Source organism: Leguminivora glycinivorella, chromosome 8 (assembly GCF_023078275.1).
Source record: "Leguminivora glycinivorella isolate SPB_JAAS2020 chromosome 8, LegGlyc_1.1, whole genome shotgun sequence".
Classification (NCBI taxonomy): Eukaryota; Metazoa; Arthropoda; class Insecta; order Lepidoptera; family Tortricidae; genus Leguminivora; species Leguminivora glycinivorella.
Genome location: NC_062978.1, coordinates 20,798,710 through 20,854,499, shown reverse-complemented (window position 1 = coordinate 20,854,499; position 55,790 = coordinate 20,798,710). Strand labels below are relative to the sequence as shown.

The window sequence follows — 55,790 nt, the reverse complement described above, 5'->3', positions numbered from 1 at the left end:
TGCGCCGCAATTTAACCTGAGTCCCATAGACGACTTCTACAACACCCACAGGAAGAAAGGGGGTGGTGAAATTTTTAACTCGTCATCAAATCGACTTTATCTTTATTTGCAACTCTTCGGTTACGATGCTGCAGAGTTACTGCCTGCCATACTTCGGTGCATTAGTGACATTGGACAGACTGAAAACGCGGAGATGCTATTGGTCCATAAAATATCTCATGAAAGGCGATCTGCCACTGCCCCTTAAGCGGAGACTCATGGACATGTGCGGTACTTCCAATTCTCACCTACGGTGCACAAACTTGATGGTCTTTGACGGCGAGTTCGAGGTCCAAACTCGGGGTTCAGCGAGCTATGGAGCGCAGCATATTAGGTGTTAAGTTAACGGATCTTATTCGGAACACCACACCGCGCTCACAAATAAAAATAGTCGATGTAGTTCGGAAAGCGGCCAAGCTGGAGTGGGACTGGACTGGTCATGTCTGCCGAATGCCGAACGAGCCTTGGGCCAAGATTACTACAGAGTGGCAGCCCAGGCCAAAACGGGGACCCAGCTGAGCACGTACCTATAGTTACAATGGCGGAACGAGTTAGACTCCTATTTGAAAGAATGGCCGAGGACTGCTCAAAACCGGGAGGAATGGAAAATGTGGGCCTCCCTCGCTCCTCTTCTTTCTGGGTAAAGAACCTCTTCTTTGCCCAGAAGTAGGACATTATATAATAGGCTCTCAACAATAATAATAATTGGTGACATTCTGACTTCAAAGTTGGATTAAAAGTATAATGCAGAGCTCTTGCATTTAAGAATAACCCACACCTCAAAGTATTTTTAATAAGAATACCCCGAGAATATCAGTCAGTCAATCACTCAGGACTTTACCGTTTATTTATATAGAAGATATATGTATGACCCTCCGAGAATATCCGATAGCGGAGGGCAAAATTTGTAATCCTGCCAGAACTTACGTCAGTATTGTGGACATCGTTCAAGGCCTACACGTACTCAATTACTCACGCCTGTTTTCCCAAACGAGGTAGGCAGAGCACGTGAAACTTCATTGCAAACTTCTTGCAAATAAAGAGGATAAAAGAAAAATAAATTGTGATACAGTGACAGGTTGCCAGCCCAATTGCCCATAATATGGGCAATTCGACTGTGGTTCCATTATGATATTATCATAATGGAACCACAGTCGATACTCAGAGGAGGAAAAGAGGTGGTGAAATTAGAAAATGGGTTCCGTTGGGGTGTGGGCGATGGGCTGGCAACCTGTCACTGTATCACAATTTCGTTTTCTTTTAACCTCTTAATTGATAAGAAGAGTGTTTCTGACCATTGAGACCATTTTCATGAGCTCTGCCTACCCCGTTTGAGAATACAGGCGTGATGTATGAATGTATGTATGTTGTGATATAGGTACAAAAGTATGCATAAATTAAATAAAAATAACAAAAGTACTTTTCTGCGCGTGCGAAGCCGCGGGCAAAAGCTAGTCTCTTGTACAACAGTAGATATCAATGATTTTATCTCATTCATCTTATAGATAAAAATATTGGCGAAATTTTATGACGAGTAGAGATTTCTTCAGTAGTAACAATGTGTGCACTATCTGATAAACGAAGATCAGATAAATTTTGAAGCACCTATCGTCGGAAAAAATACCCACTTAAGAATATTTAGGGTTACTTCGGTGCAAGAAAATATAATAGAACAATCAACAAACATTAATAGTATTTATTTGATAAAAAAATATCGATTATTAGTGCAAAGTGAACCGCGCCTCCATTACACACCAAAACATATTATATACAAAAAATAAATCTACTATTAATAATGATTACATAAAATTAAAAACGTATTAATTCAGTCAAATCAACATTATACATATTTATTTTATCTAATACATTCCAGAATGCAATTATTATTTTTGCTATTAAAAATAACTTATCCCTGGATGAAACCATTATGCACTGCCCATCTTAAGAAACTCTCGCTAGGTGGCTGGATCAAGGGTCAGATGCAGAAGGCGGTGATCTTGGACACAGCGTGGATAGTCCGACGATTCCTCTCTCTGCAGCCCTAACCACCGGCAGCTTGAGCCCTGCCCCGCTGCTGGCGGCACCCTAGGTTAGGGTTTTTATAATGTGTTTATATGTTTTTCCCCTCACTAGCTCGGAAACACGTGTTTTGTCCTTTAATACCAGCGGGTAAAAACGCATTTTATCCACTAGTGGGTAAAGTAAATTGACCTTGAATATAGTCAAATTAACTGCTTTAAAATTGACAGAAGTAGGTGAATCTTAGAACAAATTAAATTATTCTCATTTGAAAATATTTTAATTTGTATTTTTTAAGTAGTAACACTACTATATATTATACTATAAACATTAAATAAATGTCATATACAAAGAAAAAGTGGCCAAGGCCTCCAGTGGTTTTACAGGCATCCGTCCGGTTAACGGAGTACGCTGGTTCTATTCCAGCTCGGAACACTTGGAGGCCTTGGTCCCTTTTTTTTGTATATGACATTTATTTAATGTTAAAAGTAGGTGAATTTAGTAACGAAGATGATTTACCACCTGTGGAACTACTGGAAGCAGTGATAAACGCATTTTTTGCGTTGTAGTTTCCTCGCTGTAGTGAGGGGAAAAGTTTTGTGTTACACACGGGTGCAAATATATTTTTACTTCTCGTGTGTTAAAAAACTCGCAAGTTCAGGATTCTAGTATGCAAGTTCAGGAATCCTTTCACTTGCTCGTTTTTCAATTCCACACTCGGTGTTAAAATACAACTTTGCCCCCTTGTATAACAAATAACTATTTCCCCTCACTAGCTCGGAAACACGTGTTTTGTCCTTTATAACTATTATATTGTTTTGTAAATGTTTTTTTATTTTACTTTTATATTCATATTATAAACAGCCTAACTTAAGAGGAAAATAAATACTGAGAATAATTCGCAAATATGATGAAAAAATAGTGCTTGGAGTGGAGTCCCTCCGCGGGAAAGAAGTGAAACTTCGTAATGTGGAAATGAAAATAGAAAGGGCTATTTCAAAAAAGGAGTTGACAACACTGAGGGTTAAACGTCTAACGCTGTCAGTTGGAAGTCATAGACATAGACATTTTATTATAGTTATTTGTTTTACAAGGGGGCAAAGTAGTTGTTTAACCGCACGTGCCTATATTGATACCCGAGCAAGCGAAAGATTCCAATATTGAACCGCGAGGGTAGCGAGTGGTTCAAAAAATGGAATCTTGAGCGTTGCGAGGGTTTCAAGGCACGAAGGTTAAACAAACTTTGGCACTGAGTGAAACACAAAATTTTTCACCACACCAACATGAACAAAATACTGACTATAAAACATCAAAATAAATGAAATCCATCAATTTATTCAATATTTATGATTCAAAATCATCATTTATATGTAAAATCTAGCAGCCAGATTAAGACATTGAGTTAAAATTTGTTTGAGATTATTTTGCCCCCTTGTGGATAAAATGCAATTTTGCTATCTGTTTTCGAATAGCAAAGAAAGCCTGTACCAGTTGGTGTGGTGAAAATAATATTACATATTCATCAATTATTTAACAGCAATTAAATTAAGATTAATACAATTTCAGTCTAATCACAATCTCGAATATTAAATTGAAAGATGCATGAATTGATTACATAATGTCATTCAGATTTGTTAATTTGATTTTACACATAATTATTAGAAGTTTAACTTCAGAAACATGTTATACATCACGGGCGGCAAAAGGATTACTAAATCAAGTAATTAAAGGTCTCCACCTACAGTAAAAGCTTTTCCTTAGCAACCCTTCACTTACCAGTCCTAAATTCACAATGTACTAAGTTAATGTACTTACATACAGAACCATTACAAATATTTAACCGCAAATGTGAATTACTATATACTATATACATCTTAATAGCTCCTATTCGCATCAATTGTATCTGTAGATAGATCTTCTCATTGATTTTTTCATACGTCGATTGTAGGCGTGTGCAGTGGCTGGGCTGAGTGGAAAATTAAGGTAAGTCTAAGCTTAGACATAAATTAGAAGTGGAAAAATGTACTCTACTGTAGTACAGTCAGCATCTATAGTAGCGGACGTAACTGCCAAGGAGTGGAATTCCTTGCCGGCGGCTATATTTCCGAGCTCATATAACCCGCCAACCTTCAAATTAAGGGTGAACAGGTATCTTCTGGGTGAGCTAACTCCATTGTAGGCCACGTCTTTCCCTTTGGCTAGTCTGTGGTCAAGAGTAAGATTTTGTACTAATCGCGGTCAGAAGCAATCTAATTTTTATACCATTTATACTAAACAGAGACACGCATCTCTTTTTTTTAGCAGTTACTGAATGGTAGACATTTCTGACGGGTTGTTTTGATTTGCTTTGCTACTTTTGATGCTGGGGGCCGATTTTTGAGTCTCACTGTCACTAAAATACCGGTTGAAAACGGTGAATTGCCTATTATTTTCAGTGACAATTTTCTGAATTCGAACGCGTGAAACTCAAAAATCGGTCCGCAGATTGCTAATTAAATTCACTGATTTTTATATACACAAGCCGATAATTTACAGGAATCTGCGCATGATCGGGATAAGTGGAGTGCTCTCGTTTTGGAGGTCAAGATCCTCTTTGCATCATAGAAACATTGTTACAGTCAACCGGGGTGGCTTTAAAACGCAGAGCGACTTTGAAAATCTAGTTTTAAAGTCATACTGTAAGTAAATTCGCGATTTTCTATGCTAGATTCACAAGAATATTTATTGATCTAACTAGTTACACGAACAGTTTCAGTAAATAATGAATAATGTTAATTTTAAAGCCGCTCAAATACCATCAAAGTAACCCTAAATTTTTCTAAAGTCACCCCGGTTGACGGTACTAGTTATTAAGTTATTTTTTAGGGTTCCGTACCTCAAAAAGGAAAAACGGAACCCTTATAGGATCACTCGTGCGTCTGTCTGTCCGTCGTCACAGCCAATTTTCTCCGAAACTACTGAACCGATTAACTTGAAATTTGGCACGCATATGTAAACTTATGATCCAAAGACGGAAATGGGTGAATCAACTTTTTCTTGCTTTTTGCAAGAATTGCCCATACTTATTATTAGCTCTACTTTTGTGAGACCTGGCCATCGTGAATAAAGATCCTTATTTTTATTTTACATTAAGGGAATAATTAAAAAAAAAAAAAACATTTTCAATTAAATCTATATGTGACCCAGTGGAAGAGACACTTTTTTCATACAAAAGTGAGGGACAGCTATGTCCACTGGGTCACTGCTCGAAATAAAGTAATAAAATAGGAAATCCTATAAAAACATGATGTATTGCATAGCTTGTATAATTATCTGTTTTTAATATAATAAGTATAAACTAATTACACTAAATACAAATTAAATTTTCTGACCACATGTAGTCGAAGTATGCGTAATTTTGCTGGCAAAGAAAAGTTGATTCACCCAAATGTAATTTAAATTCAGAAAATTTAATTATAGGGGTCACTTTTGGGGGGTAAAAGTGAAAATTAAAAATCTAAGTTTCTAGAACTATATTGTGTTACATATCAAATGAAAGAGGTTTTTATAAGTATATCAAAAATATTTTTTTAATAAGTTTTAGTAAGGTAATTTTCAAGTTATTTAAGAAAATAGGCAAAAAGTGACCATTCCCCCCTTATCTCCGAAACTACTATGCGTAAAATTAAAAAAAAAATACGCTAGATATTTTTCAATCTATAGATTACAGGGAAACCTATTAGAAATCTACAGTAAAGCGTAAATTGGACTTAAAAGAAAAAAACTCAAATTACGAATTTCACTCACTGCCGCTGCAAGGAGTTACCAAATCTCTTGAAATTGTTTGAGCGCGTTTGTATATTACATATTATATTATAAACTCATTTTTGTTTCGTTTGGTTCAAAATATCGATTATTCGCAAAAATGACTTAAGTTCCTACTAAAAACGAGGCGCTTAAGCCCTTCTTGTAGTGTACGGAACCCTTACAACGCGAGTAGAACTCGCACTTGGCCGGTTTTTCTCTATTTTTCCACTTTTGATTTATCTTTTTGTTTAATAGCATCGTTTGGTACAAAATTAGGTACCTCGGTCAATAAAATTTGAATTGTGTAGGTAATAAGCGGAGAAAATTATTAATCCTAATATCAAAACGTGAATATGAAGGGAAAGCAAAGTTACCCAACAAGGTACCTAAATACTACAAGATCAGCGAATAATATTCGCTAAAATTATGATTTATTCGTTGAGAAAGTTACTTTTTAAACTTCGGCAAGATCGAGTTTTGCTTATGGATTCCATTAGTAACTGAGGGAACTCCTAAAATACTTTTTATTCGTACCAAGCATTATTATCATCATCAAGATCGTTGGTCCCTTTCCACTTTCCATCACAAAAATACGCCAGAAAGGGACAAACGATTATTTGCGGCTTTAACTTTAGATAACGAAGTCTTTTGTTTCACCGAGACATAAAATAATTAAATATTAATGTTCAAATTAAGTAAGTGTCGCCAAAGAGGATCAAGTATTATGTACTATAGAGAGTTACTGTCAAAGAAGGGCCCAGTATATACAGTGGGTTATGCAGATGATTTAGTGATACTCATAAACGGGAAATTCCCGGGAACGGTGTCAGAAATCATGAATACAGCACTGAGGCAAGTGGAGAGGTGGTGTAACCACCAACAACTCTCCATCAATCCAGGCAAAACAGTGGTAGTACCGTTTACCAGGAAAAGGGCCCTTACTGGCATGGAGCAACTAAGGCTCTATGGAAGGGTACTTGAACTTTCCAATGAAGTGAAATATCTAGGGGTAACACTAGACAAAGAACTGAACTGGAAAAGACACGTCGAACTGACCACAGCCAAGGCACTTAGAGTGTTTGGAATGTGTAGGTCAGCTTACGGCAAAACATGGGGTTTAAACCCAAAGGTACTAAGGTGGATCTACACCATGATGGTGAGACCTATAATCCTGTACGGAAGCCTGGCCTGGTGGCCAAGGACATTACTGAGCACATGCAAGGATGTCCTCATGAAGGTACAAAGGACAGCATGCATGGCTATAACGGGTGCGTTCAGAACGACGCCAACAGCAGCATTGGAGGTACTATTGGATCTCCCGCCGCTACATCTAGTGATACAGTCTGAGGCACTGAAATCGCTACACCGGCTGGCTTTAACAGGCCTCTGGAGCGATAGCATGCCGAAGACTAAACACACAAGCATGGAATACAACAATTCTATGGGAAGGCTGATGAGTATGGGCTGCGACAAAATGCAACCGAAATTCATCTTCCACAAAAACTTCAAAACCAAAGTCCATACTAGAGCCGAATGGAAGGAGGGGCTGGAGACACCCACCCCTGATGACAACACCATCATCTGGTATACAGACGGGTCCAAGATGGCATCTGGTACGGGCGCAGGCATTTATGCAAATGACTACAGTGGTAGTATCAGCATGGGCAATTATGCCACGGTCTTCCAAGCCGAGACATATGCAATAATTGCCTGTGTACATGAGAATATAGTTAGACAAATCCAAGGTAAGACTATCTATATACTCAGCGACAGTCAAGCGGCACTCAAAGCCTTCACATCGCCCAGAGTTACCTCTAGACTGGTATTAAACGGCATCCAAGCTCTTAACAAGCTTGGAAGGCAAAACAAGGTGCAACTGGTATGGATACCGGGGCACGAAGGCTTCATTGGCAATGAAAACGCTGATGAACTTGCCAAGGCCGGATCTGAAGACAACTTCATAGGTCCGGAACCTTATGTGGGCCTTTCACAAGGAACCATCAGAATGGCTATGAAAGACCAAACAAAGGCTAGTCACCAAAGAGAGTGGGATGCCCTGGTTGGTCTGAAGCATTCAAAGCTCTTTATGCAGAGGGTAGACTCTGGATGGAGCAAAAAGCTAGGGAAGCTAGGCAAAAGACAACTCCAAATTATAACGGGGGTGTTCACAGGCCATTACGGGGTCAAAGGAATTTTGGCCAAGATGGGACACGCCGACAACACTGATTGTCGCATGTGTGGCGAAGAGGAAGAGACCGTCAGACATTTAATGTGTGAATGTCACGCCCTCGCCAGACAAAGAATGAAGAACTTTGGAGCAGGCTACCTGGCACCGAAGGACTTCAGAGAGCTACCCATGAGCCTCATCATCCGATACGTGGAGATGGTCGAGAAGCTCCTGAATAGCTGAAGGATCTTAGGATCGTAGGGGGTAATTGCACAAAAGATCCCGATGGGTCGAAGTGTATCCGTAAGGGCCCCCGCAGATTTAAGATAAGATAAGATAAGATACTGTCAAAGAAAATATGTAAGGTCAGTGCGGGCAAGACCGGCATAGTTTATTTGAAATAAAGTTTGAGTGGATAAAACTCTATTAATTAATGCAGTCTGGCGTAATGCGCGTGGTCCTATGGGATAGCAAATATTATATTTTACAAAGCTTTTACAGTATTTTGGTGAAATAAGGTACTTTTAAGTGATAAAAATCACATTTTTTAAGGCTCGGCGGGTTGACCGTTCTCCCGCGATGAGCACGGAAAGACCGTCTAGTGCTTGTTGTCGCGTAATTTCATATGAGACTAGGTTCCAAAATCATGATCATTGTTATTATACGTAATAACGGGGCAGAATGTGCTAGATAATTATTAAAATAACGTTGAAATTTTGAACATATAAGCATTTTTCTATTTATAAGGCAAGACCGGCATATGTCCCGTAGATGGGGTTCATAACCTTTTCTTTTCAGGTCCAGATATTGCATAATACTGTTTTTTCAACGAACACCTGCGAATTCAATTTAGTCACGGTATTACAGGCTCATATAAATCCAACTACTTATCTGTTTTTGAAACTATGTTATTAAGAAAACGTAATAGGATATTAAGATACGTGAATTTGTTTGGTAACATTTCTTAGCAATGCTTGGTTTTGCTATAGTCACTACAGTATGAATGAATGCGTTATTTTTTTTTTCATCATACTCGCACACTAAATGTGATTTTGCACGCAGGCGGAGCGTGAGTTATAGAAAAATCGTTCTCCCAGGGGAGTTATGAAATTTCTAGTACCGTATTTTTTTTTTTATCTTTTTACATATTTTTATATTGCAAGTGTGATGAAAAACATTGTGTGTAACTCGGGGAATATGAATATTACAAACTCGAGTCTTTAAATCGCTCTGGCATGCCGTCGCGATTTAACTTACTCTCGTTAGTAATATTCAAGTTCCTTCCCTTGATGCACAATGTACTATTAAATGCTAAATAAAAAAATACTACCCACTATTTATCCATTACAGCCTTTGTTAAAATACGTCAAATTGGCATTGTTAATACCAAGTTATTTTTTTAGAAGGGCGTTTTAAACGTCGTTATTTAATCGCAAGTAGGCTTAGTTCTGTTCACCACTTATAATTCTTCACAACTATGTCATTTTTATTTAATACTTTCGAATGATCGATATTAGTAACACCATACGAATCATTACCAAAACTGTATTTCGAAGTTAAAATCAAAAACGGTACAATTATCGTAAGCCAAAAACGTACTTATATATTGATATTGTTTACACTCGACTTAAGTATTTCCAATAAAGCCTAAAAAAGGTTGGCAACTCCTTGTTTATCGTATGCCGGTGTAACGGACCACACAGTCCTCGGTTCAAATCATAAGATATATCTATAATAATTATGCTTAGAAACAAATGCATACAGAGATAAAAACTTAAAAATTGCAAATAAATAAAACGAAAACAACTTACATACAAAATGGAATTCCAACAAATTAAAAATAGAAATTCTCGGAATTAAATCCGGCACAATAGGCGTTTTAGGCACAATAGGCAAAACCGGCACAATAGGCGTTTTAGGCACAACTGGCACATCCGGCACATTAGGCACTATTTGCCATTTAACAACACAGCGCATGCGTTAAAATCGGGACAATAAAACTCAGAGCGCAGCGTCAGAGGGGATCAGTCGGCTAGGGAACGTTGAGGTGCTCACTTCAGAAGAATTGGTGAAGTCATTCGACTAGGGAGCATTGAAGGGAACACATCAGTAGTTTAAGAAGGAAGCGGACTTGAGGCACGAGCATTGAGAGGTTGGAGACTGGCGAGAAGGTATCTTGGTAAATTAGACTTGAAGACTACAAGTAAGTGTCCAGATTGTTTATTTTGAATGTGTTTATATTTGTAATTTTAGATTAATGCTATTATCTGAAGGTGATAAATTTTAATATTGGTACTTATTCATTTCATATGAACAAGATATTCATGAATGTTATATTTATGTGGTAATTATTTAAAGACGTACAAATTTCAATTTATTTATTACATACAATTAACTCTAACGGTTAATTTGGAATATTATTGATTGAGATCTGAATATCTCTAATATGACTACTACATGAAACAAAATAGATACATAAAATATTACACATATTTACTTTATGTATATACACTTCTATTAGCTAGAATCTCTTTGGGTGATTAGAAGGATCTCCATACTATAGTCTCACTCCTAAGTAAAATAATTTTGCTATTCCAATGAAAGTAGGATTAATAACTTTATTTATTGTTCATAACATGTAAACTTTATTAGAGTCAAAGGATAACTTGTGGGAATTAATACTAATACTAAATACAAGGGAGGCATAGGACATCTATGGATGTTAGGATCCTGTCGCTATCAAGGAAAATCATTGATATAAAAATAAGATTGTTCACAAAAGTTGAATCATTGATACTGGCCTCGAGATTGGCAGACTTTGGAATCATCATTCCATTTTCATAATATGGTTAACGATAACGTTGTCTGGGAGACCAAACAATTCTAGCTTTGACTAGTGAAACACGATGTCAAGCAATGGACCGCTATACTCGGAACGTGGGAAATTGCACGCATATAGAATTTATATTTTGTGATCTTGGACAACTTTCGATGGCTAAGGCCGAACCAAAATATATATATATGGGATGGCGTGTGAGTCTGGGGATTTGTCGTTCGAAAGGCTAGATCAATGAAGTATTTGTCTTAGTATCAAAAGAAGGTCAATGAATAGGCCCAATAATGGGTATCAAAATAGATATTCTGTTTCCTTGATAGATCAGGGGTAGGCAGAGCAGTTTCTATCCTGACGGTAGAGAACTTGGTTGCAGAATCATCCCAAAACATATAAAATTATACCGGGATTAAAGGGTCCTTGACTAAATATTTGATATCTACTACTATGGTAGTACATTTTTAAGTAGTGCAAAGACACTTTACATCAGTTTACCTTTGTTCTAAGGATCCCATTTGTTCAATGTTTGATAAAACATAAATTGAACTAGCAACCTGGTTTGTCCATATGCTCGAGCGAGGTCCTTATAATAGGCTATATTATATTATACACCTATTATTCCTACGTATAAGGGACTCGTGGGTCGGAAACAATTAACCCCATTTTAAATAATGTCTTGTATATATTTTTAATATATTTCCTGTATTTATATTCCTTACACAATTTTACCTATCTCGCACACTCTTATCTCAACGCACTAAATTCTTTTACAAATGTCGTTCACTCTGCTTATTATACCTCAAGTGAATATATTACTGCCTTAGTTTTATCAACTTAAATAGCAAGTTCCTAAAGGTAAAAAGAATCTGGATTGCTACGCACAACTACGGGGTCCTTCCACTTACTAGACGATCACAGTATTTGTTTCAATGGCCAATTTTTAATAGTGTATTGTTTTAATTAGGGCTAACAATTTGGACTTAAGTTAGGTAGTGTTAGGTTAATAAAGGGTGAATTAATTAAAGGGGTAGCGGGGTGTTATACCGGTCTTGCCTTTCTCTTTTATGCCGGACTTTCTGAGTAGGCACAATTTCTAAGTTACATATTTCAGAACATAAACCAAGAAATTGAACGCGTTTTGAGTAGATTAATAGTACTAGACAGAAAGAACGGTTATTAAATGACTGCGTTACATATATGATATACAAATATTCCGACTGCTTCTATTTTATTTTAATTTTTTGCGGAACCATGTTGAACTCGATGCTCGAGTTCGAAACACGAATCAAGTTTATTGTTAACTAGTGTTCGTCCTAGGGATATGTATTGAAGACCAATGGCTTAAGGATGAAAAACTGATATACCTTCGGAGGTGTGAGAGGCGATATATAAACACAAAAGTTATAGTCAATAGACGGTCTTTCCGGGTAGACGGTCTTCCCCACACTGACCTTAATCACAGTGCATAGACTGCTATCTCTCGAAACAAGCTTAAAACTTTTAAACCTCAGTCTTGATCATTTGGCCCATATTGATATGTGTTAAAATGTCAAATATTAATACTAGCGCCATCTAGTCGAGCGTCCTCCAAAGGTGTAACGCCATCTAGGCCACCGTACCTTGTTCTATAATATATGGTTCTGAAGTACGTTTTATAATTATGTCTTTGGTGTCGCCAACTGAGTATCAATTTGCCTTGATTTTTCCGGTACCTACCTATGTTTTTTTCCTTGAATTGATTTATCTTACACGCACTTCTGATCATTACTTGGATACTTGTTAGCAAGCAAAATCTGTTACTGTCACGTTCATTATTATGTACACATTTTCACCTCCTGATGAGGTGAACAAATGTGTACATATTTACGCGGCTGTACACGTGCCGTGGAATATCCGATAATAGTAACAGGAAAAATAGATACCTCTGAATATGCTGACGCTCTCATTAATAATCCTTCTTGGTATTCCTCTTTTCTCATTAAATTAACGCTATCCAAATATGTATACACGATGAAATAAAAAAACCGGCCAAGAGCGTGTCCGGCCACGCTGTGTAGGGTTCCGTAGTTTTCCGTATTTTTCTCAAAAACTACTAAACCTATCAAGTTCAAAACAATTTTCCTAGAAAGTTCTTATAAAGTTCTACTTTTGTGATTTTTCTCATATTTTTTAAACATATGGTTCAAAAGTTAGAGGGGGAGGGACACACTTTTTTTTTCTTTAGGAGCGATTATTAATATTAAAATAATATTATCAAAAAACGATTTTAGTAAACCCTTATTCATTTTTAAATACCTACCCAACAATATATCACACGTTGGGGTTGGAATGAAAAAAAAACCGGCCAAGAGCGTGTCGGGCCACGCTCAGTGTAGGGTTCCGTAGTTTTCCGTATTTTTCTCAAAAACTACTGAACCTATCAAGTTCAAAACAATTTTCCTAGAAAGTCTTTATAAAGTTCTACTTTTGTGATTTTTTTCATATTTTTCAAACATATGGTTCAAAAGTTAGAGGGGGGGGGACGCACTTTTTTTTCCTTTAGGAGCGATTATTTACGAAAATATTAATATTATCAAAAAACGGTCTTAGTAAACCCTTATTCATTTTTAATACCTATCCAACAATATATCACACGTTGGGGTTGGAATGAAAAAAAATATCAGCCCCCACTTTACATGTAGGGGGGGTACCCTAATAAAACATTTCTTTCCATTTTTTATTTTTGCACTTTGTTGGCGTGATTAATATACATATTGGTACCAAATTTCAGCTTTCTTGTGCTAACGGTTACTGAGATTATCCGCGGACGGACGGACGGACGGACGGACGGACGGACGGACGGACGGACGGACGGACGGACGGACGGACGGACGGACGGACAGACAGACAGACATGGCGAAACTATAAGGGTTCCTAGTTGACTACGGAACCCTAAAAAAATCAGTCCCAACTTTACATGTAGGGGGGACCTACCCTAACAAAACATTTTTTTCCACTTTTAATTTTACCACTTTGTCGGCGTGCTTGATATACATATTAGTACCAAATTTCAGCTTTCTAGTGCTAACGGTCACTGAGATTATCCGCGGACGGACGGACGGACAGACAGACATGGCAAAACTATAAGGGTTCCTAGTTGACTACGGAACCCTAAAAATGACCCTTCAAACTTTGCATAGTGACTTTTGAGGTCATAATGAACAACTTTTATCATGGGAGCAATGCCGAAATCGCAAAAAAAATATGGCTATTTCATAGTCATTTCGATTGTCATGTCGTGATGCAGCTCATTTCTATGAAACAGCCAAATTTTTTGTGACTTCAGCATTTGGTGCCATAATAAAAATTGTTCATTATGGCCTCAAAAGTCACTACCCAAGTAACATTTTAGTGCTATAATTTTGGTTTTCGACGCCAAAAGCTACTATAGATGTCGTACTATAAAGGTTTTCGGCGTGACCGCCTGTCGTATAAAAGCCTCCAGTAACACCTTTTAGCTCTATAAGCTTATATACCGCTAAAAGGTGTTATTAGGAAGTGATGTAAACGTTTATATCACCATTTTATAGAGCCGCTATAGGCCTGGTCTATAACAGGATCAAATATGACTACTATAGATCTATATTATTGTATAATAGTGTTAGGAATCACTGCTATGCAATCAATTTACGCTATTAAGGTTCCCGACAAGCCGCTATAGTTGTTGCGTTATACAGCTAAAAGGTGTTATTAGGAAGTGATGTAAACGTTTATATCACCATTTTATAGAGCCGCTATAGGCCTGGTCTATAACAGGATCAAATATGACTACTATAGAACAATATTATTATATAATGGTATTAGAAATCACTGTTATGCAATCAATTTGCGCTATTAAGGTTCCCGACAACCCGCTATAGTTGTTGCGTTATACAGCTAAAAGGTGTTATTAGGAAGTGATGTAAACGTTTATATCACCACCTTAAAGAGCCGCTATAGGCCTGGTCTATAACAGGATCAAATATGACTACTATAGAACAATATTATTATATAATGGTGTTAGAAATCACTGTTATGCAATCAATTTGGGCTATTAAGGTTCCCGACAAGCCGCTATAGTTGTTGTGTTATACAGCTAAAAGGTGTTATTAGGAAGTTATGTAAACGTTTATATCACCACCTTTAAGAGCCGCTATAGGCCTGGTCTATAACAGGATCAAATAACCTACTAAAGAACAATATTATTGTATAATAGTGTTAGGAATCACTGTTATGCTATCAATTTGCGCTATTAAGGTTCCCAACAAGCCGCTTATAGTATTTTTAGTAGTCGTATTTTAACAGAAATTAAAACCTAACTATACCACTATTTTGGGATATAGTGGCTTTGGAAAACACTGCTACAGTATTTAACACTGTAGTAGTGATATGAATACCATTATAGAGCTATTTTGCTGTATAATGAAGTTTTCAGAATACGTTTATATAGCTTTGAAAAGCGTTAATAGTCGTTTTCTAATGCCTTTTATACAGTACTGGACAAAATTCTTCATACACCGACATATAAAATAAACTTTCTATCATAATTTCTTTACCCTTAAACTTAACATCACAGTTGTATTGGAAAACTTTTAACTAATTTCATGGCGTACAACATACAGACAATAACATATCAATGATCGTACAATTATTTTTTTACATGAGTATAAATATAAATATCAGTACTTTTGGCTCTGGACGAATTTGATCATACAGTAATTAAAATACGAATGAAATGCAATGTAGTAGTGTGTATGGCTGTCATCTGCTTTAGATATCGCTGATTGTCTCGGAGGAACATTTTATGTTAGAGACTGAAAGTATTTATCTAACCCAAGCTTTTTCCTGTGTGTCTACTGAAGTAGGCAAAGTGGGTATAATTCAGAATGACATTTGATATTTTCTTTATTTTTCCAAAAACTTCCTTAAATTTTGGCTTGGATTGATTACATGAGACTATGTTAGCCATTCAAGCTATTCATTCCTATTAATCATAACAAACGCATGAGATATACATATTGGTATTATCTTTCAGCCATCGCCCGTCTGAATATATATGAAAAGATGACTGAAAGAAAATACTAGTATGTCTATTTCATGCGTTCGTTGTCATTCATAGGATTAAGTAGCTTCAATGGCTGACATAGTCTCATGTTATCAATCCTAGCCAAAATTTAAGGAAGTTTTTGGAAAAATAAAGAAAATATCAAATGTTAGTCTGAATTATACCCACTTTGCCTACTTTAGTAGGCACACAGGAAAAAGCTTGGGTTAGATAAATACCTTCAGTTTGTACCTGAAAATGTTCCTCCGAGACAAGCAGCCATATCTAAAGCAGATGAAAGCCATACACACTAATACATTGCATTTCATTCGTATTTTAATTACTGTATGATCAAATTTGTCCAGAGCCAAAAGTACTAATATTTATATTTATACCCATTGTAGTGATACTACATACATTTTATATGAAAATTATCCTCAATATGACCATCGGTTTTTATTGGTATATGACAAAAATCCAAGTCCTACTTCCTGTCATTCAATCATTGTATAAATACATTCATTCGTTCTCACTCAATCTGTCATTCGTTCATTATCATAATTACTGCTTCACTTGAATACAGAACGTTGAACAGTCAACACGTGTTTTTACTCTGCCGACCCTACCTACACCTATAGTTTTCGATGCCGTTTTTTTTCCACAGAAAACATACACCGAAGCTTAATGCCCATATAAAATCGTGGCTTACCTTCTGAACTCCTAATTTTGCATTCCTTTAGGCCATCTAGAAGCCCTGCACTTTAGATATGCCGCGATATAAACACTAGGCTAAGTCAAACTTCTAGGACTTAGTACACAGTAATTACAAAACAGAACTAGACTTTGCGCACACCAAAATGTTCCTTTTTTAACGTAGAATTTAGTAAATCCGATCACATCCCACATCTTTTGGTATTTCCAAAAAAAGTAATTAGATATTGGTTACATGAAATAGGTTGGGAAATGTACGGTAGGAATACGTCAGAATTTGACAAATAGAAAAAGTTGGTGCGTTTCGTTTCACGTAGTTCGGAGGGGAGACACAAATAGAAAAAGGTCAAAGACTTGTTAAGAATTGCTATTAAATCCCGTGTGGTGATAACTATTATTAAATAGTATAAATAATGTCGATACGGTTTGAAGTTTAATTTATTCAAGGTTTTTTAATAGGATTGAGTCTGATTTGGAGAGCGGACCGAACAAACGGAACGCAGGTTTTCGTGGGTCGGTTCAGTTGACGGTTTTGACAGATGAGCACAGGATCGAACACAGGAACGTGCGCGCTCCGTTTTTTAATTGATTAACCCGGTTCCCGCGCCGCCGCACGCGGCCGATGGCGCCTTGACATGCTGCCAGGCGTAATCCTTGTGTTAGTAAACTAAGAAAACGTATATCGCGTGTGAAGTGCGCGTGCGTGCAGTGTGTTGAAAGCCCGCGAGGCTTCCGAGTCTCCACCGTAGAGTACAGCTGGCGGGGGCGTGGGCTGTATGCCGGGCGCTGCTGTAACAGTAGCGCCGGCGACCTCGAGGTGTTTTACACGTCCCCCCCCATCATTCGCCGGCGTCGTCTGACCGGCGCCCTTGGCGCGGGCGCGTCAACGATGCGCTGATAGCGCTGGCGTCTCTCTCCGCAAGCTACAGCTCCCGGACCCGGGCTGTGAGTCGCGCGGCGTCTGTTCCGCCGCCGACCAAGCTGAGGACTTCACGGGTCACACTCGCGACCTGAATTACAGCGAGCTCGTCGCCCTCGGTTCTGCTCAGCTGAGTAAAACTTGATGGGCAGAGCTATGCCACCGACGTTCCGCCCGTACCCTGACGGTACCGGCGCTGCAAACAACGAGACCACGAGCTCGTGAGTGCACAAACATTTTCCCCCCGTTTTCTTTGGCCAAAGACATACGCGTATTTGTCTATCGTACGACACCGCGCGTGTAGACCATAAGCGGCTAGACTTTAAGTTTAACCGGCCTTGAGCCCATGTAATCGGCCCCTAGGTTTTTAGTTCCGATGAATTATATTTGCATGAATTGATATTTTGGCATTATCATTCACATCCACTCTATGAAACCCACAGCGTTAGATTAGTATAGCAAGAGGACCTTGTACTACAAAAGTCCGAAGCCTTACCAGAGTTCATTCCGGCACACTTTTCATATAACACCCATTTTATTCACTACAATACATTCTGCAAAATAATAACCAAATAGCAATTCTATTCACTACACCATGTAAAACAATAATTGTACGATCATTGATATATTGTTGTCTGTATGTTGTACGCCATGAAATTAGCCAAAAGTTTTCAACGCAACTGTGATGTTAAGTTTAAGGGTAGAGAAATTATGATAGAAAGTTTATTTTTTTATGTCGGTGTATGAAGAATTTAGTCCAGTACTGTATCTCATCGCCGTATACGTCATAATGACTCTTTTATATCACAGAACTGTGGAATAATGGTTTCGGTATCTCTTTTAAAACACAATAGCGTTATAGCTGAGTTTCATCATCATCATCAACCTAGCCTTTTTCCCATATCCTAGGGTTTGGGGTCGGCTCTCCGTATCAATTTGCGCCACTCTTCTCTGTTTACCGTCATGTCAGGGCTTGCGCCTATCGTTCTCAAGTCATTCGACACTGTGCTCATCCATGTCGTGGGTGGGCGGCCTCTGCCCCTTCTTATTTCGGGTATGTCGTTTAGGGCTCTCTTAGTCATGTGGTGGTCATCTCTTCTCATTACGTGGCCGAACCAGCGCAGTCGGCTCTCGCACATTTTTTCGGCTATAGGTGCAACTCCAAATGTCCCACGAATATGTCTATTCCGGACCCTATCCATCAGCGTCACTCCCCCTGCCCATCGAAGCATGCGCATTTCTGTGCAGTGCCGTGCATTACGTGCTCTTCCTCCTTCCGCGTCGGCCAACATTCTGCACCATACAGAAGCGCCGGCTGTACAGCCCTTTTGTAAACATTACCTTTTAGCTGTATTGGCATTCGAGCATCACACAGTACCCCCGTTAACTCTCTCCATTTTTGCCAGCCTGCCTGGATCCTAGCTTCTATGTCTGCTTTGATGCTCGCATCATTTGTTATTGTGGATCCAAGGTATTTGAATTTGGCAACTTTATTGATGGGGGTATTATCTAATAGGAGTGATGATCCATTGACAGTCGAGCCAGAGAGATTGCAGCACATGTACTCCGTTTTTTTGCGACTTATTCTGATTCCGTTACCTTCGAGTCGGTTACACCAACGAGATAACTGATTCTGTAGGTCATTAAAGGACTCTGATATAAGCACTATGTCATCGGCATATAATAGTGTCCAAGGAGCTGGTCGCTGCAGATCTGCGCTGACAAAGTTGATGACCGAATTGAACAAAAGCGGACTCATGGTTGAACCTTGATGCACTCCTACCTTAACCTGAAATGCTTCGCTCAGGCCAGCGGGACTACGCACTCTTGTAGTAATGTCGTGGTACATATCTTTTATTAAATCGATGTAATGTTCAGGTACAAAATGTGCTCTCAGTGCCGCCCATATCAGATCTCTTGGTACACGGTCAAAAGCCTTTTCCATATCAATGAAGCAAAGATGTAGATCCCTTTTGAGAGATTTATGTTTCTGTAAAAGCATCCTGATAGAGTGGATCGCATCAATAGTACCCACGCCCCTGGTAAAGCCACATTGGTTTGGTGTCAATACAATCAAGTGATGTAATTTATTAACAATAAGGGTCTCCCAAATTTTTAAGGTATGTGATGTTAGCTTTATGGCTCTATAGTTTCCGCAATCAGCAACATCTCCTTTGTTTTTATAAAAGGGAATTATCTCACTGTTTCTCCACATATCTGGTATTCTGCCGCTATCTATGATAGTTGTGAAGAAGTTTGCTAGCCAGATTACACCTGTATCACCAAGTTTTTTCCAGAGTTCTGTTGGAATTTCATCTGGCCCCATTGATTTATTGTTTTTCGCTCTTCTAATAGCATTCTTTACCTCCTGTGGTGTTATCGCTCCAATTGGGCCAGCAATGTAATTTCTTAGGTCTGACATCCTTTCTCGTGGAAACTCTTCATTCAGTAAGTTAGAGTAGTATTCTTGCCAACGTTTGTTTATTTCTTTATCTTTGGTTTTAAGTGTCCCATTCTTATCTTTAATGTATTTATTTGATTTTATATCTTTAGTTGTATTATGTCTATGTTTGGATAATTTGAAAATATCTTTATCACTTGTTGCATTCCCCAAACGTTTATAAAAATCCTCCCGCGATGAAGCTTTAGAACATGCCACCAGTTTTTTGTCCTGGATCTTACTTTCCACATACTTCTTGTGATCTTCTTCTGTATGCGTTCTTTGCCAAGTCTTGAAATTCATCTTCTTTTCTTTCAGTTTTGACTTTACCTCATCGTTCCACCAGTTAGTTTCTTTGTTCGTCGGAAGTTTACCCCTGGTAATACCAAGATGTTGTTTGGCATGTTTCAAAATCAGCTCGTGTAGTTTATTCCAGGTGTCATTAGGGTCCTTTCCTATACTATCTGGCGATTTTAAGCGATAGCTGAGTTTACTATATGTTTTATAAAAAAAAAACTGGTTAGAAGATCTTTCTATAGTAAAACATTGAAAACAAGTATTGTTTTCTATATAAAGAACTTATAAGTTAAACTGGATCATAGTTAAAGTCTCATGCAACCCTAATTGAATCCACAATGGCGGGCTTATGGCAGTGAATGCGTATGATAAGTGACATAGTCGAACTATAAAAGCGTATGTTTTACTTCTTGGATCCATAGTAGAAACTATGGTGCCAGTAATTTTATTGTATTTAATTATAATTATTTATTTTATTCAAAACAGGTATAAATCGAGGGCGCACTTAAAATACTCCATTAAACTAATATTCTTTTAACGGTAAAATTTCCATCGCATACCTTTTTGCAGTAATGATGGAATTATACGAAATCCAAATTATTTTGATTGACACTAAACTTCACAAGTTCACACGCCACTTTTCATAAAGTTCCTCGTTTAGAACAGTTTTTGTTAAATATTACACACATTACATTATTTTAGAAATTTCATTCATTCGCATTAAAAGGGACGGCAACTGCTATTACAGAACAAAAAACCTGTATAACGGAATCTCAAATGCTACTATAGCATAAATTGATACTATAATAGCGTTACTGTGTCCTCTATCTATGTCAACAAATTAGCACAATAGTCATCATCACATCACCATTATAGACCTTAAACGTCACGGATGATACTGCTATAGCCCTATTATATCACTAAATGGCTGCATAATTGCGCCAAATCGGCTCTACAGTACCAATATAGACTATTTATAGGACCATTTAATGTGATTTAATTTGGTGCTCTCGACCACTATAGGACCAGAAATTGTTACTTGGGTAGGTATATGCAAAGTTTTAACGGTACTTTTTATTTCACCGTGCAGTAGATAGGTATCATTGCCGTATTTGTACAAATTAAGTAAAGAAAGCTTCTTGGGACTAATTATTAATTTAATTGTGTAATTCCTCTGATGAAACGGAAATGGGCGCTTTTATTTGGTTACGCGTTTTGTCCTTATTTGGTGCTTTGTATAGTATAATTACATTAATTACGTTTAATACGCAGCTAGCTAAATATGTCTCGAACAATGTCTATTTGTGCATCAGAGTTAATGAGGCATATCAATGACTGTTTACCTTGCCTTGGCAAAAGATGAAAATTAAGGAAATAAAATAGGTACATGGACTTTTATAACAATATAGACCCTCAGAGTTATTAATGATTCACAGTTATGTTCATTAGCCTTATTGACAGGGATATACCGTGATTAGTGATTACCTTTTTTATATTTTTGTTTTTCGTGATCATGATGCATGCAACTGCGTCGAAATATCGGGAGCTCGACAAAAATCAAAAAGGTAATCACGGTCTATATCCCTGTTAATATAAGTCTAATATAGACCCTGTTATTAATCTCGTTATATTCGACATGTAGTTAAGCTCTCTAACAACATGTCGAATTTAGCGAGATTAGCTCACTAACAGCCCTCCCCCCCCCCCCTTTTCTATAATATGTCTCAACTCCTTTTCCCAACTTTTCCACCAGTCCTAATCAAAGACGGCAAAGTCAACTCGCTAACTCTGTCGAGTTTTGCCACGTAGTTATAAGAAAATAAACTTAATACTTCTTCTTTCGTAAGGCAAAGCACACGTAACATGCTTGGTAAAGGTTTGTGCGATATTTTTTTATTGTTAAGAAATAAATTTATTTATTTATTTTTTTTTTTTAATGACCGATGATATAATTATACCTATATTTCTCTGTTATATAATATTTTCTTGCTTCGTGATAATTTCATGATATTGTAACTTAATTTATTAATTTTATTTAGCTTGGCATGTGTATTTTCTTTCTTTGTAAATGACGATCCTCATTTGGGAGACACAATTATTTTTATTTGGAATTTATTATGTAATTTTTGACGATCATGATGAGAAGATAAACATAATTTTGACATGTAGCAAATTTATAGTGTAATTTTTATCATGAAATAAAGAAATCTAATCTAATCTAATCTATAAATATTGTTACAGGTATAAGTATTCGATATGGATAAATACGTCAATAATTTTAAATCGACGTAAGTATTCTATTCCTAGTCTATTCAAGTATTATCCCACTGCCAGTATAGATTAAATATAAAAAGATCATACCATCCCATACATTAAAATGCGACCGCCTAAGAACGCGCATACACTACACCACACATAGACCACAAAAAAATTTCTTGTTGCTTTCGATTATACTAGTAGATGGCGTTAAGTGTCACTTTTGACATAGATTTATGGCTCGAAAGTGACACTTTACGCCAATCTATTAATAATCGATGGCAACAAGGCATTTTTTTTGTGGCGCCATCTATGTGTGGTGTAGTGTATGCGCGTTCTTAGGCGGTCGCATTTTAATGTATGAGATGGTATGATCTTCTTATATTTAATCTATGATGCCAGGCAAAGGCCTCTCCCCTTGATTTCCACGACTCCCGATTTGGTGTTCCCTTCAGTCGCTTGTTCAGAACGTTGTTCAGATCATCCCGCCATCGTCGTTTAGGCTTTCCCCGTCTACGTACCTGGGGGCCGATTTTTGAGTCTCACTGTCACTAAAATACCGGTTGAAAACGGTGAATTGCCTATTATTTTCAATGACAATTTTCTGAATTCGAACGCCGTGAGACTCAAAAATCGGCCCCCTGTATCGGCATTTACTTGGTGGCTAGGTTAGCCTTAGATGGATTCGAATGCATGCTGTAGACCCTAAAACCCGCATTTCTGATGTAGGTAGGTGAAAAAAGTCCTAGGCTCAAATGGGACTGTATCGGTCATGTTTTCCACATGCATATACATATATTGTATAGATCACCTTGTTATCCTTGTGATCCGCCTTGTTAGGCTAGTTTAGCAGCCAAGTGAGAACTGGTAGAGAGACGTGAAAGTATTATGTATAAGATATACAACTGGGGAACAAATTAAATTATTTTATTGAATATTTTTTGATTTGTTATTTTTCAAGTAGTCACATCGAACCCGGATCTTCAGCTTACGCGGCTAACGTCATTACCACTAGACCACCCGTCCGCCGTGGTACCCGACAAAATTTCTCTAGTGTATGTAGACATAGACATAGATATAGAAAGGCTTTATTTAATATCACACTACAATGTTTAAATTAAAATAAGTGTAACAAACAGGTTGATATTAAAAAGGCAACGCAGGATTCCACCAGTGGGCCTTGTCGTTTTTTCTTTCGTGTATGATATCTATTTTAATTTAAAAGTCTCTTCTTCCTCGGTTCCTCATGGCTGAGGGTCGCGACCACATGAGGTCGTTATTTTTCGCACCAAAGCTCTCCACTCCGCACGGTCTTCTGCAGTCCTCGTAATAGGCGCCTGTGTTAATCCCTGGCAGGCCTTCTTAACGCTGTCCACCCAATTCAATCAAAAGTCAATTTAAAAGTATAAGCTGTTATAAAATAAACATAAGTATTTTTCATCTACCATGATCCAAAAGTGGGTTGTTGACCTAAAGCGTGAGTGGATAATAAATATAATAACACGCTGCTCGACTGCAGTGTTACTTTTCAAGTACCTGCCTACGTTTATTCAGTTTTAACGCTAATCCATTAAAATTTGGTTAGAAATGACTTTATTATACAATTTCCGATCTAGTATTTAAATCTTCCTTCCATAAAATAACGACACTTATTTATACGTACAATTCCTGCCTCGTGTTCGAAATAAAGATATATGTGTATTTACGACACTCTCGAGTGAACTATTTTATCTAGTGATGTGCCGACGAGAATGTTCTAGTTCCTGAGAATTCCTTTCCGAAAAATTTCCAGTATTTTTTCAACTCCATATAAAGCGAGCTGTATTTTCATTCACAGAGCTGACTTAACAAGTAACCCAGGCTTTCAATCAACTTTGAGTATATCTTCGATTAACGAGAAAAATGAAAAGCCTTACAACCCATTCGATCATCGAAATCTTCAACATCCTAATTCGTAAGTAACCAATAAAAAATTACTTTTCCCCACACCAATACATACTTGTATAAGGTACAGCGGGGCAAATCTCGACTGGGGGGCAATTGTAACTAATCCATTTTTAATCCAGTTCTACATATTGTATCCACTGAATACGCCTACCATATACAGGGTGTTTGGTCCATCGTTGGCCAAATTAAAATGGCGGATAGGTGGGGTTGTTCCCTATCTCACCACGCTTTTCAAAATTTTTTTTGACCGACGTGCATTTTTTTTTTCATTTTTTTGTTGTTTTGAAAAGAAAATCAGGACCAACTCGTTTAAAATTAAATTTTAATAAAAAAAAAGTGCTAGAGACATGCAATTGTTATTGCATCGTGATGTGCAACGTTGCACTGCTTTATTAAAGTGAAAATTTCGGACATCTAACGCTTAGTTTATTTTTTATTGGCCCTTGAAGGTTTTACAGCATGTAAAAATTTTGCCATAGCTCAACTTTGATTTGCAATGAAAAAAAAATAAAAAAGATTACGTTCTTAAAATTATTTTACTAAATTGTGTGTTTTATCCTCTTTCTAATGATGTAAAATAATTCCGGAAAACCTTTCATAAACTTGATTTATCCGCGGTTATTGTAACGGACGCGACAGGCAAATCATCATTGCCCAAACATTGACGCCTCTTTTTTGAAATCCCGTAAGTAACAAGCGGGTTTGTTGTCTCGATGACCGTTGAGGTTTGCAGGTTATTAAGATTTAAAACTTATCTAACTTATCTTACGTTAATCTGGCCTTGGAGTTGAAGGTCAACTTTCACATTTCAGCGTGAATCGTATCTTATGATAAGGAAGTGTTTTTAAAAACAACACGTGCAAAGCCGGTAAAGACTGCTATCTCCCTCTTACACAGCACAATACGTGCAGTTGTCTCTCTCTTTCATGGGTTAGACGTCAAACTGATCTACCAAAGGCCAGCAGTAGGGCTAGATAAGACTAGACTCTACTTAGGTAGTGGGATCAGATCAGATCTCCTGATCTAGCTCCGTTGAACTTTTACATCTGGGGACGGGCGAAGGAACTTGTTTACAAAACGGAGGTGGAATCGCGGGAAGATTTGTCTCAACGAATATTGGCGGCCTTCGAGGTGATCAAAGCAGAAGTTCGATTGCGAATAACAACAGTGGAAATAAGAAAAAGGCAGGCAGGCATGCATTCGCAACGGAGGTCGCCAGTTTGAACAAAATTTGTAAAAATAACACGTGTAATAAAAATTTAAAAAGAAAATGGTATTTTTTTAACCTGCATGTCGATACTTTTCTGATGCTTCCATACAAGAACCGGGGAAAAAATTATTTCAGGAAAGGTTCAGGATTAATGTACCATAAGATGGTTAAATCAGGTCTCAAGTCTAATCTGATGTCACTACCTAAGTAAAGTGTAGTCTTCTTATCTTCCCTACTGCTGGCCTTTGGTAGAGCAGTTTGACGTCTAACTCATGAAAGAGAGAGACAACTGCACTTATTGTGCTGTGTAAGAGGGAGATAGCGTCTTTACCGGCTTTGCACGTGTTGTTTTCAAAAACACTTCCTTATCTTATCACCCTGAAATGTGAAAGTTGACCTTCAACTCCAAGGCCAAATTAACGTAAGATAAGCTTTAAATCTTAATAACCTGCAAACCTCATCGGTCATCGAGAAAATAAACCCGCTTGTTACTTACGGGATTTCAAAAAAGAGGCGTCAATGTTTGGGCAATGATGATTTGCCTGTCGCGTCCGTTACAATAACCGCGGATAAATCAAGTTTATGAAAGGTTTTCCGGGATTATTTTACATCATTAAAAAGAGGATAAAACACACAATTTAGTAAAAGAATTTTAAGAACGTAATCTTTTTTATTTTTTTTTTCATTGCAAATCAAAGTTGACCTTTGGCAAAATTTTTACGTGCTGTAAAACCAAATGCAATAACAAGTGCATGTCTCTAGCACTTATTTTTTATTAAAATTTAATTTTCGTTTCGTTTTCTTTTAACCCCTTATTTGCCAAGAGTGGCCCTGAAGCTTTAGCTGCTTTAGTAGTTTCATGTGCTCTGCCTACCCCTTTATGGGATACAGGCGTGATTGTATGTATGATTGTATGTATGTAATTTTAAACGAGTTGGCACTGATTTTCTTTTCAAAACAACAAATAAATTAAAAAAAAAATGCACGTCGGTCAAAAATTTTTTTTAAAAACGTGGTAAGATAGGGAACGACCCCACCTATCTGCCATTTTAATTTGGCCAACGATGGACACTCTATTTAATAATGCAAACATTGTAAAACGGAGAAAATGGACCAGGGGCTCAATTCGGCATGGCGAATTTGACGTTTCACGTTGACTCTCAAATGATAGTGGATTGGATCACGGGTTGTCGAATACGTGCAGCTGTCATCTGGATTGGTACTAGGTTAGGACTAGAGCTCGGGCAATGTACCGGATAAAATTTTTGTAACATTTATTTTTGATGAAGTATTTTTTAAGTTTTGAGTATTTTAAAAGAACGGACTTCTATCTTTGAAATAAATAACATATGACATTTTTATCACCTCGTATCTCCATTTTCACTGTTACTTGAAGTAAAATGTTTTTTTGCTAATAGACGGTCGTCGTCGTGCCAGCTACACCAAAAAATATTTAAAAAAAATATTGCTTAAAAATATGTTAGTTGATTAATCTCTTTGACTCAAAACTTCGCGATACGTCCGAGCCTTTCTAACAAAAAGATAAAATATTCACAAATAACACCTATTTGTAGAAATCCTAAGCACGGCAAACGATTAAATTCCCTTTTTTGGGTCAAACTTGTAATACTGGCAATACTTTTGGTACACACTTTTGGTCTGCATTTTGCTAACGTGTCACGACTCTAGTATTGATTCTACTTTGATTTTACTCTTGTGTCAAAGTGACAGAATGAGATTGCAATTCGAATCATCATATCATTACAAAGATATGAATTGCGTAATTTTACACGAATTTAATCTCTCATGGCCTGACAATACGAACCAAGGCATGCGTTCTCCTGAATGGCACAGTATATAGACTTTTTTGTCGATGGGTATGGCCGCCATGTTTGGTTTATGACACTTAGACGGGGATTTTGTCGTACCAAAGAGTAAATTGCAAGTTTTTTCGGCACAACTTGGTTCCTCTACTCGTCGCAAGATGGCGTTGGCATTATTAAAATAAACAAGAATGACGTGCATTTGCGTCGGTGTAGACCCATCATGAAAACGTAGATATGATAATTTTATATTTAAAAAAAAGCTAACGTGACATAAATTTGACAAATGTCTAAAAGAAATATAGTATCTTCTGTGTAATATCTTCTTCCGTGCACGTGTGATTTATTGTTTAGTCAATTTAAATATCACTCTAAGTAAGAACTGTTAGACAAAACACTCGTAGCATAATTGTATATTTCAATATATCACAGCCATACATTTTTATATTCTTTCAGGTGATTCAGCTTACCCACAGAGGCAAACACTACTGATGGATGCACTGACTTTTGGATGCACCTGTAGGATCTCCAGAAGCTCGTTATACCGCTTTACAAGTTCGAGCCCGCAACTGTATAGAGCGGTGTTTTGGGCGACTAAAAATCAGTTGGTAGTGTTTGTCGTCAATGGAGAAACTGCACTACAAGCCAGCAGCGGCAGCTAAGATCGTTAAAACGTGTTGTGTGCTTGACAATATAGCTAACAAAGCGAATTGTGAACTGCCTCCGCTGAACCGACACGAAGAACAGGAGCAGCAGCAGGAGCAGAGATTAGCGGCGGAGTTTGACGCCCGTCAGCAGAATGCTGATATTTATTTGGCAATGGCTCCTGACAGGTGTTGGCTAAACAAAGAGCTGCAGCTGGGTCGCGCTGCTCGTCAAGCGCTTGTCCGGCAGTTAGCAAATTATGTAAGTAGTTATGGTAGGTCTATTTCAGTTTATAGTTAAGGTGAGCCAAAAAAGCTATATTTTAAGTTCACATCTTAACCATTAGTATAATTATCATTAATTTCATTACAGAACCCATTTTTTCCTAACTTTTGTGTCGTCATGGGAGTGTCGTAAATTAGGTTTCGGGGCTGCTGATTTCAAAATTAATGTTCAATTTGGAATCTGACATTTGACACAAATTCGTCATGGGTATTGCTATATTATATTAGTATAATCAAGAACCATTTAATACTGGAGTCTGGACTGACATAGCCCATACAAAAAAGCGTACCCCTGAAAAAAGCTCAATTTTTGGTTCAAAACTAGATGGCATTGGTTTGCAACCCGGGAGTTGAAAAAAACATAATTTCACCTATATTTTTACTTGTTTTTAGGGTTCCGTAGTCAACTAGGAACCCTTATAGTTTCGCCATGTCTTTCTGTCCGTCCGTCCGTCCGTCCGCGGATAATCTTAGTAACCGTTAGCACTAGAAAGCTGAAATTTGGTACCAATATCAATCACGCCAGCAAAGTGCAAAAATAAAAATTGGAAAAAAATATTTTATTAGTTTGCCCCCCCTACATGTAAAGTGGGGGTTGATATTTTTTTTCATTCCAACCCTAACGTGTGATATATTGTTGGGCAGGTATTTAAAAATGAATAAGGGTTTACTAAGATCATTTTTTGATAATGTTAATATTTTCGGAAATAATCGCTCCTAAAGGAAAAAATGTGCGTCCCCTCTAACTTTTGAACCATAAGTTTAAAAAATATGAAAAAAATCACAAAAGTAGAACTTTATAAGGACTTTCTAGGAAAATTATTTTGAACTTGATAGGTTCAGTAGTTTTTGAGAAAAATACGGAAAACTACGGAACCCTACACTGAGCGTGGCCCGACACGCTCTTGGCCGGTTTTTCCATTTAAATCCTTCCGACATCCGATATCGGATCGGATAAAAACGGACTAAGACAATAGATACTGTATCCCATCAAAAACAAAACTTGTAAAAACACCAAGTCTTCGCAACTCAGTTTGTTCGCGCCCTTTTCATTCATTATCATTCATATCGTCCATCCCGTTCGCTCTTCCTTATGATAGGTTCAACCTCATTTTTATTTGTCGTGTCACCCGCCTTTTTGCCGACCTTCTTAAAAAATATAAGAAAATACGTCAATCTGCTAAACTAAAAGACATTCGATGTCAATGTGAAAAAATATCCGCAACGACGAATAAAGTTATAATTATTAATTAAATAAATAACGATTCGCGAGTGTACACAAGAAAGAGTGAACCAAGTAAATATTCGAAAGGGTGGCCGCCCGCTGAACTGTCGAGAAAACAACAGCAGTAAGTTCGGCACGCATCAATTACCATAATTTTATTTTTCCGTTTTATTTTATTTTATATTACAATAGTTTGTCAGGAACTACGTAATCGCTGGTCCTTCAACACAGTTCTTCTGGCGTAAAAAAGAGTTGAGATCCCTGTAATACCAAGTCGGTTAATTTATTCAGTCCCTAATACTTAAAGGACCTTCTGCCATAAATTATTACGTAGTTTACTAATAGCTATACTTTCGTATTTTGCATTTCTCATGATGCGTCGAATAGCATTCAAATGTATAAGATGAAAACTCGACTCGACGCCGCTCGATTCCGCATATGTGGAAGCCAGGCTTTATGGAAAAAGTAGGTTTTTGTGACAACTACCAATAAGATTTTGCCAGGGAGACTAGAGATAAGGAGGAAAGTCTGTCGAAGTAGAACAGTCGCAAAAATGACCGGCTGAGCCTTTATAATTGCAGTTACAAATATCTCCGCTTGGAGCGCATGTCTCGCTCAATAATCAGCGATGTGAGATGACATTAGACGTTCTTTTCTCTAGGCTAATTTCGTCAGACTGAGCAAGTCAAGACGTAGTCCCGTGGTAGTGCGCTGGCTTCGTACGCAGATGTTCTCGGGTTCGATTCTGACAGCGATCTTTCTGTTTTTTTTTTTATACATTTATTTTCTTTTTGTGTATTTTATTTGTGTTTATTTATTGTTTTATTCATACAAATGTTAACTTAAGCCCTTTTACATTGTTTGCCCCATCTTAGGATTCTTCAGTAATGTTGTAAGTCTTGCAAATTAAATTTAAAAAAGTTGAAACAAAACAAAAAAATATTTTTGGACATTAAAAAAATAAAATAATTCAAGAAAAATATTAGTAGAAAAAAATAATAAAGGTCTCACCAGGATTTGAACCCGGGACCCCTTGCTCCGTAGGCGGGGTCACTCACTACCGAGAAGGCAAAGAGATTGTCAAACCCTTATGCACCTGCGATTGCAGCGCCACCTATCTTTTCTTTTATATGTGCACTTCTGATACTTAAAGAGGTTGCTCCTTTATTTCTATTCTTCATGGATTCTGCACATTCAAAAATCTTTAAATAATACTCAACTCGTTTCGGTCGCACTCGTACAAATATAGGATTGGTGCGAGCGAGACGGAGATTGATTGTCAACATGATATCTATCATAATCATAAACACTATTCGAAATGGCCTCATTTAAAATATAAATTTGAAATATATTGAAAGTAATATTACTAATCATTGACGTCACGCTCAAAATGAAAGCGATAGAAAATTTGACAGTATGGTACTCTTTTGGATGACTGTCATAATTCAAAATAAGAACGATGCCGATGGCTTGCGTTGTAAACAGGGACTGAAACATGACACGGGCCCCTAGCGTCATCTATATACTTTTTACTGTATCATTTGTAATGCCGTTGAACTACCGCGTGCGTATTTTTAGGGTTCCGTAGTCAACTAGAAACCCTTATAGTTTCGCCATGTCTGTCTGTCCGTCCGTCCGTCCATCCGTCCGTCCGCGGATAATCTCAGTAACCGTTAGCACTAGAAAGCTGAAATTTGGTACCAATATGTATATCAATCACGCCAACAAAGTGCAAAAATAAAAAATGGAAAAAAATGTTTTATTAGGGTACCCCCCCTACATGTAAAGTGGGGGCTGATATTTTTTTTCATTCCAACCCCAACGTGTGATATATTGTTGGATAGGTATTAAAAAATGAATAAGGGTTTACTAAGATCGCTTTTTGATAATATTAATATTTTCGTAAATAATCGCTCCTAAAGGAAAAAAATGTGCGTCCCCCCCCCTCTAACTTTTGAACCATATGTTTACAAAATATGAAAAAAATGACAAAAGTAGAACTTTATAAATACTTTCTAGGAAAATTGTTTTGAACTTGATAGGTTCAGTAGTTTTTGAGAAAAATACAGAAAACTACGGAACCCTACACTGAGCGTGGCCCGACACGCTCTTGGCCGGTTTTTTTAACACGTTCACTGCGAAACAGGTCATTCTGACCCTGTTCTGGACTTCCCCCTGGTGCGGCGACAGAAATGCGCAACTTTACCCTGGTGCGAAGCCCATATCATTGTTATATTTTATTATTTTTATATAGTCAAGTATACGTTTATATTTATCATTTTACACTCTATTTGACAGCATATAAATTAATAAACAGGTCACATATGTCCTGTTCGTACCAGTCTTAGACTTTTGTTATTCAGTGCGGAACAGGGCCTTTAATGACCTGTTACGCACGACCTTGTATAGCACTGGAGCAAAGTGCAAAATGCATTAGTGTTGTTACCATATTATCAATCCACACGTTATTTTGTGGTGAAAAAATGTGTTTCGATTGTTTTAAATGAAATTCGTTAAATACAATATAACGCTTTTATACGCAAAACGCTTACAATTTTGCTAAATATTATTACGTAAAAATATATTGTAAAAAGTTCAAATTGCTTGATGCAAAATATTTACTAAAATTTCTAAAAATCGTTTTTTAAATAATGTTAAGAGCAAAGTTAAAAGTTTTGGTTGTATATAAAAATCTGGTTACATTAAAGGTAAAGAAAGTAAGAATTGGATCGATATATTAGTTCGTTTATTTTCCTCATCACTACTAAATCATCGACATTTTTACCTGTGCCCGTTCTGGCTGTGCGGCACAAGTCAATTTTGACCTGTTAATTAATTCGTCTATAAAATCTAAACGAACAGTCATCAACTTCGGCGAAGACAGTATTGTGTAGATTAGTTATTAGACTAAATATTGTTTCAATAAAATTTAATAAATGTGTATCTGGTAAAGGTATTTTAGGTAAAATATGAAACCCTCCTTACAAGCTGTAATTGACTTGTACCGCACAGAGAGAAAGCTCAATACAGGACTCTCATGGGTTGTAACGCACTGAGAGCGAGTTCACAAAATCCGGCTCCGCAGTGAACGTGTTAAATAACGACATTTTTATTCAAATGACACTCTTAGTGACATCTAGCGACATAGATTGACGGCTGCCAGCTGGGGTACGGTATTTAGTATGGACTCTGCTGGTCCTGTATTAAATGGTTTTTTTTTTTTTTTATGAAATAGGCAGCAAATGAGCAGACGAGCCGCCTGATGGAAAGCAGTCATCGCCGCCCATGGACATAAGCAACATCAGGGGAGTCACCTATGCGTTGCCGACCTTTAAGAACCCTAAATACCTGCTTCTTGAAGAACCCCATGTCATAGCGCAAGGGGAACACCTCAGAAGGTAGCTCATTCCACAACTTGCATGTTCTGGGCAAAAATGAGCGAGAGGCTCGTTTGTTCTTGGTTTGCCACGTATCTAGAAAGTGAGGAGTTCTTGGTATAATGTAAAATACCCCATAATGGACGGTGATACCATTATGGACAAATCCTTAAAAATAATAATTTGAAATTAGTTCCTAAAAATTGACGGCATTGTACCATTAACAAGAGTAATAGAGCTGCTTAATTTTGACGTTTCATTTAATTCGGTTATTTCTGAAGGATTTGGCGGCTAGATAAAAGTCATCAGTTTACTGAAAAAAAATATTAGTAAAAATTCTCATTAAATAAGGTTGCTAAGAGAGTAGAGTTCGTGTATAAATTAATAAAAAAAATAATACTCGGTGTAAACTTGAATGAGTTTTACTTACTGTATTAACCATGAGATAAGGTATAAAACATACTAGTTTGTTACTCCAAAGATATAAAGAAATTGTGTTATTTTGCGAGTGTCCATAACTGGACCCGGAAAACTGCGTACCTCCGTTCCGTGGACAAGGAACAATTTACAAAAACCAAAATTTATAAGAAACAATCCTACACGTTAAACTTCCGTGAGACATATTCAAATAATTAATTGAAATACGGTTGTACTCACGTTATTATGCAGCGGGCGGAGCGGCGAGCGGCGCGTTCAGTTTGCGGAGTCTAGCCGTCGCGTGAACTCCTATACGCCTGAAGAGGGGCCTCCGAATTGGCCCGAAACATGTCGCAGCAATAGCGATATAATAACGTGAGTACAACCGTATTTCAATTAATTATTAGAAACAATCCTATGTTAAAATAACCCAAACTAATTTTATTTGGGGTATATAAAATTGTCTCATTGAGTATTAGTTTGCTTTAAATGTAAATTTTTAAACTTATTTCACCGTTCATAATGGGGGATCCATTACTGGAGAACTGCCGTCCATGATTGGAGAAAAAGCACCTTGCTTTAATTTGTTAATTATGAAGAAACCAATAGGAGTATCTATTCTGCAATGCGCTGGAAATGTAAAAGAAAGATAAGACATTCAAGTTTTAACACGTTTAGCGGTAGAATTTTTACATGTTTCAGTGAAATATCGAAAATAGGCAAAATTTCATCTTAAACTGTCCATGATTGGGCCCGTTACCTAATAGTCGTTGGATAAGTTCGGTTCGGTACAAAACTTTTTTCTCTACACTTAAATAGGTTTGTAAAAAAGTTTTCGAATAAAAGTGACGTTATTCTAAAACAAATTCAAAAAAACCGGTCAAGTGCGAGTCGGAATCGCCCACCGAGGGTTCCGTACAAACTTTCAAACTCCCCAGTTAAAATAATCTCACGTTTTCACATACCTCTAACGACTTGACTAGAAGACAAAAGTATAGGTACTAATGAGCATTATTGTGTATAGCGCCATCTCTCGGTGAATTCGCTAACTAATTTGCGCGACCATATTAGTATGTTGGTTTTTCAGGGATTATTCTTTATAATGTTAACCGATTTAAACAATTTTTACTTTATTTGAAAGAATTTGATTTACGTAACATCTCGTATTAATTTGAAGTACTATATACATCCGCAAAGGTGGGTAAATTAAAAGTAAAAATCTGAAAAGTTTTTTGTGAATTAAAAAAAAGGTTTTCAAGATACAAACACGATTATATTTTTCCTGTAATATTTAGCATAAAACAAATGTTTCCTAAAATTTTCATAATTTTTCGTTGGTAAACTTCGGAGATAAGGGGGGGGGGGAACGGTATTTTTTTTTACATTTTCCTTCAAAATTCTTTTTTTTCCCACAACAATATTTTAAAAAAAAATAGTTTATTTACCTTCAATTTGAGCTCTTTCTAACGATACCCCACTTGACCTAGTAACTTGAAATTTACAGTTTGCCCCCCTTTCATTTTGGCCATGTTCTACAATTAAAATTAATAAATTAAAAAAAATTATATGTTCTATTTGTAGAGGTTCACAATGTTCACAACTATTCCAAATTTCAAGTTGATAGCATTAGTAGTTCTCGAGATATTTAGGAATGTGACAGACGGACAGACAGACGGACAGAGTCGCACCATAAGGGTTCCTGTTGTACCTTTTTGGTACGGAACCCTAAAAATGATATTGCGCTACCTCTTTCTTAGTTTGCCCCTTCTATTCGGGCCCCGTAACGCCTAGGGTTCTGTTGCCTACGTATTGACTTATTGAGGTGGCGTTCTTTTGTGACATGTCGAAACCTGCGCTGTTCTGATGTTGGAATCCATGAAGAGTTGAGGGATTTTTTAGCAACTCAAGCATTTTCTCTTGTAAATTAACACTAATTAACTTGTAAATTTATTTTTTATGTTACAGTGATTCTTCATCGGACCAAGGCCGATTTGTCCAGGACCAATTTTCGGATCTCCTGGGCTTCCTGGAACAAGGACTAGTGATTATTTTCGATTTATTAGTTTCGAGGAGCTGTCATGGTGTTGGCTCTTGATATTTTATCGTGAAACGCAGGTATCCTTTCAATTGCTAGTTTTTCAATTCCACATTCGACGTTCAAATACAACTTTGCCCCCTTGTATAACAAATAACTATTACTGCCAAGTGCCAAGCCCTTTGCACACGCCAATGGTTGGAAACTTCTAATTTATTCGTGATCATTATTATTGCAGATTTAATGATGAAGGCGCGTCGGAACCCAAACGTCAAGAATCGCCGACGTTCACAGAAGCAGCTACAATGAGCGGAGAATTTGAGAGCCAGGTAATAAGTTTAACAAAATTGAAAATATCTGTGTATCTACAATGCCAACAATAGAGGAAAAACGACTTAACCCTTTAATGCACAGCGATGTATATATGCATCATCTATTTTTGACTGTAATGACAGCATGTCAAAATACAAATTTGAATTAATCTTTGTCAAGGTCATGCATTTAAGGGTTAAATTTATAAAAATAAAAGCTTGAATTCATAAAAAAATACTGAACTGATTAGTTGAAAAGAGTTATGTCCCTTTTTTAACAGACTTTTTTTATCGAAAATAAAGGAGGTTATATAATTATTAGGGTTCATGTTTTTCTTTAACTTTACCGCCGCTCCAAATCTCAAGGAAGGGGTTCTCAATTCGTCTGTATTTTTTTTGGTTTTAGGGTTCCGTACCAAAAAGGTACAAAAGGAACCTTTATGGTCCCACTCTGTCCGTATGTCTGTCTGTCTGTCATATTTCTAAATATCTCGAGAACTAGGTAATTTTGCTATCGATTTGAAATTTGGAACAGGTATGAACATTTTTAACTTCTAATGGCAAACTGTAAATCATGTCAAGCTACTACGTCAAGTGGGATATCGTATGAAAAAGCTCAAATTGTACATATCAAAACTATTTTTAACCGCCGCCTCAAATCTGTCAAGGAAGGAAGGTTCTAGGGATGGTCAGAGGGCGCTGCGAGTCCTTGTATAGATTACTCATATGAGAGATAATTTCGACCTCAGCATCTGTGACTAGGGCTTGCATTCCGGAATTCCGGAATCTCGAAATTCCGGAATTTCGGACAATTTTTCCGATATTACAGTTCCGGAATTGAAACACATAATCTCGAAAATTCCGGAATTGAAAAAATATATATTTTTAGATGAAAACGTGCAATATCAGCCTGGTTATTTTACAAAACTACCACAGAATGTATAAGAAATTCATAAGTTAGACACTGTTCGGACTCAGATGGTACATATTTTATGGCCAAAAGGGCTAGTTAGAACGAGAGCGTCTAATTTTAACCCACTAATATTACACCATCGTCACTTTCTGGTTTTGCGAACTTAAATTTCAGTAACAATCAAAATTAATTAGTATCGAAGCGGCAAAAACTTAAAATATTAAGTACTTCTTTTCTCATAGCACGGAATATTTTAGACAAAAAATCTTAATTTCAGATGCAAATCGTAGTGTTTTGATATTACATTCATTCAAAAGTCGTAGTTACTTATACACTTTTCAGAAAGGCGTGTGCATATTACTAAACTCTATCTAACTCTATGACCGCCTACTACAAAATCAAAAGATTTGAGGAGCAAATGTATGGAAAATGGTGGATATGAAAATAATGTTTTATTTTTAACAAAAATTCAAGGTGGTACCTAGGTATAAATCAGGAACTCCGATTTTTTGCGCCTCGAAAACAAATAATGGATATCTTTTTCCCCTACTCGAGTCTGATACAGGTAATTCAATACTTAATTTTAATTACATTTATGTGAACAATACTTTATGCCACTTGTAAATTATTACTTTTACATTATTGCGATGATCGATGATCAATCGATGCATATCCATTTAAAATTCTGGTTTTTATTAGTTTAATTGATAAAACAATAATTTTGTCCTTGTCCATATTGCTGTAAATCCTCAAGTATGAAAAAAGTTCAGTAGGAAAACACTGTATTTGGGGTAGTTTTATTTGGTTTTTTATCTAAAATGTGTAGTTTTTATTACTAAATGATGTGTCAAATACTATTAAATAATACTTAATGCTAAATATGTGAGTGTGTTTAGTAAAACGTCCCACTTTGTCGGTTACCATTAAGGCGAGATTTACTTGTATCTTTATATGAATAAACTGACAAAGCAGCTTTATAGCAATCGACAAAGTGGGACGTTTTTCTTTGCACACTCACATATATTTACTTTAATGTTAACTACTATCAGAAAACTGGCACTAAAACCTCGTTTGTATCGTTTGCTGTTGTTCGAAATACCTTGCAAGACCGATTTTGACACAAAATGGCCTCTCCTGTAAAATTACTAAAATGAAAATTGCAGTGTTATATACCTTTTAGGTACGGAGTTATTGTCTTAAACGTCGATTAATAATAAATTTCAATTTAAAATTCTATTATTTCATCAAAAACCCACCAGAAAACAAAGCCAAAAAAAATTGTTCAATTCCGGAACTAGTTCCGGAATTCCGGAATTGAAGTCCAATCTCGAAAACCAGTTCCGGAATTGAAAATCGTCCGATATTGCAAGCCCTATCTGTGACCTGGGTGGCCGAGCGGAAATAGGCATCTGCCGCGATTGCAGGGTACGTTGGTTCGATTCCAGCCTCAGGCACTGGAGGCCTTGGTCACTTTTTCTTTCATATGTGTAATTTATTTCGGTTTTAAAAACTAATCAGATTTAAAATTCAGTTTAACCACCCTTGCGGATTTTATCGAACAGATCGAACTACAAATGAATACGAGATTATATGTAAAAAAATCTCTTCTAAATTAAGATTAAACTATGCAAATGAGTTAACATTAAGAAATAATTATCCCTGAAAAACTAACATACTAAACAGGTCGCGCAAATTAGTTAGCGAATTCACCGATACCTATAGGTAATTATAGTCAAATCTCTAAAGTTATAGGTACATATATGAGATACATGAGATTATTTTAACTTTTGTAAGTTTGTACGGATACCACTCAGTGGGCCAGTCCGACTCGCACTTGACCGGTTTCTTTATGTTGTCGATTTCTCCGTTGTTACAGGACCGATTTCATTTTTTTTTTGATTGAATGTATATATGTATACAGATTTGAGATTAGTCCTATTTTTATCAAAACCCAGTTCTGATGATGGGATCCTGGAGAAATCAAGGCAACTCCTCGAATCTTGAAGGCATACATGTGGTGATTTTTGTGTTTTTATAAGAACAGCATGCATATACGTACGGAACAGTGACATTTGGTGCAGTGGAACTGCTGATGATGGTCAGAACGGAACTCCTCAAGTCTGAAAGGCACACTCATAGTGACTTTGGTATTTTTATAAGAACAGCATGCATTTATGTTCAGAACAGTGGAACTCAGTGCAATGGAACTGATGATGATGGAAATGGATCAGAATGGAACTCCTCAAATCTGCACGGCACACTTACAATGAATTTGGTATTTATATGAGAATAGCTTTAATTTAAGTACATTCATAACAGTGACATTTGGTGCAGTGGAACTGCTGATGATGGTCATAAAGGAACTCCTCAAATCTGGACGACACACTTATAGTGACTTAATTTAGTATTATTATAAGAACAGTATGCATTTACGTTCAGAACAGTGGTCGCGTTAGAGCTCGCGGGTTCGAACCCCGGATCGCACTAATGAGGTTTTTGGAATTTATGTGCGAAATGTCATTTGATATTTGCCAGTAGCTTTTCGCTGAAGGACAGCATCGTGAGGAAACCGGGTAATCCTAATAAAGCCCTAATTACCCATCGGGTTGGAAGGTCAGATGGAAGTCGCTTTCGTTAAACTAGTGCCTACGCCAAATCTTGGGATTGATTGTCAAAGCAGACCCCAGGCTCCCAAAGACCATAACTTTAATTTATTCAGGTATACATATATTGGTTTTTGTGTTATTATAAGAACAGCATGCGTTTACGTACGGTCGACTACAAAGAGATGTATACACTTTTTCAGCTTCTTGCATCGTAATAAGGTGAGAAATGGATACATCTCTTTGTAGTCGAACGTACCGAACAGTTACATTTAGTGCAGTGGAACTGCTGATGATGATCAGAACGGAACTACTCAAATTTGAACGAGACACTTATTATGACTTTGGTTTTAGGATTCCGTACCTCAAAAAGGAAAAACGGAACCCTCATAGGATCACTCGTGCGCCTGTCTGTCCGTCTGTCACAGCCTATTTTCTCCAAAATTACTTGAGTTTGGGGTTGGTGCAGTGGAACTGCTTATGATGATCAGAACGAAACTTCTCAAAGACGACACAAAAGGATCTTTGTTTGCTAAGCATATTGAGTTTTTAACTCAAATTTTGTCAAACTCGATTTCTTATAGGTAGTCGGATATTGGATTCATGACGAATTGAGGGAACTCCTTAAACCTTAACGGTAGGTATACGTTATTGATGTATTCATTTGTATTTCCATCAAATAACCAGACATTGAAAGCAGTTTTAAAAAATACACATTTCTACACAACATGGAACTTGACTGTACTTAAAATAAATTATTTAATACCATGCACGAAATAAAGCATCAGATAAATATAAGGAAAACATGGATAGAAGTTATTTTTAAATACAAATTCTATTTAATTCGTCAGGTAGAAATATATAAAGTAAATGAGTTGAACGTGACGTCACTCAATTCGATTTCATATTAGCAAAACGTTAAAATTCGTTTTGACAGTTCTTAAAGGGAAGCTGATTTGACTAGGAGGAGTAGGAGGCAAGTAGCCTATTCAACATTCGTAAGTACCTTTCACCAGAACTCCAAAAGCGGCGGTTTTTTAGGGTTCCGTACCAAAAAGGTACAAAAGGAACCTTTATGGTGCCGTTCCGTCCGTCTTGTGTGTCCGTCCGTCTGTCACATAACTTAATATCTCGAGAACTACTTATATTACGGCTTTTTAACCGGAGCTACAGTCCGGTCTGGGAGAAAGCGAAAGCGCAACTTGGCATGTATTAAGTGCAAAATAGCAATAGAGTGCGATGAAAAAACATTTTCCCCCTCACTAGCTCGGAAACACGTGTTTTGTCCTTTAATACCAGCGGGTAAAAACGCATTTTATCCACTAGTGGGTAAAGTAATTTGACCTTGAATAAAGTCAAATTAACTGTTTTAAAATTGATAAATGTAGGTGAATCTAGTAATAAAGATGATTTACCACCTGTGGAACTACTGGAAGCAGTGATAAACGCATTTTTTGCGTTGTAGTTTCCTCGCTATAGTGAGGGGAAAAGTTTTGTGTTACACTTGGGTGCAAATGTATTTTACTTCTCGTGTTTTAAAACACGCAAGTTTAGAGTTCTATTCTCGAACCACTCACTTCGCTCGTGGTTCAACTATAGAATCCTTTCACTTGCTCATTTTTCAATTCCACACTCGGCGTTAAAATACAACTTTGCCCCCTAGCATAACAAATAACTGTTAATTAATGTTCATTGACTATATCACCATTATTACAGGAATGCGGAGCACCTTACTACTACTAAAATGGAGAACCCGGACCTGTTAGCGACATGGAACTGACCAGGACCGTCGTAGGCTCCTCATGTGCCACCCCCGGATACCTTTTCTGATTGTGGTGTTTACAGTACAGTAGTGTACATATTCATGAAAAAAAAATTGTAGGTACTTTTTTTACATTTTTAAAAAACGCACTCTGCATGGTTTTGGAGTTTCGACTTCGTGCTAGATAAAAACCCCCAGGCAAGAGCAAACAATTTTTTTCCTAGCCTATATTTGTGACCCACTGCAAAGGCCTCTCTTTTCTTCCGCCACCCATCACGTTTTGCCGCCTGCTTCGGCTAGCCGCAGCAAAATACGTCGAGGTCATCTCGCCTCGTTTTTTTTGGTCTACCTCTGCCCCGACTAGTCGGGTGGTGTCCAGTTAGCAAACTATACACCCTGTTTCTATTTTAAATTATATGTGTTGTATTCTTTTCTTGTACAATAAAGTGTTTACTTACTTACTTTTTTGAATTCCGTTAACTTTAAGGGAAGGTTCTTTAGATTAAATACGATTAATTTCTCAAAAAAGCTAGCGTCTTGACTGTTACGTTTACCGAGTTTGAAAAAATAATAGTTATTTGTTTTACAAGGGGGCAAAGTAGTTGTTTAACTGGACGTGCCAATATTGATACCTGAGCAAGGGAAAGATTTCAATATTGAACCGCGAGCGTAGCGAGTGGTTCAAAAAGTGGAATCTTGAGCGTTGCGAGGGTATCGAGGCACGAAGGTAAAAGGAACTTTGCCACCGACTATATATATAGAGCAGCGAAGTGGTCCAATGATAGCAACCTTCCCCTAATAACTCTTTCATTAGATTTTTATAATATTAGGTAAAAGACATGGAGACAGCCAATTTTTGGCTTCACTTTTTAACGTGCTAATTCTATAGAGCCAGGTTTCTGGGCTCTGGTGATTCTGTGTTTTAAACACATCTTTAGAATAAAAGCTTTACCTTATGTCAAAAAAGTATTTTATTTGAATAAAGGTATTTTGAAGATACCTATTTTGCATTTTGTATTTCAAATACCTTTTTCTAAAACTATTTTGTATTTTTATTTGAAATAGGTAAAAAACCAAAGTATTTGCATTTTGTATTTAAATACATTGCTGGAGAGCATCACTTTGTTTTTCTGTCAATGAAAAGAAGAATATAGTAACTATGTATGAAGTCCATGTAGAGGCACTGCGTTTCAATATTAAGTATCAGTGTGAGATAAGATTTTTCAAAATAATAGTCACGATATTTGTTTAATTTGATAGTCACGTGTATTTAAATTGTAGTAAGTATCTACATTAGTTCAGAGTTTATTGCTGGGTGTGGCCATACTGTAGATAGAGCTCTTTCTTGTACTGTGCCCTTTGTAATAATTGCAGTGGTTCTTCAAATCATACATGCGGTAAATAATGCGGTCGTGGCACGGAATATCTACTAGCTGAAGAAGAGTTACTGTCAAAGTAAAATGTGTAATCACAGTGCCTATACTGCTATCTCTCGACACAGGCTTAAAACTTTTGAACCACAGTTTTGAAAATTTGACCCATATTCTTAGCTTGATATGAGTTAAAGTGTAAAATACTAATATTGGCGCCATCTAGCCGAGCACCCCCCAAAGGTGTAAAGCCATCTAAGCCACCGTACCTTTTTCTTTATAGTTCTGAGTTTGGCCGTTTTCTTCCTATCTGTCTATACGGAGTTATATAATTGTCTTCCCCTGTTGTAAATAGCAATAGTAACAATAGTTGTGGAGTATACAGATGTATGCGACTAAATAAATGTACAAATGTGTTCTGTGACACAAACATTTAAGACATCAAATAAAGTTTAACGAAGCTTGTTCAGTTGTTTTATTGGGCATATTCTATTATATTTACGATCGAATGCAAAAGTATCTCCAAATGTGGTTGTAGAATTAATTTGCCAGTGTAAAATACTAACGCAACAGAGTTTGCACATTTTTGTCAATATTTTTGTAGGTAAGTGCGTACTATACTTTGTCAAACAAGTGTGTCAGTAAACAAGAACAAAGAAAACTATATGCATCCTTTTCTTTAGGGTGCTATAAAAATACAACTGTATTTGTATATCGGCAGCAATATTGTGGGCATGGCAATCACATTGAATTTTAAGCGTAGCGAGGGATTTCGATAATAGTAGGTGGTATTGAAATGTTAACGCCCAAGATGTAAATTATTAATTATGTGACAGACATTTAAAGGTATGCAAACTCGTTGCGTTAATATTCTGTACTGACAACAAAGTTCTCGAACAGAAAATTGTCAGTTTGCTCCCTCGTAGAAAAAAAACAAAGTCCCTTTTTGTGTGGGTGAGGTAAAAAACTAATTTCCGCCTTATACAAATCATTATTATTATCATAATACAAATCATTTATTCTTGATAAATATAAACAATACAAACACATATTTAATAGTTGTGTTTGTATGTCATTGAAATGAAAACATTGGCACAAAAAAGATAGGAATTTCAATTGCAGTTTAATGGATTTAACATGTTCAAGCTATTTTGTCAATGTGAATGAGGAGACACACTGACATGTTATCCCGCCGGGCACTGACATTTTAGGCGGCGCCTGTACGTAAGTGTAATAATGGGCATGTCATTGTCGTTCATATGTGTGAGAGAGAGAAAAATATATCTTCTTCTCACTCTCACGTATTAAATTCTTTGTCTGTGCAATGGACTTATAAGGTGGCGCCATCTGTCACAAGCTTCGAGTGTGCCTCCTCATTGAATTTCAATGCAAACCCCTTGTATACTAGTGTCTGTACAGAAAGTGAGGAGTCGTGAGTCGTGGAATGTATTAGACCCCATACATTTCACGACTCTTCACTTTCCGGTCAGACTCTATGAATGGCGGCTTTGTAGGAGAAAAAAAAATTCAATTTAAGTATTTTGTAAAATGTGTGAATGTACTTACGACTTGATCCGTAAGCGTGGTTTAGAAGCAACTTGAGATTGGGTGACGTGTATATACCTCCTATAATTTGTGGCGTTTATTTCATAATGTGTGGAGCTAGCATTATGTGACGTGTAGATGTCGGTTTCACAAAAATAACGCTTGTCAATAAAGCTTCATTGCTGCTAAAATTCGTTTAATAATAGTCTTTATCGACCATCACCAGTGTAACCTCTTTTTGATAGCCGGTAAATGACATGTTTAGTTCCGCTACTCGCCACCGCATCGTGCACAGCGTTTCCATAGACAAAAAAGTCTAGCGACCAAATCCACATGTACCAAAAGCTGTCAACGGTAAAAAGGACACATGAATCATGTACCGTTTTGCTTAATGTAAAAAACTATAAGCCCTATTGTACTAAGATAAAGTTGATTTTAGATTCATATTTTTTTTCAATTAATACGTTTTGGTTGGCTCAAAACCAACTTGCGATCCGATCTCACATGCGACCATTATCCACAGTTGATTTTGAAATGATACCACTTGACAGTTAGATAACGGTTCGAATAGGGCCCCAGTTACATGGCCCCCCAGTCGAGATTTGCCCCGCTGTACCTTATGATCTTTTAATTGTTCTGATCTACACTGATGATAAAGTTACAAAAAAAAAGAGAAAGTTACATATGGTTCTGATGATAAATCATTTCAACAAAAAATGCTTTGTTAATAAAAGAAAAAAAATTTTTTATAAAAAAATACTTGTGCTGAGATCGCAATGTTTTTTCTTTGTACGAGTATTTGTATGGCCTTCTGTTTCAAAGTGACTATGTATTTTTTCAGCACGATCGGGTCGATCCTTCATTTGCTGAAGGGTTGCATAGGTTCCGGCCTTCTGGCGATGCCGGCAGCCTTCAGAAACACAGGACTGGCCTTTGGGACTATATGCACTTTGTTTGCTGGGTATCTTTGTACACACACGATAGCTATACTGGTACGTTATTTACTTATATTTTTTTTATCTGAAAGCCTTACCAGAGATATATGACTTCGCGCCATGTTGCGGAATTTCATTAAAACTATTTTCTTCATACCATATTGAACTATTGGCGAATTACTGCGCCCTCTTGACAATGTTCATTGTGTATTTCTGGTCAGGTTACTTTACAAGGATAATGTTCTTTAAATTGTGCATAAAGTGATACCAAAAAAAAATTTGAGCTTCCGATATTTCACAGCAGTTATATCAATCATGTCCTGCCTGCAAACCGCGGTCCCGGGTTCGAATCCCGGTAAATTGATGAGCACAGATATTTGTTCCTGAGTCATGGATATTTTCTATGAACTTAATATAAGTATTTATCTATTATATTTATAGCTTACCTTAGTTTGGGGCCAGGCTGATCTGTGTAAGGTGTCCCCCAATATTTTATTTATTTTTTCTTATGATGATGGGTAACTGAAAATTGTATTATACACAGCGCGTGGTATACCCTCAAAAGCGAGCGTCAGCTGCCTTCGCGTTCATTTTTAGGGTTCCGGTAGTCAACTAGGAACCCTTATAGTTTCGCCATGTCTGTCTGTCCGTCCGTCCGTCCGTCCGTCCGCGGATAATCTCAGTAACCGTTAGCACTAGAAAGCTGAAATTTGGTACCAATATGTATATATTCAATCACGCCGACAAAGTGGTAAAATAAAAAGGGGAAATAAATGTTTTGTTAGGGTACCCCCCCTACATGTAAAGTGGGGACTGATTTTTTTTTCATTCCAACCCCAACGTGTGATATATTGTTGGATAGGTATTTTAAAATGAGTAAGGGTTTACTAAAATCGTTTTTTGATAATATCAATATTTTCGGAAATAATCGCTCCTAAAGGAAAAAAAGTGTGTCCACCCCTCTAACTTTTGAACTATATGTTTAAAAAATATGAAAAAAATCACAAAAGTAGGACTTTATAAAGACTTTCTAGGAAAATTGTTTTGAACTTGATAGGTTCAGTAGTTTTTGAGAAAAATACGGAAAACTACGGAACCCTACACTGAGCGTGGCCCGACACGCTCTTGGCCGGTTTTTCATTATCAGTTATTCACTCTCGTTGGTCTGTCCAAAAATACTACACCAGAGTGTTAGTTACTACGTTCATTTGACAATCCAGTCCCACCATAGGGGTGGGACTGGATTGTCCATGGTGTTAGTTACCCGTGTCCTGGCCCCGTAGCCGAATGGCATTTCTGCGACGCGAAACGCCACCAAAACGCCGCAGAAAGGTAGTCTGGCTCTGTCACGCCAATACGAAAGAGCGCTAGAGATAGATAGCTACGAAAGAGATAATATTGTCAGTGTTTCGTGAATATTAGTGCATTCGGCTACGCACACCCATTTAATTGCGTCGAAATATCGGAAGCTTGACAAAAAATAACAAAAAATCTAGCCCCGTGTGCTTGTCAGTTTTGATCACTGAAAGAGTGACCTTGATATATTATTAACATTTGAAACCATGTCTATGCATACGATACGAGGGATTAATACAGATACAATTTAAGCAAATATTTATGCTTGATCAAAACTTTGTAGGTCAGAACATCGCAACAGGTTTGCGTGGACGCCAAAAAGCCGTCGATGAGTTTTTCCGAAACGTGTGGAGCGGCTTTCACATATGGACCTAAGAGATTGCAGTCGTGGGGCAACTTCGTGAAGTCAGTATTGTTTTTTTTTTCTTATCTTATCTACAATAACTGGGCCATTTTTTTCAAAGTTGTCCACCTCCCTTTTTTTTGGATTTAGAAATTTTTATGTGGTTACCACTCAGAATCGCGAGCTCTTTCAATCCTAACAGGAGAAAAAAAGTGTCTCAAGGTTTGTTTCCCATTCCGTTACCATTTTTTTATACATTTCGTATGGGGGTAACGGAATGGAAGGTTTGAAAAATGTATGGAAATCTTGGGACATTTATTTTCTCCTGTCAGGACCGAAAGACCTCGCGATTCTGAGTATGAATCGCGTAAAAAATACCTATGTTACAAAAAAGTGGGGTGGACAACCTTGAAAAAAAAATGGCCCAACTATTGAGCAAAGGCCTCCCCCTTTCTTCCGCCACCCACCTCGATTTGCAAGCTGTGCCGGCCAGTTGTCATTTTCCTTCTTGCTTCGCTTTCCTGAATGCTGATGGTCGTGATTTTTTTAAATTATCACAGAACTTATCCCAGTTGCAAAATACTAAGTATATTTAGGTATTGCGCTTAGGCTCACGGTAGTGCGCAGGCCAAGTTCCAGCAACAGGCCACGCGCATGCCGTGCACTGTTTACACGAACCGTTTCGACCCAATTTTGACTAATATAGGGTGGAAAGATAAGTCGGGCCCTGGAGGGAAACTACTTTAAATATTTAAGCTGGCTCATGTTACTTAAAGAAGACATTCCTTTATTTTTAAAAAGAAACAAAACTGCTTCCAAAAATTTTCTAAAACTCGCTTGTCTTACTAAAAACTATAAAAAAAGTGTTATTAATCTAATCGATGTATAATTATTTTAATGATATGATAAAACATCTGAATAATAGTTTCAGGATAACATTTCTGTAAACATTTGGTCTTAAAAAAAATATTATTTAATCTAAGATTAACTTTATTTTACTATCCATATAAACCTTAACCATAGGTGATTTAAAAAACCTTTGAATGCAGTTTTGTTTTTTTTTTAAATAAAGGAATGTCTTCTTTGAGACATGAGACAGCATATGGATTTAAGATAGTTTCCCTCCAGGGCCTGACTTATTTTTCCACCCTGTATAGCGCGTTGATTGGACGCTATAGCACGAGGTTTTTTATAATTATGTATTTTGCACTAAAATATTTCACATCAATGTCATCAAGTTTATTTTTATCTGTTTTATTTTCAGAGGAGTAGTGGACTATTCATTGCTACTAGCTTATTCTAGTACTTTATGTGTTTATGTGGTTTTCATCTCTTCGTCTTTTAAAGAGGTAAGATTTATGTCAATGTAACAAAATATAAAAACACAAAAGTTATCCATAACCATCCAAAGGGGTAACGCCATAAGTATTATGGGTACTTTTGCACCAAAAACGATAAGGAGCGGGGTTTAATAGTTAGTTTATTTGTAAATATTTATTTTAAGTTACCCTTTATTAAAATGTTGTATTTTCTTTGACTTATTAAATATTTTTGTAATAAATGAATAATATGTTCTAGTTAAATTAATAGAATTACATTCCTTTTAAAAAACAAAATACAAATGTTTTTTTCTGCAAATAGGCCACAAGGGCTTTTTTCACATCAATAGGCATCAATTGTGTTTATTTAAACCAGCGCGATTTTTACTCATAATTTTATCGCTCGCGTGAGTTATATACCTAATATTACTTAAATAAATATAAGTATTAATATGCTTCCCATTTTTTAAATAAGTCATTTGCAGTTAGGTTTGAAAATTATAGTTACTTATACTTTGTTAACATAACTTTATTCAAAAATGTACAGTTTTGCCTTTACGAGTAGTACACAACAATAAATTCATACAATTTGTACAATAAATTCATACAGGCGATTTTCAATATCATAATAGTATATTATATAACGGTAACGTTATGAAGGCTATAAAAGTTGAGTACCGCGGTTAGGCCACGAAGGCTTGCCGAGTGGCCTAAGTAAGGTACGAGACTTTTATAGCCTTCATAATGTTACGATTGTATACTATACTTTTTCTACGACAGCCACATACATACCTATTCGAGAATAATAAAATGGGTCAGTTACTTACTTCATGTAATAAATGGGAATATTTGTGTGGATCGTCGTAGCATTGAGTATTCTGTCCACAATGTTGATGGCGAGAACTTGTTGCACAATTCTTCAAAATATGCCAACAACGCCGTTTCAGAGAAAGTTGAAACATTTTTTTGCAATTTCCATGTCAAAACAATCATAACATTTTTGGTACGCTTTATCTGACTTTTCATGTAACAAATTGTCAGTCACTTTGAGCGCCCATAGCCTTGATTTCTTCGGAAGTGCATTTTTCACCAGAATCACTCATAATTACTTATGTTTTTGCACAATAACGTCGAATTAAAACAAACTACACACCACCGAAATAGTTCAAATAGTTTCGTGATAAGTTTACAAATGTCAAACATACCATAGACAAGAGAAATAGAAAATAAGCCGGTTTTCAATTACGAAAAATGTGGTTGCGTTCAAGAATATTTAAATGTCGAATGTAAAATTATTGGATAAACTTATGATTTTTACCTTTGTTTTGCAATATCTAATATGTAAAACGCATTTAAGTTTATTTTTTCATCTTGATTTAAATTATGAACCTAAATATTATATTATTTATTAAAAGTTACTTATTACTGTAAATGAAAACATACCTGATAAATGGAAGATGTGCTTTTAAAAAAAAATTAACAGAACTCCTATATTCATATGATTACTGCTAGCAGTAATCCTATGAACCTATAGACAAATAGACTTTCTCATCGTTACTCAAATGAACTTAATTTGGATACCGCTGACAATAATCTAACTGACAGATTTAAGTGCTGGAGTAGAAAAAGTGTTTTGGATTAGCATATGGCTGTCATAAAATTTAACTAGCAATCTTAAAGCCTTCCTCCAGGGTCTATATAGATGATGAGCAGAGAGGTCAGACAAATGGGCGTCATAGCTCGCAATAACATGGACATGGTTTGAAAGTTTGATTGATTGATTAATGAATTAAATGATTGATGATATAGTGATCATTGATAAGATTTCAATGATATACTAAACTAAAGATATCATACCTTCTTTTATTTCCTTTTAGAAAAACAAAACAATCTATTTTTTTTTCTTGCAAATTATTCAAGGTGAAATAAGAATCAGTTTGAAAGGAAAAATGAAATCCGCAATTTAACTGTCATCCAATACATAGAAGACAAATTAGACTTAATCTTATTGGCATGAAAGTATTCTTGTTAATGTACTGACGTTTCCTCCGTTAACTTCAGTAGATTGGAGCGAACAGAGTTTTTCAGCTCATATGGATATTTTGGACGAGAAAAGGAATAAAGTGTCCACGGAAAATTTAGAAAAAATACTGTTTATTTTAATAAATATACCCAATAATAAGTCGTGTGTTTTCATACAAATTACAGATAAGAAATTAATCAATCAAACTTTTGAGTCATGTCCATGTTATTGCAATCAATGACGTCCATTTGTCCCACCTCTGATGATGAGTTTATGGTAAACTAGGCATCGATAAAAAAAACAATCAAAAGCATTTAATGCACTTCTTTATATTACTTATTAGTTAAGTCTTATATAATCCAAAGAAATCTTGCTACCTATACAAAAATATAGACAATGGAAATCCAATTACAGGAACTCGGGCAGTCGAGAACAGCATCGTTAAAACGGGATTAATTAAACAAAACTATAACAAATTATATGATCCCGTTTTTCATAGTCCGTCGCATTTCTGCGAATTGTACACCACTACATGCAAGGGACTTTAGATAATATTCATTTACTTAGCAATCAATCAATCAATCAGTCAAATTTTTATCTGCTGATAAAACATAATACAATGCATGCAAACATAGTTGTAGCGACTGTATGTTGATAAAAAATACTGCGCAAAAACATGAAGTTAATATTATATTCCGCGAATTAGTTTAACGTGCATTTAATTTATTAAAAATCTCACTGGGATTTCATTCCCACGTTTTGTGTTGATTTTTGACTGATAGATATTTATGTTTTTTTTTAATCATCAGCTGTGATAACTATCGGTCTTGAAAGCGGACTGTATGGGATAATGGACTGTTTTAAATAAGTACAGTCAACAAATTGGAACCCTAGGCCACTCTACAACCATGTCAAAATGACAAGCAGTAAGAGATTTCTTATAATCTGATTCATAACGTCACTATGACATAGTCCTACAGAGTGGCCTAGGTTTCCAGTCAAGTGATTTTTGATAGGGTTCTCGCTTGCGCTAGGACCGATAAATTGCTTCGGATTTCTATCTGAGGAAACTTGTTATTGGCTCATTTGTTTTCCCTCAGACATGGTAGTGCCGTATTTTTAGAAGCTAATTATTATTTTACCGTGCGTAATTATTAAGTAAATTTTAAACCTCATGTTTTTTTTTTCGATCCAGCGAAAGCAGAAACTCAGAATCGACTCAAAGAGGAAAAGGCCTCAAGATTATTAATTTGAATTAATGCAACCGTATTGTGATCCAAAATATCAGCATTTACTGCACTTCAATATTGTTATTCAATAACAACTGTTAGTTTCATTAGACTTATATTGACTAGGATATTAGACCGTTTTCCGTGGTCATGGCGCATGTAACTGCGTCAAAATATCGGGAGCTCGACAAAAATCAAACAAGGTCGTAATCACGGTCTGTGTCCTGGTCACTATTAATTTAATTGTTATTCAACTCAAAAATAATATTTCAGGTATTAGATGTACTTCAACCGGAGTGGAATCTATCCATCCAAATGTACTGCATCATAATCAGCATACCTCTAGTGCTCATATGTCAGATCAGGAACCTCAAGTACTTGGTGCCATTCTCGGCTGTGGCCAACGTGATGGTTGTCATAGTGTTTGCCATCACCATGTATTACATGTTCACTGATTTGCCTCCAGTGAGTGACAGAGTGATGGTAGCTAATCCTTCAACGTGGCCACTCTTCTTCAGGTGAGCTTTCGTATACAAGTACACCTTGTATGTTTTATATCACCTCAAACTTTAACCAGACCAAGGTTTGAGTGCTAAGAAGTATGACAAATAATTATAAGTTTGGTTCTAACTACTAGAGCGTAATTAATTTTTAAAAAAATATTGAGCAGCAATGTGTTGCGTGCACCTATTTGACATCTGGAAGACGCGTAACTAATTGACAGTTCTTACATCAAGTCGCGTCGTTGAAGAAAAATAAAGTGTTTCATTCATAAGAATGGCTAGAAATGAAAATAATTTTCTAAACCATTGGCAAAGCAGGCAGGGACCAACTAGACCAGACTGATCGTAAATAATAATTTGCCAGATGGGCCATTTTTTTGAAAGTTGTCCACCCCACTTTCTTTTTGGATTTGGAAATGTTTATGTGGTTTCCACTCAGAATCGCTAGCTCTTTCAATCGTAATAAGAGAAAAAAAGTGTCCTAAGGATTGTTTCCCATTCCGTTACCATTTTTTCATACATTTTGTATGGCGGTAACGGAGTGGAAGGTCTGAAAAATGTATGGAAATCTTGGGACATTTTTTTTCTTCTATCAGGATCGAAAGAACTCGTGATTCTGAGTATGAATCGCGTAAAAAATACCCATGTTACAAAAAAAGTGGGGTGGACCTTTGAAAAAAAAATGGCCCAGATACTGCTTGTGACGATATGATCCGATATGGTAAATAAGTACGATTTTCAAAGAGAGATTTATAACAGGAAGATTCTCTTTGTTCAATGTCCCAAAATTTATGCGCGTCAATATTTTAATGTATTCCTCACCGTGACTATAATTTTATATACGGTGTAACGAGAGGAAACCAAAAGATTTTAGCATATAAATGAAACATTTCTGAGGGCAAAATAAAATAAAATGTTATATGACGTCAAGCAAATTTCGCACAAAAAATGTTCTTCTGTAATTTTTTTTTTACTTTTTTTGGATGTATTATTACATTACGTAAAAAGTAAATGGCCTAGTTCATGTTGCGTTCTGGTCTTCAGAGGTTCTCAAATAGGGGCCTGAAAATGCGGCGAAATGGTTCCAGTAAAGGATGGTACGGCAGTGTTTGCTCAATACACCGTGTATATTTTTTCAAATTTCTGAACTTTAATCATTTCCCCAGCACCGTAGTATTCGCCATGGAGGGTATCGGCGTCGTCATGCCCGTAGAGAACGAGATGAAGAAGCCACAACACTTCCTGCGATGTCCCAGCGTTCTATACATTACCATGATCGCTGTCACCTTTTCTCTTCACTGTCTTCGGATTCTTCGGATATTTGCAATTTGGGGAGGAAGTTAAAGGCAGTGTGACGCTCAATTTACCTGATGACGAGTTGTGAGTAGCCTTAATTATTTATTTTCGTTGGATTTTAAGTACCTTTTATTATTTTATTGCACTGGATGGGCCAGAAATCATTTCCTATCTTGTTTTTATCCACAAAAAGTATGACTAAGTGCAGCTTCTTGAACAAGATATTTTTTTGATATTCTTCCTGTAAAGCATAGTCTACTGCAAAAAAGACATGTAATGAATTACTAGTACACACCATTTTTTTTATCCGAGTGATAGAAGACAGGAATACAAATATTATATATGTCAATAGGGTTGACATGAAAGATTATAAAATTGTGTTGGAATCATTGTTGACTTCAAGGATACCTACATAATTTTTATATACCTATTACTCAAGTTTTAAAACTTCGTTTTTTAAAGGAAACCACCACCAAGAAAGCGAAAGGCTTCGTTTAACCCTTAAATGCATAAATTTTTCTTTTAACGAGATATTAATATATGTGATAGACAATGGTTTTCTGACTCTGGGAAAAATAATAAAAAAATATTTAGTACCGATTTTAATACTAAATCAGTGTTAGAAGTTAATTAGGCCAAAACTTATGTATATATTTATATACAAATATAATATTTGTAAGTTTTATTTGTAAAGTTTGACTACTATTAAAAAGGTACACTATTTGTGAAACCCCCATGATAAAATGTTTAAACATAAACTAATTACTAACTCCGAAAAAATCTGCCTAAATCACATACTAATAATCGCCATAATCCTGTTTTTTCACACTTTTCCGCCATTTCATCTTTATCCTTAAATAATAAATAGTAAATCATAACATTATTTTATTTATTTAATTATTTATTAAATAATAATATATACTGAATAATAATTAAGCTATAAATGTGATTTTGGATAGCTACATATACAGCGTGTGTATTCCATACGGGCGAATATCTTAATAACGATTAGTATCGGACCTAAGGAGCCTCACTACATGTTTTTTCTTTTGAATAGATGAGATATTTTTTTCATACATAATAATTCAGCACGCAATGTATTATGTCCAAATCAATTAGCGTATCTACCTAAACGTCATTACGGCATGACGTTTATGTCATATCAAATTAAGTTGGATGGCGTACATTGCTGCTTGGCCAGATTAAACAAATTAATTACTCTTAATTAATAACACTTTTCAACAAAATGATTATCCTATACGATTCGTATGATCAGATACTATAACTGGATACATTATTCGCCCGTATGGAATCCACACGCTGTAGAGCCACAGGCCATCAAATATATGATGCATATATACATCACCATGCATTTAAGGGTTAAAGAAGTGTTTCTATGTTTATAATTATGAATAAAATAGTGAATAATGAATTGTTTTTTTTATCAGATTGGCGCAAATAACAAAGCTGTTAATGGCAATGGTGATATACTTCACGTATCCTCTCCAATGCTATGTGGCCCTGGAGATGATTGTGAGGAAGCTCAAGAAGTGCGAATCGAAGTTTGAAAACCTCATCCAAATTAGCATCAGAACTTTCTTAGTTTTACTATCAGGTGAGAATTTTAAAATGTATAGCATAAAAGTAGAAAATAAATAGTTTTACGTTGTGCTGTCCCTTTCTAGCGAATAAATGGAATAAAGCGGGATTTCACTATGATGTTGTCATTTTTTTGCAGGCTGTGAAAGTTACCACCAAAGCCTCTAGTAAGCGTTATTGTAAATTATTGTAAATTAGAAAAATAAATAAACAATACAAAAAAAAACATACACGCTCTGAATTACATAATTCTCCAAATCTAAGACAACCTAACATTAAAACATTGTAGTACTGCCTAACAAGATGATCAGACTTAAAATTTGAATACTTCCACAGTGGCAGTAGCAGCAGCCTTCCCGAACCTGGAGTTAGTCATCAGCTTCGTCGGCGCCATCTTCTTTTCCACCCTGGGCTTTCTCTTCCCGGCCATCGTCGAAACCGTCTATCGTTGGGACAGAGACAGAGGCCCTTTCAACTACATTGTCTACAAGAACTTAATCATTGGGAGTTTCTCTCTGTTTATATTATTCTCTGGAGCCTATACGTCAGCCGTTCGTATTATTGATGAGTTTTTTGTTAAACATCCAGTTGAGAATGACAATGTAACTTTTGCTTCAATTGAGAATGTGTTAATATAATTTGCATGTTATATTAGGTATACCAAATAATTTATTTTTCATCACACCCGCACTTTAAATGTGTTATTGCACGCAGGCGGAGCGTGAGTTCTAGAAAAATCGTTCTAAATAATGAAATTTCTTGTACCGTTGATATGTATCCTCTATCTCATTGTTTATGGTTGTGAATTGATGTTTTCAATGTCTTTCTGAGAGAAAATATATTCTTTTGTCAGGACAAAAGAATATATTTTCTCTGACTGAACATGAATAAAACTGGAGATTCTAAGACAGGTCTTAGAATCTCCAGTTTTATTCATGTTTATTTAGATTATTTCCATACATTTCACATGGCGACGATGACTATCGGCACTTTAAGTGCATTTGAACCCAAAACGCAACAATGGGAAATTTTCTGTAACAAGGTAAAACAGTTCATTTTGTTAAATGGAATAGATTCCGAAGACAAGAAACGTGCTGTCTTATTGACTCATCTATCCGACGAAGCCTATCTTTTACTCCGTAATTTACTTCATCCTAACGTGGTTGAGAGTTCAAAATTTGACGAGTTGAT

At 36.5% G+C, this 55,790-nt stretch overlaps 1 protein-coding gene across 1 annotated transcript; it reads left to right on the top strand.

Moving 5' to 3' along the window:
• The first annotated feature begins 3,979 nt into the window (after nt 1–3,979).
• On the top strand, nt 3,980–55,361 carry LOC125228559 (proton-coupled amino acid transporter-like protein pathetic). Its single transcript, XM_048133169.1, is given in 11 exon segments — nt 3,980–4,041; nt 22,515–22,561; nt 24,367–24,483; nt 44,838–44,988; nt 46,571–46,692; nt 47,895–47,979; nt 51,475–51,719; nt 52,871–52,991; nt 52,993–53,084; nt 54,449–54,615; nt 54,936–55,361. Coding segments are annotated over 10 exon segments (1,434 nt in total). The 5' UTR covers nt 3,980–4,041; nt 22,515–22,529; the 3' UTR covers nt 55,238–55,361.
• Nucleotides 55,362–55,790: the final 429 nt, after the last annotated feature.